General features: G+C 34.1%; 1 protein-coding gene across 1 annotated transcript; it reads left to right on the top strand.

Annotated features, from left to right (window-relative positions):
- Positions 1–22355: 22355 nt before the first annotated feature.
- On the top strand, positions 22356–23307 carry LOC107839099 (non-specific lipid-transfer protein 1). Its single transcript, XM_016682458.2, has one exon. The coding sequence runs from the start codon at positions 22552–22554 to the stop codon at positions 22942–22944; it is 393 nt and encodes a 130-aa protein (XP_016537944.2). The 5' UTR covers positions 22356–22551; the 3' UTR covers positions 22945–23307.
- The last annotated feature ends 42690 nt before the right edge of the window (positions 23308–65997 follow it).

Genomic DNA, 65997 nt, shown 5'->3' with positions numbered 1-65997 from the left:
TAGATTGTACAATTCCACCTCACTTTATTCTTCAACAAATCTTTTTCTCAATTTAAAATTCCCAAAACATCCCTAAATTCTTTCTCCCATATTGGTGGATGAAAAGAATTGAATTTCCACCCTTTTCTATAAATACTACTACTATTTTGGTAGAAAACTAAGTCTCAAAGATTGGGAAAAAAATTGAGCAAAGAGATAAATATTTTTTTTAGTAAAATTTCTTTCAAGCGGTAGGCTGATCGGGGTTTTTGAAAGATTACTTTTCGGTGGTGATCAAGACTCCGAAGAAAGCTTGAAGTCCTATTTTTCTTCTCCAAAAAAGGTAAATATACCTTTCCTTTTTAGTTTTGTTATCGTTTTCTTCTTCATCTCCATCTTTCTAGTTTCATAATTGTGTAGTTGTAATTTTGTTTGCAGGAATTATTTGTTGTAGACGGTCTTGAAGGTTATAGGATTATGCAATATCAATATTATGGCTATTTCTTATGTTCATGGTTTAAAATGAGCTAACAATAGTTGAACGTATTTCTTTGACTTTTTTCTTTGATTATTATGATTAAAATTTCAATCTTTGCTTGATTAAAACACGTACTCATGCCATGTTTAAATTCGGCAATGATGGATATTTCACTTTTAGCATGTAAAGTTGTTTTTTATGTCAAAAAAGAATAGTCACTATTATTTGTTTTACCTTAATAAATTTGATGGACAAACTTTCCATCTTTGCTTGATTAAATACGTACTCATGCCTTGTTTAAATTTTTTATTGGTAGATATGTTTGTTTTTAGCATGTAAACATATTTTCTTTATGTCGACAAAATAGTTACTATTGTTATGGGTGTGTGAATTTGTTTCTCAATTCGAAGTAGTGAGTTACTTGTACCCAGAGATTAGGAGTAACTTTTGAAAGGCATATCATAGTGTGCTATGTTTGTGGCCTAGCAATTTACAAAATCACCACTTACGGTTGAAGTTGACCACTTTGACATACACGTGATAGTTTGCTCATTCACATGTAAAAAATTGTAATTTAAGTGTTACTTTTAAGATCCAACTCCTTTGTCGATTCTTAATTCTTTTCATTAAAGAGTTATTTTTTCCATGATTATATGTCATAGTTTTTTTTATATATGTTTGTGGTCATGATTTACTCGTCTTCAAGGTCAAAATCATCTTTGATTTTCTCTTGTTTAAATTGAAAATTTGTTGGAATTATAGATTTTGTCGAAAGGGCGTAAAACTAAAATAGGAGTTGGCATAATTGGACACTTTTCTTACAGTTAATCTTTTACCATTTTTCTTATCTTGTCTTTGAATATAATTTTTCAAACATGTTTAATGTATGCAATTTGCTTCACTTTGCTTTTTGGTTTACTTATTAAAATATTTTTGTGCATTTAGACGTCCCATTGTTATTCACATACTACCATAAAATTTTCTTCAAGTTATAGATCTGTTGATTGACTCCACTTTGTATTGAAAAAGTGTTGTTGCATTAGTATGTCTTGGCTTTCATATTTGAGGTGCTACGAAAGATTTTCTAATATCTTGCTCATTCCCCTTTTCTTTCTTTAATGAAAACATGCCTTAGACTTTATCATATCATAGTATTTGATGCAAATATGTGTTAATCTATAGGAAATATTTGTCTAAATTTTAACCAACTATGCTTGTGGATCCATGTCTTCTTTTCAAGGGCTAGTTGATTATATTATGCTAGATTCAGTTTTTTGTAAGATTATTTAAGAGATGGGTTAATTTCTTTTTCATTGGATAATTTGGTTTGCTTTGATATCATAGTTTACTATTTCTTTATGCTTGAAAATGTTATTTTTTCATCTCATCATTTATCTATTAAGTGTAGAATTTTCAAACACATGTTAATTCTTTTCTTTTTATCTTTTTCTTTGCATGAATCTGCTTTGAAGTCCAAATGGGCTCCTTTCCTCTTGCATTTTGTAATGGGCCAATGAGGCCCATCTTTTTTAGTCAAGTCTGAAGTTTAAGTCCAAAGTTGATTATAATGTGTGTGAGTACAAGAAGATGAAAGAAGAAAAATGGATCAAAACCCATTGATGAGGTCGCTAAGAGACTTGAAAAATCTCAATTTTTATTATTGTCTTATTCTTTATTTATTCATTTCGTTGTTTATTTATTCATTCATTTGAGGCTTCGAAGCCAATGTTGTAATCCACAGGTGAAGCGGATTTTGGGCCCCAAAGGTCCAAAAAGATAGTTTAGGATAGGTTATGGGCCAAAAGCCCAAGTATTTAGATTAGGACAGGTGAAGATGGGTCAAAAGCCCAAATTAGCTTAGAGAAGGGTTTGGGGATTCGGGCCTAATGGCCGAAATCTTTTAGTCTTCCCCTTTCCCCTTTATATGCTAATTATTTTTTTTAGCTTTCTTAGACTTAGTTAAAAATTCCCCCTTAGTCGTCAAAATTTGTTTTTCACAAATCTTGAAGACAATTTTTTCCTTAATCATTTTCTTTTCAAATATCAATTTTCCTTTTTAAAGTTAGTCAAAAATATTATTTTTTAAATAGTCCGGATAACTGCAAGTTAGTGGATACTCTTGGTGCCTTGACAACCTTCTAAGAGTATTAATAGGAACCACTTACTCGGAATTTCTAAACTTAAAAGTTTTTTTCTATTTTGAATCTTTTAGGTAATATTTTTAGCTTTTCTTGATATTTTCTGAAAAATCAATTGGCGACCCTGTGAATTCTTAAATTGTTTCAAACTTTTCATTAAAGTTTTTAAATGGTTTAAATAGTCGAAACCAAGTATTTTACAACCCTTCAAACCAAAAGGGGGCAAAACAGAAATGGCAACTCTGTTGAGGATGTTTGACAAGGTTCTAAGCAAATATTTGAATTAGCTTCTTTGACTAACTATTGTAGTATTTCAATTATCTATATGTTTATGTGTTTAATTTTGGAGAAATTAAACTGTTGCATTTCATAGCATATTTCCCATTGAAAATATATAAATTATTTTGGGTTTCGTGAATGCCCCGGCCCCTATGTTCAATTTCAAATAAAGTGTGGGAATACGACGGTTTATTCGTACGTGAGGTGTCCGATGGCTGTTCGTATTTTTGATATTTCATTAGTTATTTTTTCAAGGCCTTGACTTGTCACATGAGTTTGAATTTCATATTTATGTATGTGAAAAAAAGAATATTTGAGAATCAACAAATTTTACTCCGCCTTGTTCACAAAATTTCGGGTCTTCTTTGGCATCTCCGATTACTCGATAATATCCACAAGCCCAAATTCCGTAAACTCAAGACGTCTACTTGTGAACCTAGTCCAAACCCACTATAGACACCCAAGATAAAGAAAAAGTAAAACCCTCTTTTTAGGCCATGAGCCTAGGACGCCTCGGGTATAGGGCCTATTAGAAAGCTTGCCCTGTGTCTACTGGACACGAGTCAATTACAGACGAATCATATTTATATGTTGAATAAATATATGTTATTTAATCTAATCCATTATCCTTTGGGGTAGGGAAAGGCTTACTTTGTTTGCTTTCATGTAAGAATGCCTCAATCATCCACTAATTGAGGAAAAAATTAAAGCGGGCCAGGCAAGAGATTGATGATTGATTGATTTGGATGATTGCATGATTTCCCAAACTAATGACCTATGAGTATAGAGCACAGTTATAAGGAAATTAATTTCTCATAAACACATGTCGTATATGGCAAGAGGTGGATAAATCTAAGAGGAAGAAGGCCGATAAAGGAACATTTTAGAGCTACTATCCCTGGCGCGGGATATTGTTCTTTTTCTCATATTGTTTTCCCTCTCCCTAAAGATTGTATCCCTTTCGTGAAACTTTTGTAAGCATTTATGCCCTTTTTATATACCTATGGAGGTTTGGGGGGATAATAAATTGGTTTTAAAAAGCATATACGTTCTTCAAATACGTTAGGCCAACCCTTGGCTCAAAAGGGTCACCAATTAGGATGCGATCTTATCACAAGATGCTTGTGTGATATAACTATTTTATGTTCTTACACATGTTAAGTTGATTCGAATCAAAGGTGAATTAATCCAATCTTATTTTTTCATAGAGCACCTCTAAGCAAAAATGCACCCCACTATACAAAAATTTGACCAAATATACTCCAAGTCTCCCAAGTCTCTCAGAAAAGTCTGCAATCATTCTTAAAACTTTCTAAATTCTTGCTACCATTATAAGAAGGTTGACTATGGACTCAGAAGAAACCATTAGAGGAAGGACCAAAAAGCGAGATAGGAGAATCACTCAAGTCAAGAGGAAATTGATAGAGTTAGACCAAATAGAAGATACGCTAAAGGCGGACAATAAGAAAGTGGCTAAGAAGAATGCTGTGGCCAAAAGAAAGATCACCAAAGTTAACTTACTGATTGAGTTCGAACTACGTAGGGCCTAATTTCTCCTCTATGAGATACGCAGGCAGCCTTTCGGTCCGGCCTCTATCTTCAAAAATGGGTTGTCCTCTACTTTCTTGGAAGAAGAAATAAGGTCAAAAATAAGAAGATTTGAACCTTCCTGATAAATTCCACTTATCCATGAGCAAAATTCTGTTCATTGAAATTCTCGATACATCACCGCTCCATGGATCAATTCGCATGAGATGACAAATAACTTTATGTGTTTACTTCGTGCCTTATCATCTTGCGTTGCTTATTACTAACGGAATCTAACAAGTAAACTTATGAGTTGTTTTTACTTTCAGGTAATAAAAACTACTCTATGTTGGCATAAAATGGCCCTACTTCATTAGATCAAAGTGAATAAAATATTCCTCTCCCCCCCCCCCTTACTATAGCTTTATTACAGGAAAGAAAAATAACTATTAGTAAAAATGGACTCTACCAGTCATTTTTCAAAACCTATATGCGATGGTCTCGAGGATGGAATAGGGAAAATGTGATGAAAGAATTTTTCAAGACAGCTAGAATCAAGGAAGATGAACTAGAGGAAAACTATGTTGAACTACACTTCCGCTCCACTGATTACTCCCCGATCAGTAGGATAAATGGAAAAATGAAATTTAATTTTTCGCAAAATTTGGTAGAACGAATAAGGCTCGATACCCACCCTTTAAGTTTACTTACTTATATTTTTCCTTTTAAAATTTCCAAAAGCCATAGATTCATACTTGTGCGGGTCATATCCAGAGTTTGCAAATATTTTCTCAAAATTCAACAAAAGCCTCCCCTATTTCGAAAATCTTTATTGTTTATTTTGTTAGCTACTTGATATTATCAAACTTATTTTGTTTTTTATAAAAGTAATAAACATCTAAATCCTATCAATGTCATGTCATATCAAGAGAAAACTGAATAATCAATAAATATGATGATAATGGAGGACAATAGTCCTAAAAAAGTCAACAAAAAAGCCAAAGAGTTCGAGAATAAAGAAAGCCTAACCCAGAAGAAATTAAGGTGGTTAACCAGGGGAAAATAACCAAGTTAAGTGAATCAGGGTCGATGTCTATCTAGCAAAGGAAAGGAAGAAGAAATCTTATCAATTCTCTTAGTGGAAAGTGGGCATTTGACCCTTACTTACACCAAGACAAACGCAATGAAAAGTTTTACGTCATCCTTAAGATGCTATCCATAAAAGCCTTAATTTTATCCTAGCAGGATGGACAAAAGTATCCAAGGCCAGTTAAGCCTGAAGATGGGGCTTAGTACGAACTAAATTGACCTGAGTTCCCAAAAAAGGGACACATAGACGGCCTATGTTGGCTTCGATCAACCCCTTAAGAGAATTTACTCTTTTATTTTATTGATGAACTACGTGATAACCTTAATTCTCAAGAATGAGATACGTAGGTGTCCTATGTCGGCTTCGGTCAACCCATTAGATTTTTCTCATAGTCCTGAACTACGTTTGACCTAATTCTTGCTTCAATGGCATATGTAGGCGCCCCAATAAATCGATTATATAACCTCAGGAAATGAAAACTGGGGCAGAATTTTCGAGAAGGAATCTCAAAAATTCACAAGAGGAAGATCATCACCAAATAAAGAAGATGAAGACCCACGAAAACTTCAGATCCTCTTAAGCCAAGATCATCTCAAATAGTATTAAACTGGGGCATAAATTTTGGTAAGGTCCTCAAAATTTCCGATAATATATTGGAATATATTTCGAATCCCCCAGGACCATAGGTCAAAGCCAAGTTTTGAAAATCACTAGCGGCGGCAAGGTCTGGATAGACTAAATCTTCAGCTATGATAGAATTTTTGGTAGAACTCTCCTGCAACGATGATGTTTTTTTAAAAATCCTTTATCGGATGTTGAATATAGGCGAGCTTCAAGAGGAATATATTTGTTGAGCTAGTACATGACATGACTGGCAGAAATTTTCTAAAAGCTTCACAGAAATTTTTCAAACTAGTTTTTAAAATTAAGACTACTTTCAAAAATCTATATAAATCTTTTAACTAAGTAATTGCCTTGGCATCTATTGGATAGGGGAGTCAAGGTAGAAGTCCCAACATGATGGAGCACCAAAAGAAAGGCGAGGAGCAAACCAGGGATAGAAAGAGGTCAACACAGAGTAGTTTCACTCAAAACTAACTATTTTTCTTTGGATCCAGGGATTAATACACAAAAATAGAGATCTTCTTCAAAAATCCCAAGCGAATTGGGAACCCAAGCACAAGTTGCTCAAGAATGGTATTTTTGGGTAGTCCCAAAGACGGGTTCAACACGCATTCATCAAGGACTTTTTGAATTGTCTATCTCATTACAAGAGATCTTTAATGACCAAACAAAGGCGCCTTATCCTCTTTATGAATATTTTATTTATAATTTTTCTAAAAAATAGTCACTAGCAAAAGAGACTTTGTGTCTTCTTACTTTGAGCACAGGTGTATTTAAAGAAGTCGGCACAATAAGTACAAAGTCAAAAGGACCACTCCATAGGAGGAAGAGTAGAAATTCATTCTCAAAATTCATCTTAAAGTGAAGCAAATGGTATTTGAGTGGCCCCAAAAAGGGATTTCACCTATTTATTTGCATCTGGTAAGTCCGCTATTTAAATACATCTTCAAAAGAGAGGATGAATAGCGGATTAAGCCATTTCGATTATGATGCCAAGTATTTTTCATTTAAACTTTCATAAAGTTCGACTGTGGTCACTAATAAGAGCGACATTGTGTCTACTAACTGTCTACCTTGAGTACAGGTACATGTAGAAAGCAAAAATGTAGACAAACAAGCTTAGATGAAGCTTCTCTTCAAATCGTCAAGAGGTTCATTCCATTCATAACATGTCATGCCAAGAGGAATGTCCATATCATTCCATGCCAAAAGGGTCATTCTATTTTATTTCATTATCGAGAGGTCCATGCCAAGGGGGCCACACCGAGGGGCCATTACATTTTACTTCATTTCCAAATGGCGATTATGCCATTTAATTAAGTCTCTGTAATTGCTTGCTATGCAAGACGACAAGGTCTGGCCTTGGGAGAGGCTTTAGAGCACCAATAAACATTGACCACGTGAAGATAACATGATCTAGCATCGAAGATATCACAGCATTTTATATCTGTTGACCATGCAAAAGGAGGTGTACCCTACGCCAAGGATATTTCAGCATTTTATGAATTAACATGTATCAACATAGTTGAAAAGCATAATTCAAGGGGGCGTCTTTAAGTAGCTATCTAAAAATGGGCAACATATAAGATTCCTAGAAATTGACAAACTGAGGGTCGTCTATAAGTCACATTATTTGAAATAAGATAGTTGCGAGATTATCTATGATTTGATAGTCCATAGGCCATCAGTAAAATGCAACAACATCCTAACAGGATAGTGTGCAAGGTTACCCAAAGATAGATATTCTGAAGGTTATCCATAACTCGCAACTAAATCCTAATCGAAGAATATGCGAGATTATCAAATTAATAGGTCCAAGGGTTCTCTATAAGTTGTGTCATATCTAAGATCGATTATGCATCGGATTACCAAAGACTAGCAATTTGAGAGATAGCTATAAGTCATATTGTATCTAACGTCAAATAATGTGCAGGAATACATAACAGCTAACGATTGGAGAGATATCTGTAAGTCATCTATTATCCAAGGTCGGATAATATGCAGGATTACCTTAAAAGCTAGCAACTCAAAATATATCTATAAGTCACATCATATCCAATATCAAATGATGCACGAGATTATCCAAAGATTGATAATTCAAGGGAAATCTATAAGTCGTATCGATACGAAAGATGCGCGAGATTTACCCGAGGTCACGTGAAAAAAATCATTATCAATAACCGAAGAGGTTATCATTTCATATATAACAAGCATTATAGGTGATCAAAAGGGTTACCGCATCAGTATAAGACCATTCTACATAAAGTATCGTCGGTGTCCAAAGGGTTATCCTACTTTTAAGAAATATACAATCGATAAAAGATTTATTTTATTAAACAACCAAGAGGGTTGTTGTGTTTATTATTACAAATTATTGCCCTCCAAACAGGTACATGGGAGGGCAACTTCACCTTTTAGATGAACAATCCACACAGAGATATAGTAAAAGACTATATATCCTTTTGTGAAATATGTTTATTGCTATCAATCGTTTTTTGAGATATTACCGAGAGCATCTGAGAGGATGAAAATCTCAAATCAAAACAACAGGTGCAAACGACTCCAAAAAGGACGCAACACAATATGAAACTTTTTCTTAGCAGCACAATGGGACATAGTCTAGAGAAGAACGTCAAACTCTTAGGACGTGAGCTAAAGTATGATCGCCACCACCATCAAACCGCACCCCTATTAGAAGGCAGTGGGTACTTTGGGATATTTTCAATTTCAGCTTCACCTTCAGGATATTTCTAAACTCATGCCGAGGGTAACCTTTTATTCTCTCCAAATTTGAGTGATAGGAAACCTAGAGTTTTGAAAATTATGTCCAGGTAAACTCTTACCTATGGTTGTGAATATCTTCATATTTATGGTGAAGATGTTACAAGCTGCTTTTTCATAACTCAAACAACTTATCACTCATCTCGAGTCAAAAATCATCTAAAATAAAAGAATATCTTTTCTACCGATCGAGTTAAACTATAAGTAGTCTGATTCCCTGAGTCTCGGGGATATGTAGGCTAGTCTCTTTGTTTAAAACTTATCTGCATTCCAACCTCCCCCCAATTCGCTTATTCCTCAATTCTCTGATTTTACCAAAATTTAAAAATTAAAATAGCTCATGAATTTTTTGAAAATCGCACTTCAAAATCAAACTTTATGAACTACAAGTGGCCTGAATTCTCGTGCAACCTGAGATATGTAGAAATCCGATACCGGAGTCCGGTCATAACTCCATGAAACTTGTGCAAAAGCCAACCCTCTTTCAAAAACAAATTTATGGTCAGAAAAAATTAGGAGTGTCAAACTCCCTTAGCCCAGGGTTACTTACATCCACCCTGCCCAAAGGGAGAGGAGCAGTTATTGACACCTAATTTTTACCCTCCACAAATAAGTTTAGTCTCGATTTTCTTCTATTTTTAAATAAAATTACAATATTTATTTTATTCGAATAAAAGGCTTTTCAAAGTATTTATCTGAGTAATTATGTCATTTTAAGTAGCAGTTATATATCATCATATTTAATTATATAAAATTTTATAATTTTGTTAGTTAAATATTTATTTTACGGAATATCGGATTTTAATCAAAGCTTATTTTGAAAATTAATTCAAATGGGTAAAATTTTGATTTAAATATGATTTGTTCTCAAAAATAATTTATTTGGAGAAATATTTATTTGATTTTATCTAATCAATAAGCTCGGGATTAAAGAAAGTATTAATTCGTATTGAATTACAATTTAATTTAACAAACTATTAGATTTGGCCATAATTGAAATCAAATTGGTCATAATTCCAATGCAATCCCCAATTGATTTTCAATTTAGTCAAAATTAAATAAATTTGGCTAAATTTTAAATCTCAATTGGTGTTATATTTTAAATAACCCCAAAATCCCAAAAAATGACCTAAATCTACCCAACCATATTCCTTTTCCATTTTTGAATTTCAAACTTGTACTAGATTGTACAATTCCACCTCAACATTATCCTTTTTTTCATTTTTATTTTAAAATTTGTACTAAATTGTACAATTCCACCTCAACCTTATTCTTTTTTTCATTTTTGAAATTCAAGATTATACAATTCCACCTCAACCTTATTCTTTTATCATTTTTGAAATTCAAATTTTGGATTTCAAATTTGTAATAGATTGTACAATTCCACCTCATCTTATCCTCCAACAAATCTTTTTCTCAATTTTAAATTTCCAAAACATCCCTAAATTCTTTCTCCCACATTGGTGGATAAAAAAAATTGAATCCTCATTCTTTTCTATAAATAGTACTACTATTTTGGTAGAAAACCAAGTCTCAAAGAGTGGAAAAAATTTTTGAGCAAAGAATTAAATATTTTTTTTTAGTAAAAAAAATTTCAAGTGGTAGGATAATTGAGGTTTTTGAAAAATTACTTTTCGATGGTGATCAAGACTCCGAATAAAAGTTTGAATTCCTGTTGTGCTGCTCTGAAAAAGGTAAACACGCCTTTCCCTTTTAGTTTTGTTATCATTTTCTTCTTCATCTCCTTCTTCCTAGTTTCGTAGTTGTATAGTTGTAATTTTGTTTGCTGTGATTGTTTGATGTAGATGGCCTTGAAGGCCATAGGATGTTGTGATATCAATATTATGGCTATTTTTTATGTTCATGGTATAAAATCTAAAAATAGTAGAACATATTTCTTTGGCTTTCTTGTTTGATTATTATGATCAGATGGACAAAGTTTTGATCATCGCTTGATTAAAAAATGTACTCATGCCTGTTCACTTTTTTCATGTAAAGTTGTTTCCTTTATGTCGAAAAAGAATAGTCACTATTGTTTGTTTCGCCTTAATAAATTAGATGGATAAAGTTTCGATCTTTGCTTGATTAAAATACGTACTCATGCCTTGTTTAAATTTTTTATTGGTGGATATGTTTGCTTTTAGCATGTAAAGTTGTTTCCTTTATGTCGAAAAAATAGTTACTATTGTTAAGGGTATGTGAATTTATTTCTCAATTCGAAGTAGTGAGTTACTTGTACCTAGGGATATGGTATTATTTTTGAAAGGCATATCATAGTGTGCTATGTTTGTGGCCTAGCAACTTGTCAATCACCACTTAAGGTTAAAGTTGACCACTTTGACATACACGTGATAGTTCGCTCATTCACATGTAAAAATTGTAATTTAAGTGCTACTCTTAAGATCCAACTCCTTTGCCGATTTTTGATTCTTTTTATTAAAGAGTTATTTTTCTCCATGTTTATATGTCATAATTTTTTATATATATGTTTGTGGTCATGATTTACTCGTCTTCAAGGTGAAAATCATCTTTGATTTTCTCTTTTTTAAATTAAAAATTTGTTAGAATTATAGATTTTGTTGAAAGAGTATAAAACTAAAATAGGAGTTGGCATAATTGGACACTTTTCTTACAATTAATCTTTTATGATTTTTCTTATCTTGTCTTTGAATATAATTTTTCAAACATGTTTAATGTATGCAATTTGCTTCACTTCGCTTATTGATTTACTTCTTAAAGTATTTTTGTGCATTTAGACGTAACATTGTTATTCACATACTACCATGAAATTTTCTTCAAGTTTTAGATATGTTGATTGACTCCACTTTGTATTGAAAAAGTGTTGTTGCATTAGTACGTCTTGTCTTTCATATCTGAGGTGCTACGAAAGATTTTCCAATCTCTTGCTCATTCCCCTTTTCTTTCTTTAATGAAAACATGTCTTACACTTTATCATATCATAGTATTTGGTGCAAATATGTGTTAATATATAGGAAATATTTTTTTAAATTTTAAGCAACTATGCTTGTGGATCCACGTTTTTTTTCAATGGCTAATTAATTATATTATGCTAGATTCAATTTTTTGTAAGATTATTTAAGAGATGGATTAATTTTCTTTTCATTGGATAATTTGGTTTGCTTTGATATCACAGTTTACTATTTCTTTATGGTTGAGAATGTTATTTTTTTCATCTCATTATTTATCTATTAAGTGTAGAATTTTCGAACACATGTTAATTCTTTTCTTTTTATCTCTTTCTTTGCATGAATCTGCTTTGGAGTCCAAACGGATTCCATTACTCTTACATTTCGTAATGGACTAATAAGGCCCACCTTTTTTAGTCAAGTCTGAAGTTTGAGTCCAAAGTTGATTATATGGCGTGCGGGTGCAAGAAGATGGAAGAAGATGGAAGAAGAAGAAAAATGGGTCAAAACCCATTGATAAGGTCGCTAAGAGACTTGAAAAGTTTCAATTTTTATTATTGTCTTATTCTTTACTTATTCATTTAGTTATTTATTTATTCATTCATTTGGGGCCTCGAAGTCAAAGTTGTAATCTAATATATGTGAAGCAGATTTTGGGTTCCAAAGGTCCAAAAAGATAGTTTAAGACAAGTTATGGGTCAAAAGCCCAAGTATTTAGATTAGAACTGGTGAAAATGGGTCAAAATTCCAAATTAGCTTAGGGCGGGGTTTGTGGATTTGGGCCTTATGGCCTAAGTCTTTTAGTCTCCCCCTTTCCCCTTTATATGCTAATTGTTTTTTTAGCTTTCTTAGACTTAGTTAAAATCCTCCTAAGTCATCAAAATTTATTTTGCACAAATCTTGAAGACAATTTTTCCTTAATCATTTTCTTTTCAAAAAATTAATTTTTCAACTGGCGACTCTGTAAATTCTTAAACTGTTTCAAACTTTTCATTAAAATTTTGAAATGGTTTAAATAGTCAAAACCAAGTGTTTTTCAACCCTTCGAATCGAAAAGGGGCAAAACAGGTTGGGAGTTAATAGAGGGAAAAAGACCAAAAAACCTTTTAACTCAACATTCCAAAATTTGTTCGCCAGTCTATACGAGTCAACCATACGACTCGTATGGTGAAGGTACGAATAGGCCTCCTGACTCGTAAGCTTGGCAGGATCTAAGAGAGTATACACTAGTCAACATATGAGTCTAAACTTAAGACTAGTAACACCTCCATACGACTCGTATGTTGCATGTACGACTCAAGGGCATGAGTCGTATGTAGTACAGTGGCATTTAGGCACGGGGTATTACAGGTTAGAACCTAGTTAAATCCCCAGCAGAGTCGTCATTTCTGTTTTATCCTTTTTTGGATTTCATCTAAAAAAGAAAATGTTTTGACCCTCTTAAAACTATTTCAAAATATTCATGAAAATTTTGAAATGATTTGAGAAATTCACAGTCGCCACTTGATTCTTATAGAAAAATCAAGAAAAACTTAAAAAGGTTTCAAAGGTTCAAAAACAGAAATAAACCTTTAAAATTAGAGAAAATGGGTAAGAATACAATTAACGCCCTAAGAAGGTTTTTAAGACACTTAGGGGCGTTCGTTTAAAACGGTCTACCAGAAATAACTAACTTGATTAATTAAAAGTGGCTAATTGTTGCAAAGACTTGATTTTATAGAAAATATTAAAATTATTTATTTAAACATGATATTTATTCATTCAAAAGAGAAACATTCTATTTGAATTACACTTAAGTTGCAATTTTTTCTTTGGATTCAAGAGGAAAATATTTTTTGTCTTTATGAAAAAAGAAGAAGGTTGTATAATTATTTTCTTATTATTGTAATTATTTTCTTATTATTGAAAAAAGAAGAAGATTGTATAGTTGTTTTCTTATTATTGATAATTATTATAGAAAAGTCAATTTTGTTATAGATAATACCTTTTGGAGAAAAATGCTAAGAGAGTATCAAATCAAAAGTGCTTTGCTAATGTTTTGAAACGTTAATTTTCAAACAAATTAGTTTCTTAGGTTTGGAGAAAATTACTTTAATCTAAAATAAACTAAGAGTCGTATGAACAAAATGAATATCATCTTAGGATAAAATACTCACTTTTAGAAGACTCATTTTAAGGAAATCGAAGGAACCAATTTAATCTGTTTTAGACAAGATAATATTAAGAAAAAAAAGAATTATGAATTAAGCAAAAGAACATTAAGATAAAATAAAATTACAATACCTTAGAAAATTTACCTAGATTAATTGATTTAAAGGTTAGTTAATACAAATAAACAATGATAAATTATAATCTTTAAAAAAATGAATACAAGAATTAAAGTTGGACCCTTAATTGGCCCATTAATAAATCTGTCCACCTTTTGGGCTTTAAATTATGGACTTTGGGTCATCTTTCTGCAATGTATACTATATGTATATCAGCCATGATTTTCTGTGTCTTTCTGTATATGCGTTGTATATCAGCATATAAAAATCTGTGTCCAACTTTATCATACATTATATCTTGGCTTATATTAGCCACCTTTGACCTATAAATCTTGTATATATGACGGATACCAGTATATATCAGTCCGTTTAGGACTTTAGCATGGGGTTGACTCGAGATATAGTTGGGCTAAGGCCCCACTAGGAATATGTAGGCACGGGGAAGAGTCCAATGGACTCGATCAAAGTTCCATATGCAGAATAAAGGAGATAAGGATTAGTGACCAGTTCACACTCAAGAGTAAGATTTTTTTTAAAAATGAACTTTATCATATTCTAAAAAGGCAAAATGACCTTCTGGACTCCTGTACTATGTCGGTTTTGTAAGTTGGACATTTCTACTTACATGTTTGTCATCTGAACCCACTAAAATGCAACATTTTAAACTCTTTTTGGTGAGTGTAACACACTCTCCCCCACGTCAACTGCCACGTCTGACACGTCTGTCACGTCATTTGACACGTTATTTAAAAATAATAATAATAATAATAATAATAAATGTATTACATTAAATTTCAAATCATTTTTAAAATGCTACATAGTAAATTAAATATTAAAATTAATTTAATTAAATAAGAAAATTTTATAAATTGTAGAAAATTTTGAATAATCATGTTTTTATTTTTGCTCACAAATTAAACATCAAACCCATTCCAAATAATTAAAATTCTTCTCCAACTAATTTAACTTTTTAACTATAAATTCATATATACAAACATGATAAATTTTTTATTTTTAAATTTGAATATTTTTAACAAATTCACAAAAAGTTTAATTTTTTTCAAGCAAAATTTACTAATATTTTTCAATACTCACTATCACTCACTTTCAATTTAAATTTTAATTTTAATCCCCCAAAAAATAAAAAGATTTCACATTTAAATTTTAATTTAAAAAAATGAAAAGAATTGAATTGAGAGAGAAAATGAAAATAAAAAGTGAACATGTTGGGGGGGCCTGAAAGAGTGTTGAGGTGGGGTGAGGGGGCTGTCGATGGGGTGGGGAGAGGCTGGTGAGGTGTAGGGGTTGAGGACGGGCTGGGGTAGGGGTTGGGAAAGGTTGGAAGGGGCTGGTGGGATGTGGGGGGTTGGGACGGGCTAGCGTGGGGGTAGGGACGGGCTAGGGTGAGGAAGGGCTGAATAGGTGTTGGGGTGGGGTGGAAGGGTTGGGGTGAGATGGAGACGGAGGGGGGGGGGGGGGGGGGGGGGGTGAAGACGAGCTGGGGTAGAGTGGGGAAGGTTTTTAAAAAATATATATATTATTTTTAAATTTTTAAAAATATTTTTAAATTAAAAAGATGGAGGAAAAGAAGATCTTTTTTCTATTTTTTTTATTTTAATATTTTTAAATTTTTTAAAAATCATTTTATAAAAAGGGATGGGATGGGGTTGGTTGGAGGGGGGGGGGGGGGGACGGGCTAAATGGAGGGGGGAAGGGTTTTTTTAAAAAAAAAAAAGTTATTATTTTTATATTTTAAAAAAAAAATTAAAAAGATGAAGGAAGAAAAAAATCCTTCTTTTAATTTTTTTTATTTTTTTTAATTATTTAAATATAAAATTAATCAAAAATTGATCCCCACTCAAACTCAGGCGAGTGACTACACTCTTTTTGTTCTAGCCATCATTTCAATGCCGTATAAGCGAGGTCAACGGTAAAAGATGCAAAATATTACTTTTTAATGGGTTCAAAAGTCAAGAAAGTATCCAACGTACAAAACTGACATAGTACATACAAGATCCAGAAAGATAGGATATTGACATGACGGGGTATTAGTCAGACAACAACAGTGCAATAAACTTCAATCAAGTGTTTCAAATAAACACAAATCGGAGTGTAAAATCTCTAAAAAAAAAATAATGAATAAAGTCGAGCTAGATTTAATAGACAAGCAAGCTTTAGATTTTTACACACTGGACATTTTTTATCAGAAACAAAAGCAAACTCCAAATTTGTTTTTAAGACATCCCAGGTAATCAACCCATCATTGTTTAAACGAAAGTGCAGCAACTTAGTGACCAAACGCATAAACTCATGGTTATAATTATTTTTTAGTTCAAACTAATGGAAGTGAAGGGGTAATTTCAGCTTGCAACAACCACAACAGTAAAAATTTGTCTTGAAAAGAAACTGCCAGGATAGGGAGGAATGTTTAAAAATCAAACTTCCGAAACTGTTCTACAATCAAAACACCTCATATGTTTGTATATTTGATAAACTTGATAGATTTACAAAGAACCCTCTTGGTCTTGAAGAAAGCTTCAAACCACCACACTGAAATTTATAAAATTTATTTAAAAAACCTTCAGTGATTTCAACCATTTTTTACTAAGAAAACTAAGAGAAAAAGTATGTGTTTAAAATCTGAAACAGAAACGATCAAACGATTACTTAAACAGCCAAGCATTCAAGATCCATCTCAAACTATTACTTAACAACAAATATGCTTTTATTATATGAATCTAAAGAAACAAATCGCTATGACAACAAACTTAATAGTTTGCTGCAAAGAATCTCTCTCTATAACAAACAAAACTTGATTTTAGGCGTGTCAACGTTCCCGCGGATTCACAACGAAGCAACTTTCAAAAAAACTCTACATTTTTCAACGGCCTACTACCAATCGAATGAATCCATAAATCATTCATTCAACACAACTAGAATCTAAAGAGATAAAAGAGTAAAGGAATTATCCGTTTTTGGGCAACGAACCGGGATTACGAGGCTTTACGATGAAACTTCCAATACTTAATTTGATTTCAATCCGTAGGAACTTAAAATAATTTCATCCGAAGTTGATTTTTTCGAATTGTGTTCTTCGAGAATTTCGATTGCGTGAGTTTAGAAGCATGCGCCTCCAAAATCCCCAAATTTTTTTCGTCAATCCTCTCCCTTCACCCTTCCCTTCACTATCTATTTATAGGGGAACCTTGGGGGAGGGGGAGGGAATTTAGGGTTTCGAATTTGAAAAATGGGATTTTGAATTGATTTTCTTGGGAAATTGGAGATCCACGGGCAAAGAGGTACGTACCCATTGGCTTCTTGCCAAAAATGAGTGAACATAGTCTGAGAAAGGGGAAGGTAGATGAAACCTTAGCCGAAACATACCCATTGGCTTCTTGCCAAAAACGAGTGAACATAGTCTGAGCAAGGGGAAGGTAGATGAAACCTTAGCCGAAAATGGTCGTACAACGGGGATAAAAGAGTAAAATTGAGGGGCGGCTAGGGCTTACTGGAGTTGTTGTCGTTGAACAATTATTGGTTAGTGTTGCTGTTGTTGTATTGTCGTTACGGGAAAGGGTTTTGTCGGTGTCGGTGTTTGTCTGAGGGTAAAGGAGAAATTATAAGGGTGTGGGCCGGGTTGGCCAACTGGGCTGAGGGAAGTGTTGGTTGGGCTGGCCTAGAGCAAAACATAAATTTTAAAAAAAAAAAAAGAAGGTAGGGGTGTTGTATGGGCTAAGGAGAATGGGCTGGTTAATAAAACAACAATTATTAACTTCTAATTATGGTCATTTTATATTAATAAAATAGCCACAATTGAATAAATTTGGATAAAGTTAGGCGAAATTATCTACTAATTAATTTAACAAATTTCTCAAATTTAATAATTTTAAAATAAATATTTAATAAAAGCACAACTATTTTTTGCTTAAAAACTAAGAAATAAATTATGTCATTAATTTCTTATTTTCAATCAATCTTGGAAAAAGTAAAGTATTTGCAATTTCATCAAATTTTTCACTCTGAATAAATTCTAAAGAATTTTCTTTAATTGATAATTGTATAGTCCTGTATAATTAAACACTAAACATATTAATTTCACCTAAATTCAAAAGGTATGGTTGAAATTTATTTTAAAATAACTAAAATAAATATTTTTAAATTATTTAAAATTGAGAAATTCAAAAACTAATTGAAAATGTGGAGGGAGAAAATTAGGTGTCAACATTGTTCATTTTACTTCATCTACGTAATTATTTGCTAATCATTTTTTAATACAATTTTTAATTTTTGTAAACTATATTTTGCTATCTATATTTTTTAAATTCATAATTTAAAATTAGAGATGCTAATGTTTAACACTATAAAAAAATTCAATTATATAAAAAAAATTTAGAATTCAATTTATCTATTATATAAATATTTTATTCATGAAAAAAGTGTATCATTTCTTAAAAATTGAAGTGAAAAATTCAAGAATATTAATAGTGTGATGTTTAATCAATTATCAGTCGAATCTCTCAGTTGAAGAATCACAGTTGGTCCAAATAAAAGTACTTTGCACACAAATGGGCAAACTATTAAAAAGGAGGATTTACAAAAATGTGGTTTGCTCATTTTTGAACAAACTCTATTAATATTTTTTTCTCAACAAACGTTTGACAAATGGTGTTAGTTGTAGTTTGCTCATTTTCGAGCAAACTGTCCGTTTTGTTACATGAAAAAAAGAATTGTATGTTTTGACTCCTAGGCTCGAAAAACTGTCCCTTTTAGCCCCAAACTCTATGTATTATGTCATTTCTTTTTTTAGCTAAAATATTTTATCTGTTTTCAAATCATTCATATCAGACCCGACTCGCCCATTAAAGATGGTAACATTAAGAGGAACATGTCAACAAATTAGAGAGATCAAATGTATTAAAAGAAGGAAAATTTACATAAATATACATTTTAACTTTCTATTATTACATAAAATCTCATCTACCAAAACTAATTACAAATATTTCATTTTTTACATTTTCTCTCTCCAACCTCAATATACATATCACACCTTCATAATATGCCTAAAATCAAGCAAACATAATTATGAGGTTTCAAGGTTTAAATTTACAAACCTTATCTTATCAAATTATTGAACATCATCTATCTTTTTCAATTTATTTTTGAGTTTAGTTTAATTTCTTAATTTGTTCAACTTTACTAAATAAAAAATCTACGAGTTACTTGTTGCATGTGCGTAATTATCAAAACTTAAGCATAGTAACGGAGTCTGGTCTGAGTTTTAGATAAAATAGACGTAACACCAAAACGACCCCATCAAGATGAAGAAGTCGAGGGAAGTTGCTCGTACAGGCTCTAAGAAGTCTTTGCTAAATCTTCAAGTAAGATAAAAAGTGAAGAATCACGACTGCGTCTTCCAAAGGTATAGTGATTTGTTGCTGAATCTATATCTTTTTATCGATTTACACATTCTTATACATTGTTATACAAGAGTGTTTTGTTGTTTACATAAATTAGTTATGTATAGTGTTAGAGGCGCCTTCTTATATATTAATTTTTTTATATATATGGTCAGATTACTTAGTAAATCCATATTTTTATTTTGAACTATGATACATAGTAAGTTATGTATATATTTGTAGTAATGTCATTTGTTCAACGTTTTATTTCAACCCATATACATAAATTTGTCATGTATATGTATTGAAACAGACACTGTTGAGCTGTTTAATTTCAGGTCATATACATTACAGAGTTATGTATATGTTATGCATAAATAGTGTTATACATAGAACAATTATGTATATGGCTCTATTAGACAAGACGAGCTGTGTGTATTTCAACCTATATATATAGTAGTATTTTGTGTATGAAAGAATGTTAGGCATGTATATGATGTGTTAACTTTATGTTTTTCAATTTTTTTTTTATATTGTTATGTATATGTGATGCATGAGATGTATATTTTGCAAACCCATATATATAAGGGTTGGGGTTCACTATTGCCATGTTCTTCAAATCTTATAGGAATCCATTTTTTTTTCAAACTGTTTCATACTTAAGTAGTAAAATTTTATTTATATGTAGACTAGGTAGTAAAATTTTTCATAGACTTACGTTGTAAAATTTTCTTTATACGAGTATTTTTTTTTCATTTTAAACTTTTCTATGTCTCTTTATTTTATAAGGGGTCTTTTTTATTTGGTTCTAAAATTTTTTTAGGTGATTTATGTGGTAAATTTTCTTTTAGAAATATATTTTTTGAAAAATTTACATAATTAAGAAATTCATTAATCACACATTAATAAGGTACAATATTTGATAATTATTAGACTTGATTTATTTTCTTAAATATCATTTTGGATAATTATTAGACGTAATTTATTTCCTTAAATATCATTAAGGAAGTTGGTTATGATACATAAGATACTTATGTATATTAGCATTCAGTTGTGTATATGAACAATTAAAATTTGGGAGAGAGAAAATTTATTAGAAAAATGGAGAGAGAATGTAATTAAGAACAAACTAATGGGATTTATGAAAATTGCCCTTAAAAGAAATACTCCATCCGTTCATTTTTACTTGTCACATTTGTTTTACGAGAGATAATTTGATTAATCTTTGAAGTTTAATTGAATTAGATTAATTCAATATTTTAAACCAAAATGTAAATATTCGAATATTATATGAAAAATATCATAAGTTACAATCCTTCTTATTTTAATATAATGAAAAAATATATTTTAAAATATTGATCAAAATTCATATAATTTGACGATAAAAAGCAAATCATGATGACATTAAAAAATGAAGGAAAGGGGTATTAGATATGTATTATTAAGAGGAGCACTTAATTAGCAAATAAGAATAATTTACTATAGAAGAACAGATAAAGTTTTGGATTTGAAAAGCTTGTCCACGCATGCTTTGGAGGGCATCGTCTTCATAGCAGATTTTCATTGGCTATTAGTTTAGGGGTAGGTGGAGGATGGAAGGTGGGGTATATAGGAGATTGTTGGGTTCAAAATTGGTAGAGCGCCATGCAGAAGTTTATAATTTGCAAATCACAAAAATGATAAAAAAAAATATAGTACTAAAAATGTATTATTGAGATGGTTTAGTCAAATGGTCTATATATTAAAAATAATACTGAAAAAATTTAAAATTTATTGAGAGAAAATTTCTCCCAAACAAGACTCTTTAATGACTATATTATGATATTGTTGCGTTGTATGAGAAAAGAGGTCTTCTATTAACTTTTATTTCAAGAAAGAGATTAGCAAATATGAAAGAATTTTATATTCGTTTGTTTAGGAAAAGTAAAAAAGTAATTATGATATTATTTTTACTTTTCTTTCAAGAAAAAGTAAGACTTAAATTTGATAAGAAAATCAGGGATAAAAACTTAACAAATCTTTCTTTTTGTTCTTGATTTTCTGACAAAATAATCTTGATCATCTTTCTAAACACGATCGTCATATATCACTATTGCTTACTATGATTAAACTTGATATGGATTCATAATTGAAGCCTTGTGCATTCCAAGTGAGCAAGCTTTAAAAGTAAATAGAGAGGTTGCAAGTTTAAGCACATACATAAGCATTGGATGAATATTGATTTTGTTTTAAAGATGGTGCAACAAAATTATTGAAAATATGATTGAAAGGTATTTTCATATGTAGTATTTGAACATTTTTTTTTCGACAAAAAAATGTTTCATTATCAACAAGTTGGTTGCAACTTTGATTTTGGTGTGTCTTCAATCTGAACCATCGAATTATTGAACCAGAGACTTTGATACCACTTGTTGGGTTCATAACTGATAGGAAGTCATGTAAAAACGTATAGTTTGCAAATCGTGAAGACGATAGATCAGGTGACCAAAAAAATATAGTATTAATAAAAAATATATTATCGATATGTTTTAGTTAAATGATATACATATTGAAAATAATATTTAAAAAATTTAAAATCTATTGAAAGAAATTTTTTTCCTAAACAAGACTCGATTATGTTGTGGATATTATTGCGTTGTTGTATGAGAAGAGAGACATTCTATTTATACAGGTTCAAAATCTTTCCTCCAACAAAGAAATTAACAAATATAAGAGAATTTTATATTTTTCTTTTTAAAAAATAAATTAATTATAAATTATTTTATTTTCCTTTAAAAGAAATAAAAATTAAATTTGACAAAAAAATTAGTACAAAACCCCTAATGAGACCAAAACCAAAAATTATGGGCGAACGTGACTGATTAATTGTTCATAAATATCTATTAGGTAGGGGTGGGGAATGAGAAGGATGGAGGGTGTGGGGCAGACAGGAGATGAGGCCAAAACCTCTGGTTTCTTGCTATGGCCCAACATGACTGATTAATTACCTTGTGTTCATAAATATCTATATGAGATAGCTATACATAGATAAGGAAATCACAAACACATCGCTAGACTTTTCCACAATGCTAAACAAGCAACTACTTCCTTTGCTTCTTGTCTGCATTGCAGTGGCCGCGGCTGCAATTACAGTCATGGCCACCACCACGACAGCATCTTCAGCTGATGGGGATGCGACAGTCACGTGCAGCACGGTGTATAGCAACCTTGAACCATGTCTCAGCTACGTGCTAGGTGGTGGATTAAACGTGCCTTCAGAGTGCTGCAGTGGGCTTAAATCTCTTCTGAGCACTGCACGTACCAAATCTGACCTCCAGAGTGCCTGCAACTGTGTGAAGAGCGTTGCCTCAAGAGCTACCGGAGTTCAAATCAACCGTGCTGCTAAAATCCCGGGAATATGTGAGGCCAATATTCCATTCAAGATTAGTCCAAATGTTGATTGCTCAAAGATCAAATAAGAGACATTTTTTGTGAGTGGAATAATGTGAATTTTAATTTTTCCTGTTTTTTGAGTTTGACCTTTTTTTGTGTGAATGAGAGTTGGACCACTGTCGTCCCTTTGCGCTACTTTCTTTTCGAGATACTATTGATGTCTTGTTTCTAATTTGAAAATTTGAGTAACCTCGAAAAAATTCACATTGTGATAACCTCGAAAAAATTCACATTGTGATAGCTTTGGTATTTCACAAATTAGAGAAATTGGTATTTGAATAAATAATTTCCTCCTTTGTCTTTGTTACTTTGAGATGAAAAGTTTGTTGAGAGCATATTCGAAGTAGCAGAGGAGGAGGTTTTGAATGGATGTTATTTTTTTATTGTCATATTTCCATAGTTTGGTGTGGATTGGGCTCTCTGTTAAAATATGTAGTAAATCAGCAAGCATATTCTCTGAAAAACGTATGAAAAAGCTCCACAGGCCAGCTAGAATATGTAGGAGACTGGTTTAACTCCATCAAGTTAAAAACAATCTTGTAAAAGTCCAATTATGGGAAGAGCCTGTTTTGGACAAGAGTCACTGGTCTTGGAGCGTAAAAATATCGAACTCTCCCCTTTGAATAAATAGACATATTCTCCTTTATTCTAGTTGACTTTTTTAAATGCCTTTTTTTTTTTTTTTTGTAAATAAAGAATTTTATGACCAAAGTAAGATATGTACAGTTCAAAGAAAGAAAAAAATGCTGGATGTTTCTTCTTCCTGATCAGACAAAGGCAACTTAAGCTTGTTTGAATGCCCCACAGTGAAATCTTGTCCCTTGCTAATAACCGACTATGAGCACCGCAAATTGAGAGTAAATTTCCGGTTTCCAACTCCCTGGTTGTTGCACACAAACTTCTTCCATGCTACTTTAAGGAATACACCTTGAAGTTTATGGCAGATTTTCTTAAAAGAGAAACTGTTCCATCTGTCCCACATCCATTTGAGAGTAACCTGCTGTTGGGTTCAAAGTGTGAAGAAAGTGCGAATGAAAAATGGAGAGAAAAATAATGGAGGGAAGGAGACACCGATTTGAAAAGTGTACTCTCAAAATTGAAAAATTCACTAAGTCTCCCTGGTGAACTTTGGAGTGTTTATAATAATGAACACTTACTCCACATGATAAGTGAGGCAAGAAAATAGAGATGCCTTGCACCGTCGTCGTCGCTCGCTTGGACAAACTTTATTTGAATTTCGAAAAATACCAAAGGGAAAATACAAATGCAGTAAAAAAAATTTCTTTTTCCTGCAGTGTTTCGAACCTCCATTTATACATGCATTCAGAATTAGAAATAGTGTTTTGAACTGGTGCCACTGTTTCGTGAACTGGTATCCAGTTCGGGAAAAGACATGTTCTTTGGATGAATGGGCAAGAATTTCCAGAAAAGACACATCATTTAGTTGAACCAATGCCACCTTTTCAAAGAGACATGTTATGACTATATAAACCTGCTTTCATTCACAGGTTTAGATACGAAATTTTCAGAATACAAAATTCTTCCTGACTTCAAAATTACTCTGTGTGATCAATAAAAATGTTTTGTGCGTTCAAAGATATTCCAATTGTTTAAGGTACCGCTACAATTGGTTTGTTTAGCCATTTTATCCTAGGAGGAAAATTCCACAACCTCGGGTACAGTGAGGGGAATTATTTCCTTAAGGAAAGTCCGTGAATTCGGGCGACTTGGCCATTTCTGTTTTCATCTTTATTTCTAAAATTCAAATACACTTCTTAGAAAGATCACTTTGATCTTGTGTTGAGGGTATTTACTGCACTTCATTGTGTTCTTGTTTTTAAACATAGAATTAAAGTTGAAGTTGTTGTTTTACATATATAGATTCTGCGTACTCGTTTAAGGAAGTAGCAATCTTAAGGAAATAATCTATTATTACAGAATCTATATTGCTTGTTTTTGGAGATTAAAATTTTAACTTTCTACTCCGCCTGAACTTAACTAGTGATTTGAAGTCATAAAAACTTTATCACAAGTTAAAGATCATTCGGTTGACAATTGAAAGTCATAAAAACTTTATTGTCAACTAGAAACAAGAAGAAAAGTTTAAAGTTGCTTAAATTTGTAAGTAGTATTCTAAAAATACTAAGTATTTTTTATCTTGTGGTGATAGAAAAAATGACAAGCGATAGTCAAATGCAAGATGCGGCAACGTCTGTGGGGAAACTAATATTGCCATATCAAGTCGCACAAATGCTCCGCCTACAATGGCACTGGCGGAGAAGCCCGAAAAATTTGCGGACATTGACTTTAAGCGATGGCAGCAAAAGACGTTCTTTTACCTCACCACTTTGTGTCTGCAATGATTCACTAACGAAGACGCTCCTGAGGTGCCCGAGGGAAACTCGGACAAAGAGCGTTTCATAATTATAGAAGCTTGGAAACATTCAGACTTCCTTTGCAGGAATTATATTCTGAGTGGTCTCCAAGACGACCTCTACAATGTTTACAGTGGAACAAAGACATCGAAGAAATTATGGGGGGCACTTGAACGAAAATATAAAACAGAGGATGCGGGAATTAAGAAATTTCTTGTTGCACAATTCCTGAACTTTAAAATGATAGATAGCAAATCGGTTGTCTCTCAAGTGCAGGAGTTGCAAGTCATCATACATGATTTCCTAGCAGAAGGTATATCTTTGAAAAGTACCTTAGTTGAACAAATTAAAAAGGTTCTTAATACTCACATAAACTGTTTTGTAGGTTTGATTGTGAATGAAGCATTTCAAGTAGCAGCGATAGTTGAAAAGCTACCTTTGTGGAAAGACTTCAAAAACTACTTGAATCATAAATGCAAGGAGATGACTATTGAAGATATTATTGTCCGACTGCGTATTGAAGAGGAAGGTCAAAAGGGAATTCTACAATTAATAGAGCATATATTGTAGAAGATGATCAAAACAATTCTAGGAAAAGGAAGAAAGTTGAACAAAGAAGCAATCAACCCAAGAAGAAATTCAAGAAAAAATGCTTCAATTGTGGCAAGATTGACCACAAGTTCACGGATTGTCGTACCCCTAAGAAAGGCAAGAAAAAGGACCAAGCTAATATGGTTGAGTCCAATAAAGAATCTGATGATCTGTGTGCTATGTTCTCATAATGCAACTTGATGGGGAATCCTCGCGAATGGTGGATGGATTCTGGTGCCACCCGCCATGTATTTGCCAATAAAGAGTTGTTTTCATCATTTGCTCCAGCTCAAGTAGAAGAAATGATCTACATGGCTAATTCCGCTACTGCTAAGGTAGAAGGAACAGGAAAAATATGCTTGAAAATGACTTTAGGAAAGGTCTTGACACTTAACAATGTCTTGCATGTTCCAGAGTTACGTAAGAATTTAATTTCTGTTTCACTTCTAGACAAGAACGGATCCAAATGTGTAACCATTTCTGGAAAAATTATAATTAGTAAAGGAGAAATGTATGTAGGAAAAGACTATCTGATGGAAGACCTTTATAAGATAAATGTAATGACTGTTGAAATAAATAAAAGTTCAAATTCTTCTTATTTGCTTGAGTCTTATGATTTATGGCATGACGTTTAGGCCATGTTAATTACAAAATGTTACGAAAACTGAATAACTTAGAAGTTTTGCTAAATTTTGAGTGCAATAAATCAAAGTGTCAAACGTGTGTGGAATCGAAGTATGCAAGACATCCTTATAAGTCCGTTGAAAGGAATTCCAATCCCTTAGACTTAATACACACTGACATTTGTGATATGAAGTCAACACCATCACGTGGTGGGAAAAAGTATTTCATAAATTTTATTGTTGATTGCACGAGATATTGTTATGTCTATCTGCTAAATAGTAAGGATGTAGCAATAGATGTGTTTAGGCAATATAAAATTGAAGTTGAAAATCAATTAGATAAAAAGATAAAAATGATAAGGAGTGATAGGGGCGGAGAATATGAATCTTTCTTTGCGCAAATATGTGTAGAGAATGGAACCGTCCATCAAACTATGACCCCTTATTCACCTCAATCTAATGGAATTGCAGAAAAAAAAAACCAAACTTTGAAGGAAATGATGAATGCCTTACTTATAAGTTCTGGTTTACCGCAAACTTATGGGGGGAGGCTATCCTTACAGCCAATCGTATACTCAACAAAGTTTTCCATAGTAAGACACAATCCATTCCTTATGAAAAATGAAAAGGAAGGAAGCCCAACTTGAAATATTTCAAAGTATGGGGGTTTTTAGCAAAGTTCCAAGTTCCTATGCCCAAAAGGGTTAAGATAGGACCTAAGACAGTGGACTGTGTGTTTATAGGATATGCTAAAAGCAGTAAAACATGTCGATTTTTGGTTCATAAATTCGAACATCCGGATATTAATGAAAATACGGTAATTGAATCAGACAATACTGAATTCTTTGAAAACATTTACCCGTATAAAATTAGACATCAATAGTCTAGTGGAGGATTTAAACGACCTCGAGATGAACCAAGTGAGAATGCAAATAATGAAGAAAATTCAAGACGTAGTACATGTCAAAGAACATCTACTTCATTTGGATCGAATTTTGTAACATTTCTCTTAGAAAATGAGCCTCAAACATTTAAGGAAGCGATGACATCTTCGAATTCATCCTTTTGGAAAGAGGCAGTCAATAGTGAGATTGATTCAATCTTAAGAATCCATACATGAGAATTGGTTGATCTTCCTCCCGAAAATAAACTTTTAGGTTCTAAATGGATCTTCAAACGGAAGATGAAAGCGGATGGTACTATTGACAAATACAAGGCAAGACTTGTAGTAAAAGGCTTCAAACAAAAAGAAGGCCTTGATTACTTCGATACATACTCGCCATTAACAGGATAACATCGATTCAAATTTTAATTGCCTTGACTGCGGTATATGGTCTTGAAATCTATCAAATGAATGTGAAAACTGCTTTCCTAAATGGAGAATTGGTGGAAGAAATTTACATGGAACAACCTGAGAGTTTTGTGGTTCCAGGGAAGGAGAATAATTTGTGTAAACTTATTAAGTCATTGTATGAACTAAAGCAAACACCTAAATAATAGCATGCGAGTTTGACCAAACCATGCTGGCAAACGGGTTCAAGATAAATGAATGTGATAAATGTGTATATATTAAAGACACTCCAAATCACCAAGTCATTGTTTGTTTATATGTAGATGATATGTTGATCATCAACAGAGACATTTCTAACATAAATGCAACCAAACGAATGCTTGAGAGCAAGTTTGATATGGAAGACCTTGGAGTTGCAGATGTGATCTTAGGTATAAGAATTCATCAAACTCCACAAGGGGGTTAGCATTGTCATAGTCTCATTATATCGAAAAAGTACTTGACAAGTTCAAATATATGGAATTCGGTATTGCCAAGACTTCATTGGATGTGAACTTTGCACTTTGAAAGAATGAAGGTGAAAGTGACTCACAATTGAAGTACGCAAGAGTATTAGGATATTTAATGTATATAATGAACTGTAAATGACCATACATAGCATGTGCTATTAGTAAATTGAGTCGGTATACAAGTTATCCCAACAAAACTCATTGGATGGCAATGAAAAGAGTTTTGGGGTATCTTAAATACACTCAAGATTATGCTTTGCATTATAATAAATATCCTGCGGTACTTGAAGGATATAGTGATGCAAATTCAATCACCGGATCGAATGAAGTAAAATCCACAAGTGGATATGTATTTATTATCGGTGGAGGAGCAGTCTCCTGGAAATCATCCAAACAGACTTATATTGCTCGCTCTACAATGAAATCTGAATTTATCGCATTGGATAAAGTCGGTGAAGAAGAAGAATGACTTCGGAATTTCTTAGAAGATATTCCTTATTGGCCCAAGCCAGTGGCACCAGTATGTATACACTGTGATAGCCAAGCGGCAATTGGTAGAGCAGAGAGCATGATGTACAACGGCAAATCTCGTCACAAAAGACGGAGACATAATACCGTTAGGAAAATTCTCTCTAATGGAATTATCACTGTTGACTATGTAAAGTCAAAGGATAGTGTGTCAGATCCACTTACAAAAGGCCTATCTAGAGAAAGAGTGGAAAGAACATCCAAGGGAATAGGTTTAAGGCCTAGGACAAGTTAGCATGGCGGTAACTCTACCTAGCATACTGGAGATCCCAAGAGTTAGGTTCAAGGAGATCAAACAAAGTTGTGTCTAATAGGTTCAACATTGTCAATTACCCAACCCATTCTCATGATGTAGACAATGTATAGAAATCAAGAATAAGACTTAAAGTGAAAAGTCTTTTAATGATTATCTAAATTTGGCAGATTTGATCAAATAATTTAATCTATAGGATTGAACATTTAGAAATCACCTATGTGAGGGAGAAGTGGAATTCACTTCAAGGAGAATATTAGTAAAGACCTATTCTCTAAACTCTTATGAAATCGAGACGTGTTCATGGTTAAAAAGAATAAAATCGTGAGAACCATAAACGTTAAAAGGCTAGTTGTGTGACATGTATTGTCTAGGTGTACATTAAAGCTCAACTGCTTAAAGATATCAAATCTACCGATTGACCGAGTGCATCCGATGCATGTTTACTACAGAAAGTTCAAAGGAAAACCCACTTATCCAGATGCAATCAGTCTTTGCTTGATGATCACATACTTGTCCGTAAAATTTTTATGAAAAATAGTCATTCCCTATTCATGTGGGGGATTGTTGGGTTCAAAGTGTGAAGGAAAATGGAGAGAAATGGTGAAGGAAAGGAGACACTGATTTGGAAAGTGTACTCCCAAAATTGGAAAGTTCACTAAGTCTCCCACATTGGTGGGAGAAGGGAAATTTGAAGTGTTTATAATATAAAAACTTACTCCACATGATAAGCGAGGCAAGAAAATAGAGATGCCTCGCGCCGTCGTCGTCGCTCGCTCGCTCGGCTCGACTTCGTCTTCGGCTTTGGCTTGGATTTGGAAAATGATTGATCGATGAGAACACAAACTTTATTTGAATTCCGAAAAATACCAAAGGAAAAATGCAAACACAGTAAAAAAAATTTCTTTTTCCTGCAGTGTTTCGAACCTCCATTTATACATGCATGCAGAATTAGAAATAGTGTTTCGAATTGATGCAATACTTCATCGAACTGGTGACACTGTTTCGTGAACTGGTGTCACTGTTTCGTGAACTGGTATGCCTGTTCGGGAAAATTCAGAATACAAAATTCTTCCGGACTTCAAAATTACTCTGTGTGATCAATAAAAACGTTCTGTGCGTTCGAAGATATTTCAATTGTTTGATGTACTGCTACAATTGGTTTGTTTAGCCATTTTATCCTGGGAGAAAAATTTCGCAACCTCGGGTACAGTGAAGGGAATTATTTTCTTAAGAAAAGTCCGTGAATTCGGGCGACTTGGCCATTTCTATTTTCATCTTTATTTCTAAAATTCAAATACACCTCTTAGAAAGATCACTTTGATCTTGTGTTGAAGGTATTTATTGCACTTCATTGTGTTCTTGTTTTTAAACATCGAACTAAAGTTGAAGTTGTTGTTCTACATATACAGATTCTGCATACCCGTTTAAGGAAATAACACCTGCCACTTCAAAGTAGGTCTTGGCCTTGAAGATATGTTGTTCCCACCTGTATGGTTAGATCAAAGAGTTGTACAATTTGTGCTTGTTAATTGTTAAATTTTTTACTATGTACAAGTTACAACACACCTAGAGTAATCTCAGAAAGTGGGGTCTGCGAAGGTAGAGTACACTCAGACCTTACCCCTGCCTTAGATCTAGAAAGTGAGGCTTAGGGAGGATAGAGTGCATGTTGACCTTACCTCTACCCAGTGGTGGATCTACCCTTTGTCGAATCCGAATCCCCTTCGGCGAAAAATTATGTTATATATACATGGTTAAAATTATATTATATATATATATATATATATTAGATGTTGAACCCCTTTCGATTAATTCATTTGTTCACTTATGAACCCCTTAGTGAATATCCTGGCTCCGCCACTGCCTCTATATTGGAGGTATAGAGACTATTTCCAACCTACTCTCAGCTTAAGGGAAAACAAAAAATTCTAGTATGTATATTTTATTTACGAATGAATTGAAAGATTCACTTCTTTATTATTACATTTCTCCAAATGTCAATAACTGTTTTTCACAATAAATAATTGACACAAAACAACACGCAGGATGTTTCACAGTAGGAAACTGAAAGAAGATTATGGTAGAATGCTCTCTATTTCCTCTCGTCTCTTTTGCTTTCTGTTTGACGGATGTATTTCGAGAGAGCAACAAGGGAAATGGATAAGGAGGAATTGCAGGTCCTGATCCTAGCACTGGCATCCAGTGGCAGATCTACATACAATTCAGGGGTTCATTCGAATCCCCTTCGTCGGAAAATTATACTATTTTTATATGGTCAAAAATATTTTTATGTATATATAGTAAATGTTGAACTCCCTTCGACTAGTCCGTACATTTACTTCTGAACTCCTTAGTGAAAATTCTGGCTCCACCATTGCTGGCATCTAGTCTCACGTTGAGACTCAAAAGCAGCTCCATGTGTTAATAAAAAATAAAGGAAAAAAAAGATCAGAGTGAGCCATGATTCACAATAGTCATGAAAGACCACCAAAAAAAATAAATACAATGTCATAGTCCTGTGCAGATTCTTAAGCTTCATGTCATGAGCAGCCATAGTTACATTTAGATGACGAAATCAAACAATATAAGTCACAAGTGCACCAAAAGAATTGTTAAGTTTGTCTTAAAGTCATGGTTTCTAAAGCACGCTAATTATCCTTCACCAACAAAACTTTTACTGTGAAGCATGGAAAATTCAAACTATGATTCTTAACATATACCAGCATACTTTGGTACTTCTTTTATGAAACTAGATAAAGTTGAATGACCATACACTAATAACTAAATAGGGTTATATAATCAGTGGTGGAGCCAGGATTTCTATTAAGGGTTTTAAAAAAATAACTAAGCACGTTAACACGATCTTAAAAATAAGCGGATCGGATCAGATATAAGCGGGTTGAATTTGATTTAAGCGAGCTAACAAAGTTCAACTCTACCTCAATAGGAACAACAAAACGGGAAAGTTAAACTTATTTATTTTGATCGTGCGTTTAGACATACAATCTTTAAACTTTTTAAAAATAATTTACATATTTAGAAACTACATAAAAGTACAATAAGTTACCAGAATTGGTCTTTACGTTTAAGTTGTTTATACATTAACATGATAAAATTAATACTAATTTTTCCTTAATTTTAAGGAGAAAAGATGTGAACTGCATAATTTTGTGAAAAAATAGAAAAGAAGTCAATCATCAAATTAGTAATCATGAAGTGAGAGAAGAGAAAACGAAAGGTGATATAATAAGTGAGAGAGAAATAGAAAACAAAAGGGAACAGAACGTAAGAGATAAAAAAAGTAACTAAAAATTTAATCAAAAAACTAATATAAAAGATTGTAAAAAATGATGTTATTCAAATTCGAACTCATATGGATTGAGAAATTTTGCACCCCTTCACCATTTAACCAAGTTTTAGCCTTGTGTCAAGGGGGTTCAGTACTTAACATATATACCATAAATAAAAAATTTAATCCTACACATATAATGTAATTTTTTAATGAAGGAGGTTCGGATGAACCCCTAAATTGAATGTAGATCCGCCCATGATTATATTCTATAAGCCTGGAATAAAAGACAGTCAGTTTCACCATTTGATAACACAAGAAAAGGACACTTCTTAATATAATAGCGGAAACATATTTCAACTTAAAAAAACCTTGGGGAAACTCAAGTTTCTCAGGATCATTGTTCTCAAATATATACAACAACAATATACTCAGTGTATACCCACAAGGTGGGATCTGACATGGTAAAGTATATACAGTCCATACCACTATCTCAAATAAAGTAGAGATGTTGTTTTCGATAGACCCCCGGATCAGGACAGTTAATAGTATAACAAACAAAAAACATAAAACTAAACAACAAAATGGGATAACAGACCGCTAGATAATAGAAGAACAAGACACCGATAAACTAATACTATAAACTATCTATTCAAAATTACAAACATCATGAGAACACTACGAATAAGAAAATACAGGCACAAATACAAATAAAGCACTCGGTACTATTATGGACGCACTCTTACCCACTAACCCTCTACCTTAATTCGCATTCTCCGTATCTTCCTATCGGGTGGAAGGTGCAATCTCGAAATTGCATGAAAACTATACGGAAACTAGTTTATACTATAACTAGGCAAACTTCGGAGGAGTCCCAATCTTGATTTAGTTTTTTTTTTATCATTCATTTCCATATAATAGAATCACTGGTTTCAATCAGTGCTTTATCAATTACTATACTACCCTTAATTATTTCGTGATTTACTATATTACCCCTAATTAATTATTATAAGTTATTTATATATTAGAATTAATAATATTAAATTAAAAAAATAGATATTTATGACGTTTTATTTTAGCTGCTTTAACCGTAATTTAGTTTTGACCAGTGCTTCATCAATTATTATACTGCCCCTAATTATTCCGTGATTTACCTTATTACCCCTAATTAATTATTATAAGTCATTTATATATTAGAATTAATAAGATTTAATTAAAAAAATAGATATTTATGACGTTTGTTTCAGCTGCTTTAATCGTAATTTTACTATATCATCCCTAATTAATTATTATAAGTCATTTATGTATTAAAAATTAATAATATTTAATTAAAAAAATTAACTGCTTCGTCATTTACTATATTACCCTAATTGCACAGTGATTTATTAGATTACCCCTAATTAATTATTATAAGTCATTTATATATTAGAATTAATAATATTTTTTTATTATATTACCCCTAATTGATTATTATAAGTCATTTATATATTAGAATTAATAATATTTAATTAAAAATAAATATTTATGACGTTTGTTTCAGCTGCTTTAACCGTGATTTTACTATATCACCCCTAATTAATTATTATAAGTTATTTATGTATTAAAAATTAATAATATTTAATTAAAAAAATAGATGACATGTCTGCCTATATTATCCCTAATTGCTCTGTGATTTACTATATTACCCTAAATTAATTAAAAGATCTTCCTTTTTTACCTCATAACTCCCCAAAAGTTGGTTTATGATCAACTTAGAATCACCATAGATATCCAATTGTGGAATCTTCATGTCTAATGCCATTTAATGGCCAACAATTAAATCTTGGTACTCTGCAGTATTATTGGAACATGTTTCACCCAAAACAAACGAGAATGGCAAGATATATTTTTCTGGTGATATCAGCATAACGCTTGCTCCTGCACCATCTCGACATATTGATCCATCAAAGAGCATTGTCTAGGGTAGCATTTCTTCAGTAAATAGTATATCTTTATCAGAAAACTTATCTAAAACTTCCCATTCTGCTGGCAAAGGGTGATCGGCGAAGAAATTGGCAAGTGCTTGCCCCTTCATGACCTTTTGAGGTATGTATATGATCTCATATTGATTAAACAATACAGACCATCTTGCTAGACACCCTGAAATAACTGGCCATGTCATTACAAACTTCACGAGATCAGGCCGAGAAATTATCTTGATGGTGTATGCCTCAAAATAATGCCTTAACTTCTTTATCGCATAAAGCAAAGCTAAGCACATTTTCTCAATGGGCGTATAATTTATCTCAGCCCCTGTCAAGGTTTGACTTAGATAGTATAACGCTTGTTCCTTCTTATCTTTATTCTTCTGAGCCAGAAGTGCTCCAAGTGATCGCTCTTGTGATGCAATGTAGAGTATCAATGGCCTTCCAGGAGTTGGTGCCCCTAATACGGGTGGATTCAACAAGTATCTTTTAATGCTTTCAAAAGTATTTTGACATGATTGATCCCAGTGGAAAGGTGCATTTTTTTCATTAGATGGTTGAAGGGTTGACACCTTCCAGTCAAGTTAGAGATGAACCTTCAAATGAATGCCAAATTTCCTTGTAGACTGCGGAGGTCTCTCAAGTTTTTTGGCTCAGACATTTTTTGAATAGCATCAATCTTTGTGGGATCAACTTCAATTCCTCGATGACGCACGATAAAGCCAAGAAACTTTCCTGAAGTAACCTCAAAGACACATTTGAGTGGGTTCATTTTCAAGTCGAATTTTCTTAATCTCTCAAAAACAATGTCTTGAATCATCCCTGCACTTTGTCTTTACCACCAAGTTATCGACGTAACATTTCACCCTCTTATGTAACATGTCATAAAAAATGTTTTGCATTGCATGTTGGTAGGTTGCACCCACATTCTTTAGACCAAAAGGCATAACTTTGTAATAATATATCCCTTTTGGAGTTTGAAATGTAGTGCATTTTTCATCCTTTAGAGATCTTCTGATTTATTATAAATGGAAGACCCATCCATAAATGTCATAGCTTCATGTCCAGTTATCGCATCAACCATGAGCTTTATGATCGGTATTGGGAAATCATCCTTTGGACATGCCTTATTCAAGTTTCAAAAATCAATACAGACACGTATCTGACCATTCTTCTTCTTGACAAGTACAATGTTTGAGATCCATAATGGGTACTTCACTTATCGAATAAATTTGGCTTCGATAAGCTTATTGACCTCTGCTTCAATTTGTGTTACCAACTCAGGATAAAACACTCGTTGTGACTGCTTTATTGGACGTGCCCTCTTTTTTATCCCCAAATAATGAATAATTGCCCTTGGAATAAGGCCTGACATTTCTTGGTATGACCAGGCAAAGACATCTTTGTACTCAATTAATAACTTAAAGTAGTCCCTTTCTTCTTGCGGTGTAAGAAGCGCACTAATAAAAGTTGGGTGCGGGTCCTCTAAAGTGTCGAGATTAAGTTCTTTGAGTTCATCTACGGTTGATTGTACACCATCCTCCTGTTAGGGTGGATACTCTTGAACATCATCATCCACACTATCCGAGTATGGACCTTCTTCTACAGTTATGTTGTAGGATACTTGTACAAGGTTGGAATCTTCCGATTGACTTTCCTCAAATGTCGTGATGGTTTTTACTTCCTCCTTCTTTGTCTCTCCACAAAATTGGTTAGTGAATACAATGGTGCTTATTTTCACTTTTAGCAAACCATCTGTGGTGATTGATAATACAACCTTTCTCTTCATACATGATGGAAAGATACTATGAATGTCTTTGTCATCGATTCCTTCAAGAAAATCTTGCTTTTCATTCTCCAGCAACCTTTTTTGCACTAATGACTTTCCTGTGGTTCCTAAACGCCGAAAGACAGAACCTCTTGAGGTGTTGGCCTCTTCTTTCATTTGTTTAGAGGCTCTACTTTTGCCCTTACAACCCAATCTTTCAAATACAAAGACACGAGGTATCAATCTTCCTATGCGTTCAAACACAGAAGTTTGCTGTGGAATTTTCTCATCCTTGGATTCCTTGTCTTATTCTACTGAGGCATAAAGTGATGAAGTAGTTTCCTTGCCCTTCTTAGTAAAAATTCGAAGAGGTTCCAGCAACTTGAATCCCAGGACAAACTTAGGAGTGGCAACATAATGACCTTGCTTTCTTAACTTCATTTGTGCCTCTGTAAGACCATGTATCTTATCACCAGTGACCTCATATTTGATCTCACCTAGTCTTGTCGACTTGGAAAAATCGTATCCTAATTTTTCAAGTAGCGTAAAGGATTTCTCACCAAACTAACCCTTTATTTTATGAGCCAAAGTATTACGTCCTGGAAGGTCAGGCGTGATAGATGGGACCTGTATAACATGGACAATCATAATCTCCTTCAAATCTTGGAATGCCTTATGGCTCATCTCCCTCCTTGAAACGTGGCTTTGTTGAGTACATACTTCCAGCAAGGGTTGTCTCTCCTTTCGACGGTCACGAGGGATATAGCAAAAAACAAAATGTTCTTTATGTACCTTCGTATGCATATCTCCTTCAGATGATGAAAGCTTAGTGGAAAATTTTCCAATTCCCTCCTTAGGCATCTTGTCAGTAGCTCGCTGAACCTCAACTTCTTTTGGAACAACAATATTTGGGTTGGATAGTGTTGGTTTCTCCATACCCAATTCACACGAATCCAAGTAGAATTTTGCTTTTGCAAAATTTGAATCTGTCTCAGTGAAAGGATTGATATCCGCATTAATTTTGACTACTTCACCATTCTTTACATACTTTATGCATTGATGCAGAGTAGACGACACCAATCCATTTTCATGCATCTCGGGGAATTCGAGAAGCATGTTGTATGATGTTTTGGAATCAATAACATGACTCAAAATGTTTGATTTCATGTCTTCAATGGATAATCCTACACGAATCTTTCCTAGGGCTCGTTGTCCTCTTTGATTGAAGCCTTGAATCGTTATGTTACTTTCGGACAATTCATCAATAGAGATTCCAAGCCTTTTGAGCACTGTCTTTGGTATGATATTGACTGCAGAACCATCATCGATCAATATACGATTGAGATGTTATTCTCGAATAGCCCCTATCACAAATAAAGCTCTGTTATGTAGTTTAGACCCTAACGATAAATCGTCATCCATGAAGGAAATTACAGCACAACATGATGCGACTTTTCTATTTGCATGAAGTTCTTAATCTATCGTTGGACATTGCCCTCCTTTATTTAATTCCTCTGTGCTGGAAATTACATGTGTGGCACCAATTTGACTATCTTCAAGGAATTTTTCCGGAAAGAACTCATGCAATGTAACAGGCCTTCGGTCCTTCTGTGAAAATGCACCACCATTTTTCTTGCTAGTATCAAACTTAACACTTTTTGATGGTTGTAAATGCTCAGAGTTATTCTTCATCACTCTTGGCTTAGGAAGTCGTATTCTTAGAATCGCCTGATACCTCCTTTTCTTACAAGAAACCAAGGTCCAATCATTATCATCATTGGCTTTACCTTTGTTGCCTATTCCCAATGATCCTTTAAGAGTCTTCCTTGGAAAATCTACTTCAACTGGATCAAAGCTCCCAAACTGCAAGAAGATTGAGCTCGGCATGGTTTGCAACATTGAACACTCCTTCTTCTCGGGAATGATACTAGAGTGATTTGCCTCTACTGTTTCATCTACATCGATGATGATTTTTCCTTCACTTACTAGCGTCATGATTTTTCCCTTTAAGATAAAGCACTTTCCCGTTGGATGGCTAACGACGTGATGATAATTGCAGTACTTGGGATCATTGATCTTATTGATTTCCTTTGGCTTTTTTGATTGGGGAAGATCAATCATTTTCAACTATCAATTCATCTAGTATCATAGGTACATCTGAATCTGGGAACGGATAAACCTTAGATTCTAATTCTTTCAAGGTTGGACGACGTTTATCCTCTCTTGGATATTGTCTCGAGCCTTCATCTTCCTTCACCTTTTACTTAGTTGTGACCTTCACAGAAGTTGCTTTCACTGCCATAGACTCTTTAGCCTTTAAGGTCATATATTTCTTAAACTCTTTTTTCTCTTTCATCAGGTCAATAAAAGGGGATGCCTTCCCATGACTTGCGATGCTTAAGTCCATGTCGTGTGCCCGAGTAGCCAGCTCTTTAAATGTTCGCAGTTTGATTCCTTTCAGTATGTATAAGAGTCTCTAATGCATTCCTTGAATGCATATTTCTACTGCAGATATTTCAGAAAGACAGTCTTTACAGTCCAAACTCAATGACCTCCATCGATTGATGTAATTCGTTACAGGCTCATCCTTTCTTTGCTTAGTGCCCGTTAACTCTATCATGCTCACAGTTCATTGGGTGCTGTAAAATCGATTAAGAAATTCCTTCTCGAGCTGCTTCCAACTATCAATTGACTCATGCTCCAAGTCAATATATCAGTCAAATGTGTTCCCCTTCAATGAATGAACAAGCTGTTTTACCAAGAGATCGTCATGTGTTCCAGTGTTACTACATGTTTCGACAAAGTGAGTAATGTGTTGCCTCGGGTTTCCCTTGCCATCAAATTATTGCAACTTTGGTAGTTGATAGCCTGTTGGCATAGGTAGGCAATCGATTCGTCTTGTGTAAGGCTTGGAGTAATACAACAAACTCTGTGGTGCTCCACCATATTAAGCCCTGATGGTGTTTGTTATCATGTCTTGCAATTGTTGGACAGATAAAGCCACAACCAAAACAGATTGTTTCTCCTTCTAAAATTTAGACTTAGCAGGTAATTTCTCAATATCTTTGTCCTGTGGAGTGAAACCGGGTGGATAGGTAGGGACGTGACTCGCTCTCCTGGTTCATAGGCCTCCACTTTGTTCATGAGTTGAGCGATATGAAGATTCTTATCGTCAACCAACTTATATTGCAAATTTCTCATCCATTTCAGTTGAGTCAGCCATTAAGGCATTGACCTTCGTTGAAACTGGCGAATCCATTGAATCTTCAGGTTCACCAAAGAACATGGATGCAAGATGGCCCCTAGCAGTCGTCACATGAGAGTTGTTGTTTTTCTCCACCTCCAAAGGAGTGAAGTATTCAGATTCATCCGAGCCACTGTCCTTGAAATTTTGGTGAGTATTTGGTCCAACACGATGAGTTCAACAGATGAATCAGTAGAATCCTTGCATCTAACATCATTCGTTTTTTTGAAGTCCATCGCAATAGTTGAATTTGTAGCTTCCGATTTGCAGGAGAAAGAGATGAAGAGCAGAAGCGGTCCCACTGGGCGTGCCAAAATTTGTTCGCAACAAATTTTTGTGGGGTACGGAAAATGAACTACAAGCAAAAATAAATAAAAGAAAATAATAATTTTATTAATATGAATCTTGAGGGTACAATTCCGTTATTCTCTTAATTCTTCTCTCCTAAATTTAGCAATGATTCGAGGGCATTCAGTAGCGTGTTTCCCAAATCATTGGATGATTTGGACTTCTAGAGACGTATTTTAATCGTCTGGGATATCGGAAAGTATTTTGTCGTTTTGGAATAATCTCAGGGAAGAACTCCGTTGATTGCTCCTTTCAAGAACTTGCTAGTCAATGCTGACGTTGTCAATGCTTGTCCAAGTGTTTTTTTTTTTGGCCTGTCATGTTACCCCTATTTATAGTTGTAGGGGGTAGGCCTAGTTGCCTGTGATTGGCCGAAACATGTCACTTTGACACTTGGCGACTCTTGACTGGTTCTTCAAGTTGAATGAGATTTCCACATTATTTGTACATGCGGAGGCATCTCATTGGTCTTGGATTTGACTGAGATGCCATGTCACTTGATGAGTTTGGGGTTCCAAGTGTAATGGACCTTAGGCTTGAATTTAACAAAATGGACTAATTAAATTGTACGGCCCAAATTAGTTAATAAACTCAAATGATCATGAATTAAATTCAACTTTTGTATGAATTTGACCCATTGAATTTTATATGTCTACAGTCCAAAATTGTTGGTTAGAATTATAAAGAAACTTGTCGCTCTATATCCAACCCTTAAAATCTGAAATAGATACAAAAAAATAGCATTGCAAGAATCAGAAGTTGGATGTTCTATTAATATAATCGCTAGGAGTATGTTGGTTCGTCAATTGGGATTAGAAACCTTATCATTACACTTGATCTTAGGATCTTCTTTTCCCCTAAAGTAAGCTTCTAAGTACGTAAAATAATCTTGTAAAGCCGAATTAGTAGCTTATTTTCATATACTTTCGCCACATAAACTAATTTAAGAGATAAGAAGAAAAAAGAGCTAATAACGGTCTAATAAAGTAATTCCACTAAACTACACCAAAATTGTACATTATGATCCACTAATGCTCTCAATATCCATAGTCCTATATTTCACTATTCATAACCAAAAGAACCTAATATTCAAAACTAGATGGTAAGAAAATTCCGTGGCTTATCCTTGAAAGATTGAAACTTTATACATCTCTCATCCCCAACCTGTAAATCTTAAAGGTTGCTATGCCCTAATCATTATAGGATATCAAACAATTGAATTTTCAAAATTTCAGGAAATAGCATATAAAATCCCATTTTTGTACATATCTACAGGAGGAATATAACACACTTACAACATGACTCTTCATCATATAGCAATGCAGGTTCTCGCTTCCTTCCTATATCCAAGGGCCTGCTTCTTGCGGGGGAACTTGCAAACTTGCTTGCGAATCATGCCAAATTCTGCTTGAGATTGATGCTCTACTCTATATTTCTTTGTCTAGTGTTCCCTATCAGCAGCACTCCCGTCTATCAGAGGAGAATCCTTGATTCCTGGTATAATTCTAGCAACTGTATCTCTCGTTTGTGATTTCTCTTCACCTTTGCTTATACGTGACTCTCTCTTGGATATCTCTTGTTTTTTGAATCCACTACTAACCTTCCTATTAACAGCATTAGCATCATCGTCACCCAAGTCATTACCATTACATCGTGAAATCCCTAAACAATCTTGATCCTTCAGTTTTCTTTTCTTTACCGAAATTGTCTTTCCATTATGTGCTTTAACATCAATGGAGCCCTTACCATCACGATTCTGAAAGTTATTTAATATGAGACTTTGGAATATGGCATGTAGACCCCTTGTCGTATCCTCTTTACTAATGTCACAACAGTTCATTCCAGGAAGCCAGTCTAACATACTGCAGAGCCAACTAGCAGACAGTTGCTCGCGTTTTATACCATATGGGAGAAGCCTCCATTTATGAAAATTAACACAACAAATCCAATCTCCTTGTATAATGAATGGAGAAACTGGCGGCTCATCCTTATGGCTTGCAACTCTCTTAACAACTTTTTTTCGCATAGAGACGGGCAAACCAACGGAACTAGTTGTTACTTCAGCATTAAGTTCGAACACTATTGGATTGTTGAGAAGAAAACTGTGAAGCCGAAGGAACACTTTGAATTGTTGAATGAAATATAAGGGAAGGGGGACGTTTATAACAGGGCAAAAAGCTACCCTACATCCCAAATCTCTGTCCGAAATTGTGGTCAAAATTTTTTCTAAATTCACCCAAATATCTTTCAATATTTCTCTTCTTCTACCTCCACTTCTTCCGTCATACTATTTGAGAAAATTTGGCTATGAGCTTCAAGTTTCCAATTAGCAATATGACCGACTACTCTCATTTTCTCATTTTAAAACAAAATAAAAAATAACTATAATAAAGAATTAAATTATATTAACATATTAAAAACTATTAAATTACTTATAACTGTACTTAAAACATAAAATTCTAACTCATTTTTCCAATTTCAAATTACTTCATTGCCTCTCTCTAATTTTCTTCTCCTCCATACTATTTCTCAAAAACCTAAAAACCTTAACCATTTGGAAAGACACTAAGAATTGGATTAAGTGTAATCAATGAAATTGCTTAGGAAAGTCAATACAGTTACTAATTTTGTATATTTGTCACCAATAATAACCTAATAAAGAGAAACATGTGTAATTAGAAAGTGTTATACAATTTCTGTAGTTTATTGTGCCCAAGTACAACGACTTGTGGCTCAAGAACTATGAGTCAAGCCTCTCATTCGGTTACTAGTTATTGGGCCAGTTCGGTACCGGGCCAAGCTTTAATGGACCGGTTCGATCTGGACCTAACAGTAAATTCTCCCAAAACAAATTGGGACCGATCCACTTAGCGTAAAACCGATCAAAATGTGAAAAAAAAATTGAATTTACATGTTTTTTTTCAATATATACTGTATATACACAACTATATACATTTTATATATATTAAGCAATAAACGTATAGCATTTATACATTACATATTATACTACTTTAGAAAGATATACACATGTATACATTAAATATATATTATTTTAGTGTATAAAAAATATATACACATATATACGTACAATATAATAGATATATTACTTGAAATAATATACATACAATATATATACACTATATATATACTACTTTAGAAAATATATACACATGTATACATTAAATATATACTAGTTCAGAGCCTATAGAAAATATATACACATATATACGTACAATATAATATGTATGTTACTTAAAATACTACTTGAAAAAATATACATACAACATATTTATACTATTATAGAAAACACATACACATGTATACATTAAATATATACTAGTTTAGAGTCTATAGAAAATATATACACATATATACATACAATATAATATATATACTACTTGAAATAATATACATACAACATATAAACACATATATATACTACTTTTTAAAACATATACACATGTATATGTTAAAAATATACTACTTTAGAGTCTATAGAAACTATATACACATATATACGTACAATATAATATATATATACTACTTAAAATACTACTTGAAATAATATACATACAACATATATACACTATATATATACCACTTTTGAAAATATATACACATGTATACGTTAAATATATACTACTTTAGAGTCTATAGAAACTATATACACAGATATACCTACAATATAATATATATACTAATTAAAATACTACTTGAAATAATATACATACAACATATTTACACTATATATATACTACTTTAGAAAACATATACATATGTATACGTTAAATATATACCACTTTTGAGTCTATGGAAATTATATACACATATATGTAGAATATATACTACTTGAAATACCACTTGAAAGTTGAAAGATATATATATTACATGTTATGGTGCCATAGAAAATATACACACATATATACATACAAGATTACAATGTATACTAAATATAATAATACTTGAAGTATTGAACATATATTAAAAAAAATTACAATTTTATATACAATACTTAAAAGATAAACTTATAGTATTTTTATATGTCAATACTAGTTGTCTAAGTAATATTTTCTAACATTATTTTTATTTTTTCATTATATGTATATATGTTTGTTATGTTTATTACTTAGTGTAAAGTTTGATCGTAATATATTAAAAGTATTTAATTCAAACTAGAAATTCAATTTAAATGAAAAAAATAAGTAAGGAGTGAGTGAATATTGTATTTTATTGATTGCAAAATGATCCGAAACTTATAATTTACATTAATGAAAAATCTATAAATTTTGTATCATATTTTTTCAACTCATGAATGTTAATATTAATGGGAACTATCATAGGAAAGTCAAAATCAACGGGGGAAAAGGATAAACCATACTTTGGACTTAATAATTGTGCTGAGTTCTCTCTTGAAGTCATAATTTCTTCAAGATTTTGTACGTCTTTCGGCTCCTCCTCCATTCCTTGATTTCTTCGTTACGCTCTAATCCAATCTCTAAGGTAAACTAGAACATTCATAGTATTGCTTCCCAATGAGTGTTGGTTGTCTCCAAGCTGTTGTTGTCCCTGACTAAAGGCGTTCTCTGATACAACGGTTGACATTAGAACATTCAATATATCTCTAACTAATTTTAAAAGTACCGGATATTGTCTTTCATTATTCTGTCACCAATCCAGTGCGCAGATCCTTGCTCTACGATTCTCTATCGGCTGTCGAAGAAAATATTTAAGCTCTTCCCGAGAAGTTGTTCTGTGTAATAAAGGCTGCATCTTGTCCCAAACATTTAAATCAAGAAAGTAATTAGGATAACTACTATGTGCCTGACTTTTAGAAAATGATGGCTCCTTGGGAGCTTGAGGAGTGATAGTTGGAGTGATATTTGCCGGTACGACTTCATCAAGTAAATTGGCATAATGGTTATATAATGCTTCCATGTAACTGTTCGCATCACTCATAGCCGTAAACAAAGAAGGTTCTTCTTTAGGTTGTATCTCTAAAACATTATAAATAATAGAACTAAATTTGGTCATAGTATTATATTTCATACATGGATTTATTATAGCACCAATCAAATAAATTGAAGAAAGTGGATAAAAATATTTTTAAATTTAGCAATTATAGCAGTAATAACTTCTTTGTAACCTTCTTTATTCTTATATTTGTTAAGCAAAGAAGAAATGTCGGCTAAATAAGTTAAAATATTACAAATAGTAGGATAATAAGCACAAGAGAATTCAACTGTAGCTATATAAAATTTTTCTAAAAATTGAACAAGATCATCAATTGCAGTCCAATCAAAATCATATAGCATACACTCAGGAAAAGAATAAGAATATTGATTAAAAGTCATTGTAATAGGAACTTTATAAGCAAGACAAATTTTTAAATAAGTATAAGTAGAATTCCATCGAGTATCATATTCTTTAGGCATAAATATCGGTCTAAGTTCATTTTTCTCACATTTGGTTTTAAATTCTCTCACTCTACATTTTTGATTTTTTTTTGAATAAAGCCAACAACAAGCCGGACCTTTTTAATATAAAGCTCAAAAAATTCAAGACCATCTCTTATGAATAAATTATATATATGACAAACATATTTAACATGAAATATTTCGGGTGACGATGGAGAAAGTTCAAGTTTCTACAACTCAACAACAGCCTTGTTATTAGATGCATTATCAAAAGCTATACATAAAACTTTTCTTTTAATACCGTAATATTTTGCTACTTTTGAAATAGATTCAGAAATAAATCTTTCAGTGTGTCTACGATCTTTATCATACAAAAATGCCAGAATACGTTTTTGCATAACAAAATTACTATCTATCCATTGACAAGTAATTATTTAATAATCATTTTTGTTAACAACATGACCAAGATTAGAAACTAGAGAAATTCTACATAGAATATATTTTTAATAACGTAGATAAATAATAAATATATTGTGCATGGAGCCTAAAAATATCAGTCCGACAAGCACTTCTAGGAATACCTATAAACATAGGATTATCAATTGCTCGAATATAATGAATAAAAGCTTCCGAAGAAGCAAACGTAAATGGCAAACAACCCACAACTATCATTTTAGATATTTCTTCCCGGTCCTTCCTTTTATTATAATTCTTAACTAATTGACCGGTTGTTGGGTTCAATCTTGTTTGTGCTGGCCCACCAACAACCTCAACACCTTATGTAATAGTTAACTCTCTTATGTGTCTATCCCTTAAATGTCTCATCAACGAACCCATACCCTTTTTATTGCCTCCGATTTTATGCTCATATATAATTTCACAAATATTGCATTGCACCTTAGTTTCTCCTTCTATTTTCTAAAATTTTTTTTTATGCAATACTAGTTTTTCTATGAGATCTTGTAGGAGCACGACGGGGAGGACGGGGAGGAAGATTAACCGATTCAGATCTAACATTAGCATTTTCGACTTCGGGTGTCACACCAATATTTTTATCATTTTCATCTAAATTAGCCGCGTCTACTTAATTCTCTTCTTCTATGCCATAATTTTCATAAGCTTCTAAATAATTCATAGCATGACCATCTACACCTATTTCTTCCTCAAAAGGTTGACTAACTGATCTCGGAGGCACACGGGTATATCTAGTATTTGAACTACCTCTATCGGGATCGCCACCATTTTATTTTTTACTATACTACCACTTTCGGGACAATAATTTTTTACACTTTTATCGAGATTTTTTAATTTATCCATATTATAAATTAAACTAAATTATATTCAAAATACACAAAAATAATAAAAATAAATATTCAATAATCAATACACTAAATAAAAATTAAAAGTAAAAGATGGAACGACAATACCAACTATTAAAAGTATTCAAAAGTTGCGACTTTAGAATACTTCCACTTGATATTTGTAATCGCAAAATTAAAAAATAAAATTGAGCACTTTAGGATATAATTAGAATATTTGAGAGAGACTGAGAGAATAAAATTGGGTGAAAAATGATTTGAAATTGTAGAGTATTTATAGCAAAATTTTTGAATTAATTTTTTTTTTAAATTAACCAACTTTGGCCAAATGACCGTTGGATCCAAACGGCATCATAGTCGTTGGGCCAACGGTCCATTAGACCGTTGGTAACAGCTGGCCTAAGAAGCAGCTAATTTTTTTTTAAAAAAATTAATAAAATTGGACAGGGTCTGGCAGGGTAATCGGTGGACATGATCCGGATTTGTTACTGGGCGGATTCATCGGGCCTATCAATTGAGACGACCCAGCCTAAAACTCGTGACCCAGTAACCCAGTGGCCCACCGAATTGGGTCAGACTGGGCCGGGCCATCTAAACGGATCGAAACGAGCCAGCTCGGCCCAGTTGACAGGTTTACTATGAGTTGCTAGCTAACTTCATGCCCAAGTACCATTAAACTTAATGCTACCTTACTTCATGCCCGAGTACCCATAAAAATTTACCCATATTTGATGTTTATATCAAGTTAATATATAAATGTTATGCGTTTAAATTTAGAATTCATGTTGCTTAATTGTAATTAACTAATAGTACATATTTTACTTATTAAGTATTTAACTATGATAAATTACATTTGTTTAATAGATATACTTAGAGTGCATGTAAGTTTTTACCCTAAGCACTACCTATAGTCCTATACATACAACCCCTCCCTTTTGAACTCCCTCCATTTATTATTATTTGCTTTTATTTTTATAAATTAAAATATATAAATTTTGATTAATATTTTAAGATGTATTTTAAATCAAATTAAAAAAATAAAAGTTATAAATTTTAATACTTTTCATATATTTTTTTGAATATCTAAATTTTTATTCTAAAAGATAAATTAATTTAATCTAATTTGACTTTAAAATTTAGTCAAATTAACTCATAAAAAATAAATTTTTTTTTTATAAAAGCACAACTTTAGTTTTAAAATTACTAAAAATTCCTTCAGTTTGAAAAAACTACAAATATCTCAACTTTTATTAATTTAGGTTAAAAATTGAGATACATCCTAAAATATTTTTTTAATTTTAACTTTATCAACTCTTCCTACATTAATGGCTACATTAACGCCAAATTTTGGTCATGATTTTATCCCACAATTTTCTCCTCTTCTTCTTCTACTTCACATTTTTCAATTAAGGTATTTTTCCCCCTAAATTCATCTTCACTTTCTTCTAATTATGTTCAATAATTTTTCTCAAAAATCAAATTAAACAACATCATATCCCTTTAGCTCACCCAATTGATCGTTTGGAGTTTCGTGTTAAAGATGATGATATTTTTGATGCTCGAGTTATGGGTAAAGTTACTATTTTGGTGAAGAAAATTATCTCCGGTGAGGCTATTTTCGATTGGTTTTCCATTATCGGTACTTCAGGTAAACCTTCTAATCCAATAATATTTTGCTGCGTGACGTAAAAAATCAATTGCAACCTCTGACAAAAGATGATATGGTGACCAACGAATTAAAGTCATTCATCTTTTCGAGGAAGAAAAAATTCAACTACACTCACCTTGGAAATACTCTCTAATCATCAAGTTACTGGGGAAAATTTTTTTGCATCATTATCTCAAAACAAAAATTCAAGATCTATGGAGACCTTCAGAGCAATTTCTTGTATATGTTGTTTTCTATATTTATTGTTATATGTATCTCTTGTTTTTTAAGTTTTAGTGAAATAGGCATATTAAAGATACATGTTAGTAAACTTAAAGATATATATTATGTACGAGTTTGTTTTGTATGTATCTCACACTGTTTTTTGTTTTGATTCAAATATTTATACAAAATATACATATTCTGTAAAACAAAAGCTACATTTTTAGCTTTTTGCATATCTGATTTTGTGTTATTATGCATTTATGTATCTCTTGTTATTTCGGATTTGGATAATTTTGGGCTTAGATACATATTTACACATACATGATACTTTTTTCAATATTTTGTATCTATAGTTATCTATTTAACTCTTGTTTTAAAGTTTTAGTAAAATCATGTAACACCCCAAATCTGGTATTCGGAATGCTACACGGTGCTCATGACCCCGAAGGACCACAAGCTAACTCATGACTGATATCTGTACCTTTATACTGTATAAGATCATGTAAAAATGCAGAAATAATAGATTGAAACATGTCATAAGGGTCAAAACAGATAGAACATAATATCTGAGAGTATAGTATATCATTACCAAAACATGAACTAAAATAAACTGTCTGAACATATGTAGTCTAAAAAAACTCTAACTGACTGAACTTTCTGAATAAAGAGTTGATGGGACATGTCCCCAACTAAATTCATCTACTGAAAGCTAAACTGAAATAATGAGATAAAAATAACATCGCCCTCAAATGATGAGGACTTACTGCTAAATCTGGCTGCTGAAATTTGGAGTACTACTGATGCTCTGGAACTCATGCTTTTGGACCTATGGTATTAAACACCATAGTGCAAATACATCAGTACAATTGAATGCACTGGTATGTATGTGAGGTAGGCTGAATGCAAAGGGTTCAAATACATGAATAATGCTAACGGACTATATAACATGAACATGAGAATACATGCATGAATAAATAACTGTTACTAAATTCGTGATGATACCGACTACTGAGTCTGAGTACTGATAACATGAGTTACTGATAATTGATACTGAGTGACTGTAACTGACAGTCTAGGTTCTGATAGAACTAGCTGAGTTCTATACTGTTCTGAGTTGACTGTATCTAGCAGTCCTGAATTCTGTAGAATTATCTGAGTTTTATTACTGAGACTGAGACTGAGACTGAAACTATAACTGTGGGAGGTAGTCATCTAACCGACATGCCCCAAATAAAGAAATATAGCTGAGTTGGGGTCCAATCTGTAACCCCAATTAGAAGGGTGTCAATACCGCACCACCGGTAAGGACAAGCTGTGAGAGACCCTCAACTGGCAGGTACTTAAATGAGAATGGTGGGAACCCTCAACTGGCAGGTAAGCCACCTCATCAACACTCAACTGGCAGGTTAGATGTCTCAACCTACGCTGGCTACGTAGTTCTAGAACATAAGGATTGCTTCTAAGAATCACACCCTCTACTGGCAGGTGAGTTCCCATCCTTGGTTTCACTCGGTGCTAAATCCTACTCTCATCTGAATAGACACTGAACATGATTAACTGAGCTGAACTGGATTGAGTTAACTGAGTTTTATTGACTGACGGAATACTACTGAGATTACTTAATTACTGAGCTTTCCTGAGTCACATGACTGACTGAGTTCTATTGACCATGGCTTAACTGAGAGTATCGTGAAAACATGACACTGTCTCTAGGCACAACTAATTTTTTGGATTTAAGTACCCCCAGGAATCGATAGAAGAAAACTGACAAGGCATGACATTTTTGAATACATGACCAACATCAACAATCCACAATATAAGAAGTTGGAGATTTCATAAAGAACATGGTTATCATAAACTTGTACATGGTAGGAATGCATATAATAAGTATCATAATTTCATACTCTAACATCATGAGCATTCCAACAAATATCTACATTGTACATTAATAGCATGAAAGTCATTTGAACATAAGGGTAAGACATGCATTTATCATATGGGTTGCAATTGAGCTATAATACATAATTTTTATCCTCTTAGACATTTTATCAAACACCTTACATGCACAACTTAGGGCATAGGTGTAATCATCAAATTACACATTATGAACAACTCCATTCATGGATTTCAACTGCATGCTAACATAGTTTCATGAAAAATACGTAAAGATTCCAACTTGGGAATCGTACAACAAGATAAACATGGTTACAAAACAACATAAACATCATGATTTATAATTTGAAATAGGGTTATTGAGTTTTATGGATGAAATGAATCCATAAATCAACACTATGCATACCTTGAATGGAAGATTCTTGAAAACAAATGGTGAAATTCTTGAAATTGGAAACCCTAAGCTTGTTCTTGATGGATTTGAGAGAGAAACTACTATAATTTGGGTGAAATAGGGCTGAATTACGTATTTATGACTTATATGGGGTGGGAAATTGACCCTTTTTCCCTTGAGGATGCGGTCATTTAATGACTAAAAACTGGGTGCCGACACTACAAGTGACGCAGTGCGTTGATGGCTGTGACATGATACTCGACGCATCGCTCTATGATCACATCGAGCCTCATAATTTTTGGCTCTGGCAGCCTGCACAAATGTTAACCAATGCGATTAGCGATGCGACGCACCAAGATCGCATTGGTCTACTATTTTGGGACTCCAAACATGATATAAACGTGTTTCAAAAAATCTGAAACTTATCTGGGAACACCTATTGACCTTCTTGATCGTGAATTAATGAAAATACGAGCCATTAAAGGAAATTAAGATGGAGAGATGAGATTGCCAACTTTTGAAGGCCAAAATAAGCTAAGTCTGGGAACTTGGTTAGAGTTTTCTAAGTCTGGGACCCCTTGACAAGATTAAAGGACTGAATTAAGCTCAGAAATTTTGTGGGGTCTTACAATATCTCCCTCTTGAGAACATTCGTCCTCGAATGAGACTGACTAAGAGGGGAGAAGAGATAAACTGACGTATATACAAAACATGAGCAACTGAAACATGATTCCATGACTGACATGACTGATAACTGAATAAACCATACTGAGCATGCATATCTGATGTATGTGTAACTGATTCATGAATGTATGACTGAGTGTTCTGATGAACTGAGTTTCTCATAATGAGAATGTATATCCGATGCATGATTATATGATTGAACTGATACATGAATGCATGACTGAATATGCAATGGTATTTAATACCAAGTTTATGATGGAATTATGAACATGAACTGGATACCAAGTTGTAACTGAAATCTGAACATGAAACTTAAAAGCTTAAGGAGAACTGTTACCTTGAGCTAGATCTGAGTTAGCGGAGAAGAGGTGAGGATACTTGGTTTGCATGTATCCTTCTGCTTCCCAAGTAGCTCCCTCAATGGATTGATTCCGCGAAAGAACTTTGACTAGAGAGACTTTTTTGTTCCTCAGTCTACGAGTCTGATAGTTAAGAATTTCAACTGGAATCTCTTCATAAAAGAGGTCGTTCTGAACATCTATGCTCTGAATAGGGACTACAACTGCTGGTCACCTATGCACTTATTGAGCAAAGAGACATGGAAGACTGGATGAACTAAGGCTAGACTTGAAGAAAATTCGAGCTCATAAGCTACCTTGCCGAAGCGACTGAGAATTTTGAAGGGACCGACATATCAGGGACTGAGTTTTCCCTTCTTGTCGAATCACTTCACTCCCTTCATGGGAGAGATATTTAGATAGATATAATCTCCAATCTCAAACTCAAGACCCTTTGTGCGCACATCTGCATAAGACTTCTGTCGGCTCTGAGCAGCCTGGAGTCTTTCTCTGATCAACTAGACTTTTTCTAAGGCATCGAATACTAAGTCAAGCCCTAGGACTGCGGCCTCACTAACTTCGAACCAACTGATTGGAGATCTACATCTCCTAACATAGAGAGCTTTGAATGGAGCCATCTAAATACTGGAATGATAGCCGTTGTTGTATGCAAAATCAATCAAAGGCAAATGATCATCCCAACTACCCTTGAAATCAATTGCACACGCCCTTAGTATATCTTCTAAAGTCTAAATGGTCCTTTCTTCTTGACCATCTGTCTGAGGATGGAAGACTGTACTGAGATGAACTTGGGTACCAAGACCCTTTTGGAATGCTTTCCAGAAATGAGAGGTGAACTGGGTACCTCTGTCTGAGATAATAGATAACAAAACACCATGCAATCTAACCAACTCTCTAATGTAGAGTTTAGCGTAATCCTCGGCTGAATAAAAGGTATGGACTGGAAGAAATGAGCTGATTTGGTCATCCTGTCTACAATGACCCAAACTGAATCATGCTGATGACGAGTATGAGGCAGACCCATCATGAAGTCCATGCTTACTTCTTTCCACTTCCAAGTAAGAATATTGAACTCCTACATGGACCCACTAGGTTTCTGATGCTCTATCTTAACCTGCTGGCATGTAAAGCACTTAGCCACAAACTCTGCAATATCTCCCTTCATCCTACTCCACCAACAGATCTTCCGCAAGTCGCGGTATAGCTTAGTGGCCCCTGGTTGAATAGAGTAGCGTGCACCATGAGCTTCTGCAAGAATTCATTGCCTCAAGTGATCTACACCTGGCATACAGATATGACCCCGACAACGCAAAACACCATCCCTCCTTGGGAGAAAACCTCTATTATCTGATCCTTGACTGACCCTTTCAACTTAACAAGACTGGGATCTCTATCCTGATTTTCTTTTACCTCAGAAACTAGAGATAATTTTGAACTACTCTGAACCCATATATTACTCTCTGCTGAATCAACTAGGCGGACACCTAGTTGGGAAAGCTGATGAACTTCCTGAGCTAACTTCTTCTTACTACTCTCAACATAAGCAACATTACCCATAGATAGTCTATTGAGAGCGTCGGCCACTATATTGGCCTTGCCCGGATGATAAAGGACACTCATTTCATAATATTTAAAGACCTCTAATCACCTTCTCTAACGAAGATTGAGATCTTTCTGAGAAAAGACATACTGAAGGCTCTTATGATCTGTGAACACATCTACATACACCCCATACAAGTAATGCCTCCAAATCTTTAAGGCAAATACTACGACTGCTAACTCAAGATCATGAGCCGGATAATTCTTCTCATGATGCTAAAAGATAATGAAATAATTTATGCATTTTTTTCTAAATTATGAATGTGACACGTTAGTATGCATTTAATATAAGAATAATGTGTAAAAACATTAATAATTAAAATTTAAATAATTTTGACAAAATAGCAGCCTAAAAGTAGTATCAGGAGGTCAAAATTGGGTGTCAACACCTCCGCCATAAATGATACGACCAATAGCCTTTAAATTTAATGACACTTCTCAACTATGCATTATACAATGAATAATACACTTTGTCATTTACAACTTACAATTTCCCCACAACACACCTAACTATAAGGGTTTGAGTCCTACTGTATTGTACTTTCATGTTGAAGCCTAACTCGGAGTTGAGAGGTGCTAGCTTAAGCTGTGAGACCCTATACTCTATATTTCTTCAAGAATACTACTCCACCTTATCACTATAATCAAACAACCTCAGGTTTTAATCAAGGCATACTAACCACATAGCACAATGATTTGTGTATCTATCAATTACAACCTTCAAGCCTACCTTTACTACACCCACTTTATGGATTTCCCCACAAAAAACCAAGAACTTCAATCACTTTTACAAAAATTTATGCCGCATTTTCCTTTCCTAACTATTTCACATAATGAAAGTTCGTCTCACTCTTCCCTCTTCATCTATAACCTTAGCTCGAGTAGTTACACCAAAATTTTCATAATAAAGAACATCTACCCTCTTATCTCAAACATTACTATGCTTCCATAACCACTATCATGCTAACATAAGGAGGGTCATTGAGGGACTAGAGCACAAACATCAAGAATGGAAGTGACACTATTAAATTATAAATTATATTTGTTTCTCTACTCAAGGTGGAGCCTGTGATATATGATATAATTCAATAGGTACGAAATGCTTCATATATTAGACGCCCAGATCATATATTGAGTGTCGTTCGGGCATAGACATTAACAAAACATGAGTTCTTAGGATGAGACATAGTGAGCAACACGAGCGTATATATCATGAGTTGTATATCATAAAACCAAAAATCATGTATTCAAGGATTAGGACAAGGATTGTTGTTTGAAGCTATTGCTCCTCATATTAAGAATGAAGAATGGTCATGAGTTTGCATAGATAGAATCACTTTAGGCTAAGACATAACATAAAATGAGTTGACATTATATAGAGAGTATAGTTTCTTAGAACTAAGAATAAAATGAGACATGGATTTATGGATCATGGGTGTCATAACATAGAGCTTGAACACTTAGAAGCTTAGATTGCTGAGAGACATTATTGCTTCTAGTCTGGAGTTTGGAACATGGACATAAGTTGTATGGAACATGGATATAAGTTGCATGGAGAACTCAAACCTTAGGCATATGCATGACTTGATTACATAATACATTGGTAGAATGACCTCTTAAATTGAAGTAGGAGGAGTTTACTAGAATAGAAATAGATTTATCATGACTCTTCCCTGAAAATCACCACCATGAGGAAAATTTAAGATCTACCTTGTTTTATCATCTCCTCCTTAGCTCAAAGGTCACTACCCTATACTTGCGGGCATATCCACCCATTAGGTCTTTAAGCACAACACTCGACACAATGGGATAACACTATACACATAAACCCTAGACTCGCCCTGATAAACTATATAAGAAAGTACTAATTTCTTGCTAAGGCATTCCTTCAAAGGGGTAATACTCCTAACTTCCTGTAGCCTCTAAGATTGAACCCTAGACTCAAAACTCTCAGGATAAGTTTTGAAGAGATGAATAACTACTTCATGTGATTATAAATATTTTAAGGATTAGATACGGGTTAAGTGAAGGTGGGATGATTTATAGGGCATGAAAAGACCCCAGTACCCTTAAAAATATTCAAAAATATCAACTTGTTGATGAAAGGGAGGAGGGTCGTGGCGCGGACCCTAATGCAAAGGACCAGCTTTATGGCGCAGGGCATATTGCGAGGCTTCACCTTTGTAGTGAAATGTACGGAGTGAAGGCGAGATGGTAAGCCATTGCGGGCCCCCTCATAATGCGGGGCCATCGCGAATTGGTCTCCTTACAATGTATGACCCATTTTCCATGTCCAAACTTTCTCCAATGCATTAAAACCCATCCTAGGGCATTCTATACTCGATCTAAGAACCATGTAAGCTTATTTTAAGATCGATTTAGACTCCCCAAACACCCGGAGTGCTACAAATTCATTGCTTCAATACTAGTCCTCACATATATCATGATTATACACACAAACTTTTCATAAGTTATCAACCTAGGCTCTTTCACACATCATATCATGTCTACTAATTCACTCCTAAAAATTTGGCATCACTATCCTTGTGCTAACATTCTTATCACTACAATCAACATCTAAAGTTCAAACTTAGTGTCTAGCTTCAATCATGTACCACAGATGAAGCATACCATAACTATAGTAGCCCATCAAATTGGAAAATCAACCTAAATTCCTTATTTCACTTAACTACGGCCTACAAGAACATATTCTTCACAACGTCATTACTACATTCTAAAATTTAACATAAGAACGGTAACCAATTTTAACCTTATAATCTAGCCCATTACAGTCTATTAGTACATCCTCCTTCCTCACATTATATCTACTCACCCATGCATACATTTTAACTACTTTCAAAATTCAATAAAACTTTTTGAGTCCCTCTTTCTAAGATTTTCTCATAGAAGTCTAAATCATAAAGTACTAGTCACCTTATCCTTTTATTCATAACCTATAAATGATTTCACTTCAACAACTACTATCCATCATCCTCTCTTTTTCTATTTCAAATAGATTCCAAATCATCATAACGAATCACTTCATTTACTAACTACCATCAAATATAACAAATCTTGCTACAACCTTAGCCAATCACTATAAAATGACACACCACCCTCCACTCAAAGGTTATACGACTAAAACTACCTTCTTTACTCAAAAGTTACCTTTACTCTAACTTCTAAACTTATGACTTTATATCACTAACTTTGGGATCATCTTACTGCTCATAGGTTATAACACCTTAACTTATTTACCTCTCGGGTGGAAATAGTGTTCCAACTTTTTGATACATATCTCTACTATTAAGTGTGACATCTACAACAAAGCTTTTGAAAAGGATTGAATACACTTCTTACCTCAGGCTCAAATGCATGATAGATATAGATAGATGTATACACTTGAGTCAATACACTTTGATGCACTGATGGACTCCTCTAAAGTCCTTGTGCTATTTCGTAACTTTCTAATGACTCAATCGAAAAGAACGACTTAATTAAGAATCTAAGCTTTTGTACTTGTATTGCCTCGATAATGAGACATAGCCAATAAAATTCGAGCAAGAAAGAGATTTGGATGACTTTCATATGGATAACTTTATCGCACTATCTAGAGTATGAAAGAATGAGAAACATATCCTAAATGCCCGATAGCCTCCTGATTATAAGTATGGTGCACAACACACCCATAAGCAAGACTCTACTAGACACGACATTGTAGATACCTTGGGACCCTAAACTATTCTCTGATATCAAGTTTGTCACGAACTAAGCCGAGGCTCCCAAAACCCCCCTTAACATACTATCATAAGCATAATTCATATGAAACAGAAGTGAGGAAGATTAAATAAAACTCAAGGAAAACTTAAAATTAAATTATGTCTGAAATGTTATGATAATACAATAACTAAATCTAGTCTATGAATCATCTACTAATGACTAACTATCTAGGCTGGGACAAAGCCCTCGGATAAACCATAAACTGAAGGAAATAAACATATTATTAAAGTGCCTTTCATAAGATGGATGGTCACCAATTCTGACATAACCAAAGGTTGTACTGATTTGATGGACAATGGGACTTAGCCTCAAAACCTACATTATGAGACAATGCAGCTGCTATGAGAACGGTCAATACTTGGAATGTATTGATATGCAGAACAATCCCCAAAACAACATATATTTCATATAAAATAATCGAGAGCGTTATGAAAATAATTTAACATGATAGAATTTAAAACACATGGGCATAATTAAAGAGCTTCAATCATTCTTGTAAGAATATAGACTCAACTCTTTTCTTTAAAGTCTGAGCTAGATGGTACACCTAATAATTCTGATTACCCACAGGTTGTATGGGCCTGCTATTGACTCGGTGGCCAAGCCCCCAATCCAAGTTTGCCACAAGGATTGGAGTTTTCATAAGCTAGCATACCCCCATGTGAGCATACCTTATCACCCTCCTGTCATGACCCAAGCCGAGGCCCTAGCCATGATGGGTATCCCAAACCGTGAAGGATCGAGTGCCCTTCTCCATCTAGAAATCATACGTACTTTCATATAATATGAAGAAAAATACGAAAATATAAAACAATATGGAATCATGGTCAATATCACAATTCAATTAGACAATCTGGAATGGAATCCATAAACCTTTAACAACATCTAATATCGGTTTGTGTAATCTCTAATACATTAAAACCAACATCTTGTCTAAATCTGGGACAGGCCCCCCAGTCAGACAATAAACACGGACTGAGATAACAAAGTATAATAATTAGGCCTTTCGGAATAGAGAAGGCTCACCAACTGCAACTTTTGACACACACAAGCCTACTGCTGAACGGGACCCCGAGACTGTGCCTCAGATCTGGAAACATAGGAGATCAATACAAATGTACTGGTACGCAGAACAATCCTAAAACAAAATATGTATTTTTATAAAACATAGGTGAGAGCATTTCATAAATCACATATCATCTTGAAATAGTTAAAAACACATGAACACAATCTGAAACTTTCAAAACACATTCCATCCCACCAACTAATACTGGTTAACATACGACATAACCATACCACTCATACCCCAACATACGACTCATACCCATGAGTCGTATTGGTTCTGGAGAACGAAATTCTAGGAACCTTTCTAAGGGTCAAAACCCAGGATATTTCAATCTCCCCCACTAGGAACATTCATCCCCAAATAACGAACAAGGTAGGGGTAACCACACATAGAGTCATTTGCATTATCAAACATTCTTTTAACAAAGTTTTAAAACAAAGAGGCAAAAATGTTAATCTTTCCTTTAACGAACTCAGAAAATAAAGATGTGTTGAAGACACATACCTTCCGCATGAATCCCAAGAACAGAAAATAGATGCGGATACTTGGACTTCATGTCCTCTTCCACTTCCCAAGTATCTTCTTCCACCTTATGGTTCCTCTATAGAACCTTAACCGAAGCCACATCCCTAGTCCACAACTGATGAACTTGCCTATCTAATATATCAATTAAGACCTTTTCAGAAGACAAAGAATCGAAATACACAATCTTTCTAAAGGAACAACCGAAGAAGGATAACCAACACACTTCCTCAACATAGAAACATGAAAGACTGAATGAACCAAATTCAAGCTAGATAGCAACTCCAACTCATAAGAAACATTGTCAACTCTCCGCAAAATCACATAAGGATGAATAAATCGAGGACTGAGTTCCCCTTCTTGCTAAACCTCACCACTCCCTTCATGGGAGAACCTTGAGGAACACTCTATCCCCGACCTCAAACTCTAAGTCTCTACGCCTAACATCTGTATCGGACTTTTGGCGACTTTGGGTAGCCTTAAGCCTATCCCGAATTACCTTGACCTTCTCTATCGCTTGATAAACCAAATCCAGGCCAAACATGTCTGCCTCACCAAGCTCAAACCAACCAACAGGAGATCTACACCTCCTACCTATAATAACTCAAAAGGAGCCATACCAATACTCAAATGATAGCTATTGTTGTAAGCAAACTCCACCAAAGGTAGATGCTCCACCCAATTGCCAGCATAGTCAATCACATAGGCCCGAAGCATATCCTCTAATATCTGAATAGTTCTCTCCACTTTCTCATTCGACTGCAAATGAAAAGTAGTACTCAAACTAACCTTAGTCCCCAACCCTTTTTGGAAAGACCATCAGAAATGAGACATAAACTGCGTACCATGATAAAAAATAATTGAGATAGGTACTCCATGCAGCTTCATAATGTCCTAAGATACAACTTTGCATAGTCTTCCACCAAAAAAATAGTCCACACTAGTAAAAAGTGCGTAGACTTAGTCATCCTATCCACGATGACCTAAATCGAATCAAATTGGTTCCAAGACCGAGGAAGACCGGTAACGAAATCCATATTGATCATCTCCTACTTCCATACGGGCAACTTTAATTCTTGATACAACCCACCAGGACTCATGTGCTCAACCTTAACCTATTGACACATCTTGCACTTAGCCATGGAATCAATCACATCCCTCTTCATACCATTCCACCAATAGATCTCCTTGAGATCATGATATATCTCCTTCGAGCCGAGATAAACAACATAGCATGGCTCATGTGCCTCAGCTAAAACCCTTTGTCGAAACCTATCAACATCAGAAACACACAACATCCTTGGAGTCCTAGAGACAAACCCCAAGATTAGCCAAATGGTGAATATCCTTCACCAATTCCCGTCTCTCTTCCTTCACATGAGCCAAACTACCCATGGATAACCTACTAAGAGCATCAACAACCACATTAGCCTTACCTGGGTAATAGTGAAGACTCATATTATAATCTTTGAGAAGCTCAAGCCATCTTCTCTACCCGATATTAAGCTCTTTCTAAATGAACACGTACTGAAGACTCTTGTGATGAGAAAAGATATCCACGTGAACACTATACAAATAATGCCACTATATTTTCAAAGCAAACACAACTGCCAACAACTCCAAATCATGGGTAGGATAATTTCTCTCATGTACCTTCAACAACCTGGAAGCACAGGCAATCACCTTCCCATGCTACATCAAAACAAAACCAAGCCCTACCGGAGATGCATCACAATAAACCACAAACCCATCATTGCCTTCCGACAAAAGTCAGGATTGGAGCAGAAGTCAACTTATCCTTCAACTTCTCAAAACTCCCTTAAAAAACATCCGACCAAGAAAACTTAACGTTTTTCTGAGTCAACTTAGTCAAAGGAGCAGCTATCGAATAAAATCTTTCCACAAACCGCCTATAATACCCGGCTAAACCTAAGAAGCTTTGAATATCCGATGGAGTCATGGGCCTAGGCTACCTCTTCACCATAGCAACCTTCTGTTGATCCACCATTAATCCTTCACTAGAAATTATATGACCCAAGAAAGTCACAGCATCCAACCAAAACTCACACTTAGAGAACTTTGCATACAATTGCTGTTACTTTAAGGTCTGCAACACCATATGGAGGTGATTAGCATGATCCACCTTGCTCTTCGAATAAACCAGAATGTCATCAATAAAGACTATGACAAAGAGATCTAAATACTACCTGAACACTTTATTCATTAAGTCCATAAATGCTACCGAAGCATTAGTCAACCCAAATGATATCACTACGAACTCAAAATGCCTATACCGAGTATGAGAAGTCATTTTAGGGATATCCACCTCCCTAATCTTAAGCTGATAGTAACCAGATCGAAGATCTATCTTAGAGAAGAACTTGGTACCTTGTAACTGGTCAAGTAAGTCATCTATCCAAAGAAAAAGATACTTGTTCTTGATCGTCACCTTGTTCAACTGCCTGTAGTCAATGCATATCCAAAGGGAACCATCCTTCTTGCACACAAACAACACCGGTGCACCCTATAGAGAAACACTAGGATGAATAAATCCCTTATCCAGAAGATCTTTAAGTTGTTCCTTGAGTTCCCTTAACTAAGCCAGAGCTATTCTATATGGAGGAATAGATATTGGATGAGTTTCCGAAAGCAAATCAATACCAAACTCTATTTCCCTATCTGGAAAAACACCAGGAAGATCATCCGAAAAGACCTCTGGAAACTTATTAACCACAGGGACCAAAGATAAAGAAGGACCTTTCAAGTTAGAATCTTTATCCCAAACCAAGTGATAAAGACAACTCTTAGATATTAACCTCCGAACTTTAAGATAAGAAATAAACCACCCCCAAGAGCTAAGGAACTACCTTCCCATTCTATAACCGGTAGGAAACTTAAAGTTATCCTTACGGGTTCGACAATCTAAAGATGCATAATAAGAATGCAACCAGACCATACCTAAAATTACATCAAAATCTACCATATCCCGCTCACACAGATCCGCCAAGGTCTGCATGCTACCAATAGATACCATACACCCGCTATAGACTCTCTTAGCAATAATCAAGTCACCTATCAAGGTAAAAATAAGAAAAGCATCCAAAATAACTTTTGAATCAAAAAATAGCCATACATGGAGTCACATAGAAAGAGTGGACCCCAGATCAAGCAAACAATATACGTCATGAGAGAAAAGTTGTAATGTACTAGTAACGACCTCAGGTAATGCCTCACATTCCTATCGGGATGCCAAAGCATACAACCTGTTCCAACCAATACTAGAACTAAGAGCAGTAATAGAAGCAGAAGAGACACCACCAGGTGTACGATCAGAAGATGAAGCCACAAAAATATTATTCGCCCCATAACAACTTTGTTAACTGGGCAATCCCTGAGTTGATGGCCTACCTACCCACACTTGAAATATTTATCCCTTCATTCATCACAATAACCCCAATAAGGATGACTACAAAATCGACAAGGAGGACACAAATAAACTAATTGACCTCTGCTCGCTGGAGATTGGGAAACATGTTCTTGAGAATTGTCACCACCTTGATGATGCATGTCTCCTGACTGATAAGGACAACTAGAAAAAAAAGATCCAGAACTCCCCCACTTCTTTTTCTGCTACTTGCCACCATCTCTACCACCCAGAGACTGAGCACCTCCCTGATAAAAAGACTTGTTCCTCTTTTTTTGCCTATCCCCAAACTCCGCCTATCTTTTCTTCTCATCATCAACCAATTGTATATGAATGGTTAACCTTGACATGTCCATATCTTTAATTAGCAAAATAGTATTTCTCTCTAGAATCAAATCTGTATTTAACCTAAAAGCGAACTTCCTCATTCTCGACCTCATATCAACCACCAAGTCAGGAGCATACCTTGATAAATGATGAAACTTTAAAACATATTCCTTTACTAACATTATCCCCTACCCGAGGTTCACAAATTCCTTCATATTAGCTTCCCTTAACTCTTGAGGAAACAACCAATGTAAGAAGGCGTTAGAAAAGGCCTCCCACAACCCCTCCTCTTACGTATCACCTCTATCCCTATCCCACTTCTCATACCACTGATAAGCAACATCCTTGAGCTGATAATCTGTAAAGTTAAACCCCTCTACATTAGTAGCCTGTATCACCCGAAAGATCTTTTCCATCTCATCCAAGAAACCTTGTGGATCCTCCTCCACCTTTACTCCAATAAAAGTTGGAGGACCTATCTTCATAAATTGACCAACCCTTGTGGACTCAGTAGACAAAACACCAATCATACTTTGCTCATCTTGAGCAGCAACTAGTTGGGCAATAACATGAATAGACTGACAAAATTCTTCTTTCATCATGTTGCCTCAACGGACCTAAGGAGAACTAAATGGAATAGGAGAAACTCCAGCACCATCAGGAATAAAACCATGAGATCAAAGATATACTCCAAACGTAGGATGTACCCCTTTAGCATTATCTCCAGATGGGACAAAAGAATTTTCTTGAGTTACAGATCTAGGAGGCATGATTTGAAAGACGAACAAATAAGGATTTGAGAAGATTCTAGGATTGAGAACTCAAGATTGAAGATAGAATACAAAGAAAGTTCAACATTACTAAATGCCTTGTAGACTCTCTCTTTTGAGTATAGTGCGCTTCATACCCCTAAATGAGGCTCTACTCGACATGATTTTGTGGAATCCAAAGTGACCATAAATCTAGACTCAAATATAACTTGACCCGACCCAATCCCGGTCCTTGTCGTAATGGGCATCCCAAGTCCAACCATGACCAGGGATGGCCCCCTATTACCCAAACCCACCATCTATATCCAGCCTTAGATAGGATGAATTTTAAATATATAACAATATAGTATAAGTGTTCTCATTAAGACTTTGAGATAGGGTCACAATCATGACCGACCCAATTGAGTCCAATCGTACCACACCAATCGCCCGACCATACAAAAACAAACCATAAGCCATAAGCCAGGCCATAATCAAAGAGAATACCAAAACATAATATAATTATTACCAAAATATAATATGATGGAATAGTGAGAAATTATATCCGATGATGCCAGCCTCCCAGTCTATTCCAATGCCAAGGCTGACACCTCTACTGATCTCGCCCATACCAACCCCCAGAAGAACCACAAAACCTTTATCCAAAAGAGTAAATAAATTTGGTTGGGATATGCCCCCAACCATGGCCAAATCTAATATCCAAAATAAATAAAAGTGTCTAAAGAAATCATAACATGAAATAATTCCTTCCAAAAGGATGGAAGCTCACCACTTCAGTCCAAATGCTTTTACAAAATTCATGTGCTAAACAGAAGGAGTAGAATGACCGATTCCTGCATAGCATGGGTATACAACCGTTAGTAGACGAATTAGTGAGTGACTGCTAGCATGAATCTCAGGATAAGGATAAAATAATATCATTTATAAAACCAACTAAAACCATCCATAATAAATACAACCATATATATATATATAAGTGTCGTGAAAGGGAACTGGGTTTAGTATGAATTGAAACTGGGTTGTGTAGCTTGGCCGTCCTAAACTACCCATGGGTAATATGGGTTCAACTCCCCCTGCTGAAAGGTCCCTCGTGCGTGTAGCCACATAACTAGGGAATTATCCCATGTAATGACTAGTACATTCTCCAATAGTGTGACATCATGCACACGGTCTAAAGTGTATTAGAAGTTGTGGGTCCTAATTAGGGTAAGTAGGAAAATGTATAGAATACCTTCACTTAAATCCCTTAAAAACTCATCACAAGGATACGATTGACCCATACGAGTCGTACCTTCCTATACAATTGGTACCCACCACTCATATCCAAACCTCAACCTTAGATCAGACACTGTCCAGTATATGACTTATCCAACTAAGTCATAACCTCACATACGATCCATACTAATGACCCGTATCCCTGGTAGAATGAAATATCAGGAGGATCAAACACTGCCCACTATGCGAGTCCCTAATACGACTCGTACCAAGTCCTATGACTCATACCCCTAAATCTTACCCATTTCAGTGACCAAAACCATTCCACCAACTAACACTGGTCAGCATACGACAAGACCATACCACTCGTACCCCAGTATATGACTCATACTCATGAGTCGTATTAGGTGCAGAGAACAAAATTCTAAGAAATTTTCTAAGGGTCAAAACCCAGGATGTTTTAAGAATAAGGGATTTAGGGGCTTTTCCACTAGGCTTGTATGACTTTAGAATTATAAAAATAAATAGGGGGAGTTATGAGGGTTGAAAGAATTATTTTGCCCTTGATTAAATAAGGGAAAAACATATTTTAACGTCTGGGAAGGAAGGGTCACACAACAAATACAAAAGCATGGCTAAAGATTGCCCCGCGATCCCAATTGTGCAGTAAGAGCTTTGCCTCGTGCGCGCCGCCGCGCACCCTGAACAATGCTTTACTAAAATACCTATAACTTGTGTTGGAAAAAACAAGAGATTTAAGTTGATCTATAGAAGGCCACATAACTTGTTATTTTCTATGAGTAATGGTCGTTGTAAGTTGACCCAATTAAAAACGTCAACAAAATTCAATAGGTAGGAAATTACTCAACTTAACTTTTATCTAGGAGATTTTCATGACTTATATTTATCTCCAAAGATGTTCTCGAACTAAATAATTGTTATTCACACTTATGTCTAAATAGAAATTATCAGGTTTGGGTCTTTATACATAGGAAGGACGAGTTAAGTTCTAGCTCGAAAAGGTGGGGTGTTATAATATGTATTATATCTCCATTTTATATGATGAGATTTACCATTATACATCATGATTCCTGCCCTACTTATTATCGCTTGACTATCATATTGTATGCATACTTGTGCTAAAGATTTGGGCCAATAAAGAATATCTTCTAAGAAATTTTGGAGCTATTTAACTTCTTCATCGACTTTATCTAACATGATAAATTCAGATTCTATTGTTGTATAGGCAACACATGTCTGTTTGGATGATTTCCAAGCGGCTGTTCCTCCACCAAAAGTAAATACATATACATTTGTGTATTTTACTTCATTTGATCCGGTAATTCAATTTGCATTATTATATTCTTCAACTATTGTTGGATATTTCTTATAATGCAAAACATATCTTGAGTGTATTTTAGATAATCCGAAACTCTTTTCATCTCCATCCAGTGAGTTTGATTGGGATTACTTGTGTACTGTCTCAATTCATTAATAATGCATGCTATATTTAGTTGCGTACAAATCATGATATACATCAACATTTTCAACACTCTTGCGTATTTCAATTGTGATTCACTTCATCTTTATTATTTTAAAGTGAAAATCTCACGTCTAATTGAGCCTTGGCAATATTGAAATTCAAATGCTTGAA

The sequence above is a fragment of the Capsicum annuum genome, chromosome 8 (assembly GCF_002878395.1).
Source record: "Capsicum annuum cultivar UCD-10X-F1 chromosome 8, UCD10Xv1.1, whole genome shotgun sequence".
NCBI classification, from domain to species: Eukaryota; Viridiplantae; Streptophyta; class Magnoliopsida; order Solanales; family Solanaceae; genus Capsicum; species Capsicum annuum.
The sequence above is the reverse complement of the archived record's forward strand: the minus strand, read 5'-3'. Positions and strand labels throughout refer to the sequence as shown.

Bases quoted from the DNA above. Each gene is read 5' to 3' on its own strand.
- LOC107839099 (XM_016682458.2), top strand. From the start codon at position 22,552: ATGCTAAACAAGCAACTACTTCCTTTGCTTCTTGTCTGCATTGCAGTG.